We start from the raw sequence: 72,089 nt of genomic DNA, 5'->3' as shown, positions 1-72,089 counted from the left end.
ACAATGAAAGACATGGTTCATGTGTTTAGAACTTGAGCAACACAATGTGGCCCACTTTGTTTCCAGAATTAACTGAGATGAGTTTCAAAGTGAGAGAAAAATAACAGGAATTTCCCAGTATTTTTATATAACTATATCATAAGCACTTATAGTGCTGTATTGCTTTATATCTGTTAAAAAATAGAACATGCCCACCCTGATAAGAAGCTGGGTAACATGGAAGTCCAGCTGCTAGGATGGCGTTCACGATGCCAACGGACAGGAGTTCTAGCACATGCAAGAGCTTGAATATGGGTGAGGGTTGTGAGGATGGAGGGAAGAAAGGGTCTCCATGGTTTGGACTTTGGGGGCAAAAAGGAAGAGGATGGAATGCACTCCAGGAAATTGACTTACTTTTATCTTCTGTATAAAACAAAAAGAAACCCTAGTGAATAAATCCCGGGACTGAAAGTCTGTTTCCAGGCAGTCTAAATCATGTATTTAGTACCCAATTAAAAATGTAACCAACTAAACAATAGTGGAAACAAAACAGTAACAACTTCCACCCACTCTCTAAAAGAAAGAAAACAAATCCAAACTACTAACTAAAGGTCTACAAAGAGGGGAATGGGCGTAGGAGCCTAAATGGCAAAGCTGATTCCTATCTAAGAATCAATTAATATCTCTCTCTTCCTCGCCCCTTCACCCAACCCTTCCGCCCCCCATCTCTCTGTCACTTTAGGAGTTTACAACATGAATCCCAATTATGGTCAATACAAGTTTAGTTCTGTTCTTGCATTGCCCAATATCTGAGTTGTGTCATAGAGTTTGTTAAATTGGAGGGCGGGACTTCTATTATTTCTTAAATATGCTCTAGTGATTTTACTCCCTCTCTGGAACATCCTGTCATCTTGTAGTTGCCTTTCATTTCTTCTTTATACTTGGTGTGCACTCTCCTCAGAGAGCGCAGCTTACAGACACCTGCTGTTCGCACCTCCCCATGTTCCCAATCCTCCCTGAAGCTACCTACCCTCCTCTTCTCTGAGGCCTGAGGGATCTGCTGTAGAGCTGGCTACCTGGGACTCTTCTTTACTCCAGGAGCCTGGATAATGGAAGGCAAATCTTAAGAAGCCACCTGTTTAAAACTGCCATTATTCTACCAGCACACCTAATTGACAAAGTAGTGGGGCAGAATTCTCGGTTGGAATCATGTATGTTCTGCTAAGACTATTTAGGACTTTGTTTCACTCTCGTCCAGATGTCAGTGCCACTGCTGTTTTCTGCCTGACCCCTGTCCTTTGAATATGACATGCCCTTGCATTTTCCCCTCTCGAAGGGGCTTCAGCATCTTCCCTTCAGTCCCAGTGGTCAGAAACTTCATGGCATGCCTGCGTTTGAGGCCATTTTACCCTTTGTGATGGGTGGTTGGCAGGTCCTTTCCATTCAGAAATGCATGTGCTTCGATTCTAGAAAATACATCTGATATTGTCTGTGTGCGAGCTTCCTCACAACTGTTTTCTACCCATCAGACACTGAACTACCCAAGCTGAGTCCCTAATTTTCTTCTATTACTCAATTTCATTACCTGTTTGGTCTTTGAGAAAGATTTTTGTTGACTTTCTCTTCTAAGTCTTTGAAAGGTTTTTCTTTCTTTTTTATTTATTTTATTTTATTTATTTTTGACGTGGGAATGTAGGGATAGGAGTGGAGGGATAGGCCACAGCGCCATAATTTTAATTTCCAAGAGATTTATTTCTATATCTTAACGGATATTTACTAAAGCTTTTAAGCATTTTTTAACCTGTCTATCTTTTACTGTCTGCTGCCTCCTAGCTCGTTTACCTTTGTTTTTACTAAGGACTCATCCATCAAGCACTGTCTGGTGACCCATGCCGAGCTACATTGTAAAGGGAGGTATTCAAGTGCTCATTAAACATTCCTTGTGATCACCAGGGCCTGCTGACTGGGTGTCTCCAACCTGAGCAGTCAGGAAGCTATGCAGCTTTATTTAACTTGAGCCCCCTCTCCTGTGCAACAGCAGCAGCCTCTAAGTACTCCCTCTGGCCCACAGTCTCTACACCCACCCTCGAAGATTCTTGTTTAGGGAAGGACAGAAAAGGAAAGCTGGAAAAACAGGTGGGCATAAGGTGTGAACACTAGAGGTTAGAAGGCAGACATCAGTGCCTACTCACTGCTAGTGGCCTATGGAACGCATTGTGATCCTTAGTGCTAGTCATATCCTGGTTTCTTCTACCCTCATGTCTTAGTCAGGGTTAGCATTGTTGTGATAAAACACCATGACCAAAAGTCATGAGGAGGAACGGATTATTTGACTTACATATCCTGAATCCACTGAGGGAAGCCGAGTCGGGAATTCAAACCGATGGGAACCTGGAGGTAGCAGCTGACACGTTGGAGGAATGAGGCTTGCTTCTCATGGCTTTCTCAGCCTGCTTTCTTATAGAACCAGGACTGACAACCCAATACCACCCAAAACTGGCTGTGGCCTCCCCCATCAATCACCAAGTAAGAAATTGTTCTCCTGCCTACAGTCCAATCTGAGGGAGGCATTTCTCCATTGAGGGTCCAACCTCTCAGACGACTCCAGCTTGTGTCAAGGTGACATACAACTTAGCCAGCACTCCTTGTACAGTCCATTTACTTTTTGCTTAGTAAGTTTTACAAATGCCTTGTATTATGGCTGCCCATCCTATGTTTTCCTTAAGCACACTCTACTTCTACTATGTACACATGTATTAGCAGGTACTGTCACAGTGTGCTTAGTTCCTCCATGAGGGCACGATGACCTGGCTCAGAGCTGTCTCTCTAGAGCTAGTACGGGACAAGCACTTGGTAGACAGAAACAATGTCAGCCGAGGAAAGGACTGAAGGCAACCACAAAGGGAGGTAATAATAATTTAAGTAGAAGCCTGGTGCTTACTGAATCGGGAGTTAAAACCATGCACTTTGAATACACTCAGTTAAGTGTTTACTGATTAATCTTGAAATATTTTAAAGCGCTATCTTTCTCTTATGGACCTTCTGTAATCAGGCATCTCTTTTAACAAGTCAGCAGGCAAAACAAATCACACATAGACCAAATGTATTCTACAGAAACACTACAGTTTCTGAACAATACATCACTGCTTTTTGAACAAAGCAAATCTCTTCTAAATTAACAACACATTAAAACTTAGTAACTTTCTATTTTGCAAATAAAATAAGTATTTTTACTGAGAAATGTTTGTCCAATATACTATTGTGGCCAAATGACATAATTGCAGTATATCTATGGTGATAAAATGCAAATAAGGATACCAACTGTTGTGTATAGCAGTTACTTTTGCTGTCACTCGCAAAACAAGAAACTGTGCTTAATAACTGAAGGGAATCTTTATAAAGATGGAAGTCGCCACTCACTATGTGTTAATACTAATAGGTTAGATTTATGAAGCACTTATTACTTGTAGTGACTAAGCATTTTAAAAGAGTTTATTCATTTAATTCTCATAAAAATCCAATGAGTCTAATACATTACCCTCACTTTGCAAGTTAGAAACTTAGGCAAAAGAAGATTAAGTGATCTATCTATGCAGACATTCTACTCATCTCAATGAAAATTTTATCTTTAGTACTTTCCTATGCCACTACAACATTTTCATAAACATTATTAGTGGCTTCATAATACTCCACTGTATACATTTGTCACAATTTACTTAACCATTCCCCCCACAACTCAAAAACTCTGGTTGCTTCCAATTTGACATTATTACAAACAGTCCTGGGTAGACATCACTGTAGAGAAGTCTGTAACAATTTTTTTCCATTGTTTTTCTATGACAGACTACTAAAGAATCAGTGGGTCAATAAATACTTCTTGAATAACTAAAATATACAAAACAATTTAATTTTGACTAACAAAAGTCTCTTCATACTCGCATAAAATATCTTCCTGTCTATCCCAACAACAAATGAGTATTCTGTATTTTTTGGTGGTTTAATTTTTACATTTAACTTGTAAATATATATTTATTTGTTATTTGTAATAATATATATTAACTTGTAAATACACACACAATTTGTTCTATGGATAGAAACTGTATATGTTTTCTCTAAATAGCTAACCAATTTTCCCAAAATCATCAATTAAGTAAATTGTTCTTTTCCCAATGATTTTTCTTCTCTCTCTCTCTCTCTCTCTCTCTCTCTCTCTCTCTCTCTCTCTCTCTGTGTGTGTGTGTGTGCGTGTGTCATGTATACATTCCTCCCTTTTCCAAACATTTCTGAGCAGATACTTTCCCCTGGTGATGGATATTTTTTTAACAATAAAATAAGTGCTATATTTAATATGTTAATGAATTATTTGTATAGAAATAGATAAAACATTAAAAATACAGACTGATAAGTAGACAAGAGACAAAAGCTCTATTTAAAGGCAAAATATTGCCAGGAAAACATGTAAAACAGAAGTGAGATCTGAGGAGCAGAACATGTGACACCAAGACATCCGAGTAGGTAAAGCAGAGCAGCCATGAGGAGAGCAGCCATGAGGAGAGCAGCCCTCTGTGAGAGCATCAGTGAGTCAGAGAAAGGAGATGCAGGAAGGAAGCAACAGTGTTACGCTGTGTTGACACAGCGGATTACACAACAGCATACTACTCTTCTCTAGTCTTCAGAGACCATCTCTCAAGTCCTTCACTAGTTACAGTTACCAGACGCAGAGTAAAAATATCACAAATACTGTGTCCGTGGGCCTCAGAGACATGTTCTACAACATTTTAAATTGAATAACAGGCAAAGAAGAGAGGAATGAAATACTTTCAGTGAAGTCTTGGCGTGAGGGTTTCCACATTCCTCAGCTGGCAGACTAAAATCCGTTCTTTAAAAGAGTGGCACTTCTGAAGGGCAGGCTGACAGCAAAGCTGAGAGAACAGCCATGGCACCTCCTGGAGCCATGAGTGGTGCTGGCTTTGATGAAGAAAAGCAAACCCTTGCTTATGAAAACAATAATTGTAGCCTTTCCTGCAATCTCAATCCAATGTTCACACATTCTCAATGCACTCACTGTTTAACTGACCTGCTAATCACAGAGCAAGAACTTTCTAGAGTACATAGCACATCTCTCCAAATATGCTGACCTGCTAGTTATTTTGAACTGTCTGCAATATTTGACTCTATTTAGGCACAACTGAAGAATATATTATCTGCTCAGAGCTGCTTATATCTGCTTATCCAAAACTATGTTTCTAAATGTACCCTAAGACTCTGCTAGGTATCACATTTCCAACTGAGGGGAAAAAAAACAAAATTTCCAAAAGGTTCAAAAGCTTCCATCTCCTGATGGTCAGCCACAACATAAAGAAAAAAGGTTCTCGCAAAGAAGGAAAAAGGTAGAAGTGCTATATAAACTGACTTCTATTTCGCTCATCTGAGTAGATATTGTATCTACTATATGTGAGTCTTCACCCAAAAAAGAACCTGTTTTTAAAAACAAATCTCTTCTCCAGTAAACAGGAACTCCTCCTCCATAGGCAGACACATTATGGCAGAAAGAGAAGCTGAGAGGATGGGACCACATGCGTACAGCAAAGGTCTCTGTAGCCGACTTCCTTTAGAGAGACCCAAGGGCAGACAGGCAATGGCCTGGGATGTGGTTTGGACAGATGCAATCCCTCACAATGAAAAGCCCAAATAAGAAGAGTTCTAAGCCTGAGACACTGCTTTAATCTAATCAAAGCTCTGGGTAAAGCAGACACATGCAAGACACTGCCAACAGCCTGTTCAATCAGCCTTCACTTGTATTTAAACGTCTGAGAGTACAGAACACACTCATGACAGTCCCTGCCTATGACACACTAATCATCACCCCGTCTACACATGCTCCCAAAGATGGAAACTCCATTCCCACTTAACCGTGTAAGGTTCCTGGACAGAAGGGGAGCCACACACTAGCTCAAACATTTACACCGATCCTTCCTTCTTATCCTTCAAAACGCAACTCCTTACGTAAAAATACCACACTAAAACTCTTGCTGATGACGACACTGGCTCAGTCGCTCCTTCAGATCAAGTGAAAAAGAGTAGCTAAATCAGTAACCAACTCTTTTATACTGTAGTGGTCTCCTTTCTCCATTACGGACTGCTTCTTAGCTCTTAATAACCGAACTCACATTGCTCTTGCACTGTAAAATCACATACTACATGTTCTTTCCTTGGGTCCTCCCCACTCCACCACACAGTCAAACTCCTACTTGACTTCTCAGTGTGGACACCATTTTTTTCCAGCCATTAACTAGATACACTACTATGATTTCCTACAATAATACTTCCTCTTGCTCAATTACATGTCCTTCCTTTGGTTTCCAAAACCACCCTTTGCACATCGCCATTGCGAGAATTATCATATCGTACTCTACCTGTTTGTAAGGCATCAGCCCTGCCCATCTTTAAGTTCCTCCTAAAGCAAAGATCTTCGCTCCTCAGCATTAGACAGCTCCTACCAGTATCTGGTGTTTGATAGGCATTTAAAAGCATTTGTGAAATAAGTGAGTAGATGCTATGAATACACTCAGATTTAGAAACGGAATTAGAGACGTGTCTTTATAAACAATTAATACATAGTGTTTAACCATTCAAAATCCCTAACCATTCAAAATCCACTAAGCAAGTAGTTCCTTATCTATATCCACTATGACATAAACATTTTCTAATGAAAACAGATGATATAAAATACCTTACCGGTAAAGTTCCAGGCAGAGATGCATCAAAATAAGAAACCAAAGAATTCGGAGGTGCTGCAAAGCATACTTGAGCTCCAGAGAAGAGTTTAGAGTTGGAGGAAATCTGCGCATGAATTTCCAATCCTACTACAGCTGCCCATTTGTGTTCACTAAAGGGAAAGAAAATGGTTAAAAAATGCTACATTTGTCACTGTACATAAGTTCTTATAAACCTATATTTCAAATAATAATCTTAATTGTGTTTTAAATTAAAATTTCATATGCTTATATTTTAAAATGTATCATTTTATTGGTGAATAAATTAAGTGTACCTTATTAGTAAACACTAAGTAAATGTCTCAGTAAATAATAATAAAATCTTATCTTCTCATAATTATTTAGGTTTACTACAAACGCCAGGATTTTAATTCTAGAGAAATGATGTCTAAAGAATAAATTATCATCCATATTTTGTGTTCATTGTTAACAGCTTGTAGCTAGACAGGCAGGGTCACACAGATACCACAGACTACCATGACATGGTATTCCTCAAAACTTGTGCAGAAGAACAGTAAACCATTAGAGGAAACATTTATTTTCCATCCTCCAAGTTACATCCAGTTCTTGAGACCTAAACTTAAAATTCTTTCATTTGTTCATACTTGACTGCTAGCAAATCTTAGTAAATGCTATAAAATGCTATACTAATGTCTCTTATCTGACTATTCCTACTCTGGTGAGCCAGTACTCAGTTCTCTTTGGGGAATTAAAAGTCTTTATTCTTATGTATGTTCCTATTCTTCACTTCTCCTGAGCAATTTTCTGTATTATACAGATTTTTATTCATGTGCATCCAGTTTTGTTTTAAGCATTTCAATGAGAAAAAAATTAATTCCTTTTTTAAAAAAATTTGGAAATAAAGCTTGCAAGTGAGAAGAAAATAAAGAAATTCATAAATTCTGCATGCTCTAACTACTAATTAAAGTAATTCTGCAGTTTCATTGCATGGAAAGAAAATGATCTAGTTTATAAAGGGAATAGAAATGAGATGCTTTGGGACATTTTCCTCTCCACTGAAATACTAAGAAGAATGCCAACCTCAACGAAACAAAACATTAAAAATTTGCCTTATGTTTTGTATTTTATAAGAAGCTTTAAGTCATGTACACTGAAGCAACTAACAGAAGTACAGGATAAGCAAATCTTTACAGTCAGGGAAAGATTTCGTCGGTAGACTACATCCTCCTAGGTCTAGACAAATACGCCCATCATAAAACCAGAGATCTGACTAATAAGACCTCCAATAAACATTAAGCTCTCTTATCCGGGGCTTTGTACAAAGGCTATTTTCTGTCTTTAAATTATTGCTAGCTCGTAGTAACGCCAAATGCCCGCTATATACGTGCCATAGTCTAGTGTCACAGACAACCACACTAGTTAGTAGGACCGCTAGAGGAAACGCTATTTTACACTCGTACGTTGTCCAAACATGCCTATTTTAGGACAGAGGTTTAAGTGTGAGGGTGGAGATGGCAGGCCTGGTTTTGTGTTTTCATTTAGGTTCTGTTGCCCACATTACACAGGTAACCACCCTCCAGTTCACTAAAACCCTCAGGCTGGGCTGCGGGAGCCATTATCTTCGTTCCGCACTTCCACGAGACAGGTATAGGTACGAAGAAAATATACCCTTTCCTCGGCTTCTGAGCCGTGTGGAGGGAAGGCTGAGCCACTGAACTCTGTCTCCTAGCCCAGTTGGATATGGGCCCAATTTGAGAGCCACTTCGGAGGCGGGAACAGTCGTCTATCCACGCTAAAGCCCAGCGTCTTCCAGGGAAACCCGAACGCAGCACGGGTGCCGCCATTGCATTGCCGAAGACCGGGTCAGGTGACCCACCTTCCCTCCGCCGCGAGGCTCTCTGGGAAGCGTAGTTCTGGCAATGCGCCACAACCCTTGTAGGCCTGGACCGGAAGACTACTATTCCCGGCAACCCAACTCAAAAGCTGACGGAAATCTGACGGGGAGGGGCGGAACCAGAGAACTGTGGGTGGGTGAGTGGGTGGGGGTTGTGGGTCCTGTGTGACTCCTCCTAGCGGGGAGTTGGAGAGCTCTGTGGCAGTAGAGCTTGGGCGTGTTTGTGCTTGACAGCTCTTTGAGGGAGAGCCAAGGCTAGGAAGCCTCACCAAGGGTTTTAAATTCAGCTTAAGCCCATGAGTTGAAACAAATGATCCTGACATCACCACAAAGGCTTCCTGGACTCTCAAACGCATTTATTTTCTCTGTCTTGCTCGCACACTTCGTACACAAATTTGTGCATTATTTCAACCGATACTTATTTGTATGCCTGCTATGAACAACCTAGTTCAATATTAGGCAACATTGACATACTAGAAAGCAAGACTTTATGGCTGTTATATTTTATAGACTTGGTATTTTAGGGAGAGAAACATACAGAAAAAAAGTTTAAAAAAATAAATCGTTTTCATGACCGAAAAAAAAATTAAACTTTTATGTGCTTTTTACTTACCATTTTTCTTAGGCAGCATCTGAAACATTTTTTTTTTGTTGTTGTTGTTAGAAAGCTTTGATAGAAAAATGACCTCAGCTCAATGGGTTTCTTTTGGTGTTTGACTTCAGCACTAATCCTGGGCTGGGCTGGGCTGGGCTGGGCTGGGCTGGGCTGGGCTGGGCTGGGCTGGGCTGGGCTGGGCTGGGCTGGGCTGGGCTGGGCTGGGCTGGGCTGGGCTGGGCTGGGCTGGGCTGGGCTGGGCTGGGCTGGGCTCAGTGGTACAGCCTTTGTACCACGTAGAAGGTGCTGCGTTCCACTCTCAGGAAGGCAAAAACAAATAGAGTTTTTCATATCCCTTGTTGAAATTCCAGGTGATTTTTTTTTTAAATTTAAAAACTTAGTCTACAGTAGTCCTCACTTTCACCATCTGATTTTAACTGTTCATGTAGTACCTAACAGCTATCTTTGATTTCAATGGATCCTTGTCTGGTATTCACCACAGTATTTCCAGAGCACAGAGTAGGCACCTCAAGAATATTTGAAGCAGTGCAGTGTGGTGGATGTATTTCACAAATGGGGGCTGTGGAGAGGATATGTTCTTTAGAAAAGAAATAACAAATTGGGGTAGTGGTAAAGGGTACAGTAAAACATCTATTTCTGGGAGATGTGTAAGATGAGATCGAGGGACCTGATAGAGAGTTGGGGATTACTTTGGGGCTTCTGACTTATGTGTCTAGTATAAGGTAAAAAGGAGCCAGAAAACGAACCTATTCTCTGTGGAAACTTGTGAATGCTTGGTTGCCTTGGAGATTTCCAAGCGAAGTAATCCAGTGGAAGTCACTGATGCCCAACTATAGAGAAAGAAAAGATACGTACTCTCCATATTTCACACAGATGCATTTCTGTTATCGATCACTAACCTACAGATTAGACAGCTACATCTTATGATTTGTTTCCATTGTTATTTACAAGAAGTTATGGTATTATGTAATATGGTCCCTCCATTTGGAAATATAACCTGTAAACTGGCCAGGAGAGATAATTCAGTGGTTAAGAGCACTCTCAACTCTTCCAGAGGACCCAAATTTGTTTCCCGGCGCCCATATCCAGGGAGTCACACCTCTCTGTAACTCCAACTCCAGAAGCTGTGACACCATCTTTGGCTTTCTGCAGATCCCACACACAACAATCCCCAAACATGTCTCTCTCATATATACATATAAAAATAATTTTAGGTAATTGTCATTTACTGTTTCTATTTTTTTTTTTTTACTTTTTTATCTACCTCCCATGAGTAATCTGGATTGCGGTAGTAGAAATCCTTTCATATAACTAAAGAAAAAGATGAAAGTGCGTGGAACACAGAGGCAAACATTCCAAAATGTATCTCCTAATTTCTTCCATTCATCCTTCCGGTCCTTGATATACTGGCATCTCTCTTCTGTGTCCCCACGTTTTCTATACTAGCTGTAGTTGGGTTTCCTTTTTCTTCTCTTTTAGCTCCTGGAGTGAGTTTCTGGTCAGTAAAATTGCTTGGGAATGCAATGTTGTTTCATCTTTAATAGGGCTACAGAGGAGAAAGACTGCCTTCTACCCCGCCCCTTGAATACAGTTAGGACACACTGCACTACCTCCCAGGGAGTATTAGAAGAGGTTTTTTTTTCCAAGAATGTGAGGACACCCAAAGAATAGCCTACATTTTTGTACAAAGCCAGATCCAATAGAAACCCAGCCTGATTTCTAAAGCATTATACAATCACATTCTCTCCGTCTTCAAAGGCCTCCACCCTGCCACTAGAGGGAGACAAAACCTATGCATGTAAATGGATTTGCTTCTTTGAACGAATGGGAAGCTTCCAGTGTGGTACATTTTATGTCTAATCATGGCCTCTCGAAGGCCTAGGGAAGCTAATGGTGGGAGTAGGGACTTACCATCCCGTTTTCTGACTTTGTTCTCTATCAAAACTATCTCTCATTTCCAGAAATGCCTGTTGATCTCTTGGTGGGGTCTAGGAGAGGCACTGTTTTCCAGTTACCCCTTGCTCTTCAGGGAGGGCAGTTCTAGCTAATCTTCTTTCATAAGACCATTTCTTGCCTTCTTTCTGAATGCCAAATATGTACCCATCAGAACTCTTACTGACAGACAGCTCTCTGGCTGAGAGAGCTATTTTGGATCCACAACAAGGTGGCTGTCATCTGGAAGACACAGAGATTCTCATTTTCCAGGCACTCAGGAGGTAGCAGGACAGAGTTTCTAACCATATTTTTTCAAGGAGCGTGTCTCAGCTCTTTCCTTCCCAATGTTATTCAATCAATTTTAAAAAAAGATATTTGAGCCAGAGCTGATTTTCAGTTATAAATGAGACTGGTTAGGAAATATGTCTTAAATAAGATAGTTTGTTTGGGTTAGTCTTTTTTGCAAGTCTTGAATGGCCAGAGTTGAAATGGCCTGGTTCACCTCTGTATTTGACTCAACATCTTTTGGTATCTATATAAACACATTGCTTTCTGAACACAAATACCGCTCCCCCATCTAGGTTGTGTTTAATTGTGACCCTTCCCATGATCCTTCATTTTGCTAGGGAGGGGTAGGAAAAGGCACTTTGTGCTAAGATTTGTAACTTCTTCAAGCACCATGTGTTACAGTGTAAGGGGAATAATGCAAGTGGCACAAAGTTTCTGCTTTTTAAGAAGAAGCAAACAGTTTTAATTGCAACATTGTAATTTCAAGTAAAATAAAAAGATAGCTTCTGCTGTCATGGCACTGTGTCTCAAAGTCTATTTGAATATATGTGCAAATCTTAAAACCATGCCAACTAATCTTTTTCTTTAATTAACTATGTTTGTCCTGTGGAAACAAAGGCAATGCTTTAAAAATACCTAGCAGATGAATATAGAAAGCATCCACTGTGGTCTCAGGAAGCTGGATGGTTGTTGTCACAGTGTTTCTTAGTAATGCAGAAGTGAGTTTGATCTCTCAGTTGGCTATTATTTTCTACTTGTTTTTTGGCTATGGAAAGAAGCCCAGTGTTGAAATTCCAGCCATGTGGATAGGAAGGGTTGGTAGTGAAGTTAATTCAAATTCCCTATAAAAAGAAAACAAAATTCATTTAAGATGATGGGCATGTGACAAAACTTGACAAGATCATCTGCATGTAGTGAAAACACTGGAACAAAGGTAGTTCATGTCTTTGAAAAGACATTCTTTAAACACAGAGTTTCGTCTTAGAAAAGCCCTACATTTTAAGATCCAGAGACGTGCCACTGGGGGGAAAACAAGAGACTGGGAATACATGCTTGCTGGGCAGTTGGGAGAACAGGATTCATTTCTTTTTATTTTCCCATTAAAGTCTTGCTTCTGATAAAATACTGATGTGGAGGGAACAGTCACTTTCTCTAGAAGATTGCTGTGGGGCAAAGAAATCTATAACCCTCTCTTCATTCCCGATGCAAGGAAATAGAACACCCTGCTCAGGGCCTTTGTGGAGATGAAATGTCAGCTGGGAAGATGAGGCCGGCACATTGTTATTAGGCCTGGCCTAGGAACTATAATGTTTTTGTGGTCTTCTATCTGATTTCAAGGAATAGCTTGCTGATCTAAAAATATGACTAAACCCTGGAAAGAAACAGGAATAGCGTATCAGCAAAAGTTCTACCTGCATGTATCCTCTTGACTCATCCCATGCTTGAAGGAAGATAACCCTGAGTTGCAAGTAACGAGAGCTAGAAAACCTTAAACTCCGTGTTTCTGCAAGCTGTGGTTTGCACGTGATCGAAGCTCTGCAAGGAACTAAAAAGGCTCTCTATTTTGAGCTTTGGAATCGAGTATTCTAGCCATCAAAGCTAGAGAGTTTGTGAGCATGCATATACACACACACACACACACACACACACACACACACACACACACACACACATGCTTCTAAGCTCCATTTTCATTCAAAAAACAATGCAAAAATAATAACCAGTGGCTATTCTGTTTCAAAAGAGATTATTTTTTGTCTGTCAGATGGCTCTCCTATTTTGGAGCCGAAGGATGATGATGAATAAATGTATATCATTAAAGAACCACTCAACAGGGAAGGCTGGGGAGATGGCTCAGTTGGTAAAGTGTTGTCTTCCCAAGCATGAGGATCTGAGCTTGGAACCCTAGCACCCATGTGAAAAAGCTAAGCACTGTGCTGTGCATCTGTAACTGAGCTGAAGAGACAAACACAGATAGGAGCATCTCTCTTACAGTTTTAGTGAGAGACTACACCTCAAAGTTAAGGTGGACCGTGACTAAATGAGGTTCAGCATTGACCTCTGTCAATAACATATACAACATGTGTACACATGTGCAGGCACAAACACACACAGCCTCACCAGGACACGTGGACTTTGACGAGACCTTTCTTCAGTGAATCAACTCTTCCTCGATCATTGAGGGGGAAGTACCCCGCCTTCCACTGGATGGTAGTGGTACCGAAGGGAACAGAACAGCTTATCTCATTGTCTTGCTAGATAATTAGCGTCATTACTTGTGCATATCTGAACTGGCACCTCTACCTAGGCTGCCCTTGAACCAAGAATGAATGAGCTGCCCAAAACAATAGGTCTGAACTCTTGGTGACTGGGCCTTCAGTTTCACCACAGTTTAGTATATAACTATTGAGAGAGGCAGCATTGTGCTTCATGGAAAAGTGCTGTATCAGTTAAAACCAAGCAGCAACCAAATGACAGAACTACTGGGATAAATTCAGAGAGAGGGGAGAAGGGGGAAAGTTTCCAGCGATTGATGAATTAAGAAGGGATAGGGGAGCATAGACATTATTTGTGTCTCCTTGGAGCCTGACTCTAGAGTCTGATTCAACAAAGAGATTGAATGATGGCCCAGCAGTGATTTCAAATGGACGTTATTCAACCATTTAGATCAGTTTTGCTACTAAAAGGTATTTTCACTCCTCTCCACATAGAGAAGAAATTATGTTAAGGATGGAACCAAATACTGTAGATTTCAGACAACGAACAGACTTAAAAACACATAAATTGTCTCTCTGGCAAACAGTAGTTGCATTTTAGTCTAATATTTACTTGTATCCATTCTGTAAAGTTGTTTTGTTTTAAATTATTGTTGCTGTAGTATACGGGTCTGATCCCTCTGAAGAATATTTTACATTGATGCATAACCCATGGTTTTTTTTTTAAAGTTTATACAGATTTATTAAATAACTTTATTATCTTTCACTTACCACAATGGAACTCATAAAACCTTGAGCAGTGTTATCATGATTTACGTACCCCAGTTTGACACTTCACAATATGTCAGAGTTGAGTGACCATCACCGATGTCAAAATGAAGAGTGTGGAGGTTAGAAAATTTTTGCCTTGCTTAGTTTTCTAGGGAGAGCATTATTTTAGACAGCCTCCTTATGACACTTGTAGTAGCTAACCTGGTGGCTCTCTATGAGGCTTGCAGTTCCTAGAACAGTGGTCCCCTCTGGCACTTACAGTGCGTTCTCGTCTCAAGGAAGAACGTAGGTATTTTTATGTTGGTATACATTTTCTTACTTCATATCTTCTTCTTAAAACTTGTGCTAAGCTTATCCAACACAGATGCATGAATACGTGAAGTATCACTTCAGAGTGATAATACCCCTTATCAAATGCATTGTGCTGTGTGTGTTAACAGAAATGCTTCTCGAAGTTAAAAGAGAAGTTGTAGTGTGTACTTTGGTCAGATTTGCATAGCACCATAGAAATCCAATGTTGTGTTTCCGTTTTCTTCTTTGAAAAAAAAAATATTGTTACTCATTTTCAATTGTCAAGAAACAGCAAGCTTGGAAGTGGTAATTTTCACTCTGTCTGAAATGTAATTTGGCAAGACAGGCCAAATTACAGAAAATCAATTAGTTTCTGTTACAAGAGTTGAGTATCGGAGGGCTCTTCTGCCTCTGGTTACTGCAGCTGAGGTCTGTGTGGCCGCAGAGGATTTCTTTGAAGAAAACTACTCAGAATTCTTTTTTTACTTTCTGGGGCAAACCCTGATGGTATCTGGACACTTAATCCTTGTCAATTAAGATGGAGGCGGAAATAAATTTCTTCCTTGAATTACTTTCTCTCTTCCTGCAGTTTTAGGCCGCATGCTGTTAGAAGAGCAGTTAACATTTACTTCTATTAAAATTCTAAGTCTATAATCTGGGCCTTTCTGTATACAGCAGTGGCTGCAGTGGTACCAACATGGGCTCTTGTGTCAGCCTGCTCTACACCAACAACACTCCCCTTTTGATACAAAAATCAGCCAATAATTTGACCAAGTACATCTAGGACCAGTGTTTAGTGTTTTTAATGGCACTTTTTATGTATTTATACTCGAACATGCCTTTCTGGAAAGATAAACATTGCTCCCCTCCCCAAATTCCTTTTGCCCTTTTCTTTTATTCAAGGATTTTTGTCAAAAATATTTTATTTTATTTTATTACTAAATAATTTTCTTGTATTACATCCAGGGAAACCCAAGAGATTTAAAAACAGAACTCTCTCTCTCTCTCTCTCTCTCTCTCTCTCTCTCTCTCTCTCTCCTCTAGACCAGGGCGGCCATAATCGGAAAAATCCTTAATTAACCTTGACTTTCACTTAAAATAAGGTGTGGAAATAAAAAAAAAAATCTTTCAACGAGTTGTGAACCAACACAAAACTTGTAGTAAGCAAGTTATAACTCCTGTGTTATGTGGGGCCCATAATTAGCTTTTTAAACATCAAAACACTTTTAAAAAACAGTCTCGCATGTTGAATTCCAAGCATGGCACTGCTTTTTGTAGAGGGATCTCTGCAAAATGCACGTTTATTTATAGATTACAAGTGACTCAAAGATGTTCCAATAAAAAAGAAAATGACACTCTGGAGTCTTTGTTCAGGCTGTTTGGGGCTGTCTTGGAATGTTCAATTTACTCCAAGGGATTGGTTTTAATCTTCTACAGGAAAAGGAATTTCATAAATTGAAATTGTTGGCCAGATGGAATTTCCTGATTAATTTTTTAGTGTTTGGTATTAAACATAATAATGAAAAAGGGAGTTCTAAGAGTAAACCCGATTAACATTTCATAAAATTTATTGCTCTAAATATGGCTTACCCTTCATTTTACAGTTGCTACTGGCTGCCTCCGTACAGAACCTCATTGTACTTTGAAAAATCGATCATGGTCAACTTACTTCCTCCCTCCTTCCCAGATCTTCCCTTCTTTCTGCTGATCTTCTTTTGGAGATTTATACAAATTCATCGAATGCCTACAAGGCAGTAAGTGCCGTTTTAGGGCTTGATTGGTCTCCCTCTTTATGTATCTTGTTAGAAAGAATGCTTTCAGTAGTTCAGGGTAGCTCTAATGGAGGCTCTTTGTTGTGAAAATCCTTAATCCCACCTATGGTCACACACTGGGATAGATATTTATAAAATTGCCCTTTGTGAATTTTTCTTTTCCTATTTACCATTTTCCTATGACAGTCGGAGTTTTCCTTTCTTTCTGAAGCTCAGTACATTCATTTGAATTTGCAGGAATTGGAAGATGGAGATTTTGAAAAGAAAAACCTATCCTCCTAGACTGTGAGATTGTTCAAGGATAGTGATTGCCTAGCTTCTTTGTCTGTGGCCTTTCTGTTCTGTACTATTTGTTACAGGTCGTCATCTCTGCCCACTGCTCTTGGGAACTATTTTCCTGTCCCCAGTGCCTCCTCCTCGGTTAGGGATTGCTGAGCTCAACTGCTGTTTAATTCAAGGCTAGCTACATAACTCATGTGGTTCATTGAAAATTTAAAATTCAGAATGCTATGCAAATCACAGCAGCACAGCATTGAGCCAAACAGGGGCCTCTTCCAAACATAGGTGCACATATGCAAACGCATGAGTTACAAGCCCAACTTTAGACGCACTCCTCCTCAGCTATGGTTTATCCAGTACATGGGAAGGGACTCTCAGACCCAGATAAGATCAGTTAGAGCCTCTCTCTCATCCTTCTCTTCTTTATTTGTACCAAAACTAAGGAGGAAAAAGAAAACTTGCCTAACTATGTAAACTGGGGGACTTGGTGTGAAGAAAGCCACTGATGCACAGAACATGTATCCTTCTGAAGACAGAAGAAAGAAACTAAACTGGCCAGGCAGTGTATGGGCAGGGACCTCAGAGATGAACAATTCAGTGTCCTCGTATCTTGCCCTTGACAGCCAGTTCCAGCTTGGCAGAACCTGGGACTGTCTTTGGTTCAGACGGCAGGAAGTGCCCAGAGGCTCTGCTTCCTGCTCTGTTGCTTACTTTTTATCTTCTTTTGCACAGCAACTTTAACAAGCATGGCTGCCTAGAAGCACTGGCTCTGGCGGGCGTGCCTCAAACCCCAGTGTAGACCAGGAGTGGAGAGATGTATTAATACCTGGTGGGTAGAGTGCCTGGCCTGGCCTGCTCACCCTGCCCTCATGCTTCAGCTCAGTAAAGGAACACCCCTGTCTTGGAGCCCACTCCTGCTATACAAGAAGTCCGATCACTTCCTTTTTCCTACACTTTCACCAATATTAAAACTCCTCCTGATTGACCCTTCCTCTGTTTTGTGGGACGAATGACCCAGAAGGCCCTGACCCAGTGAGACTATGTTGGCCATTGTTTATAGGCATTCTAGTTCCTCAAGCTTTTGATTTCCTGAGGTGGGAGGACCTCTGTCACAGTTGAGGACTCCCTCATTGCCCTCCACAAGAGTATAACTCCCTTGCTATCTAAGACATGTGTAGGAATTTTCAGGAATTTCATTGTCCCAAAATCCCGTCTAAGATCGTGATAGGCTCCTGGTCTTTCTGCTGACCCATCCCTTGGTATCCACTAGCTTTAGGGCTCTGGGGAGTGGAACAGATGACCCTGGGAACATGCTCTAGTTCCTAGTCAATAGTCAGACTCCCAAAGATTGACTATCTGTAACTGTCCGTGTTACAGTCTATTTGAATTGCAGAAGCATGCTTACTGTTACTTTCCCTCAGATTAAAACAGCAGTCATTTGCTTGGGGGTTTAATAGTGTAGTAACCAGCAATATAAGAAAAGAAAGCCTGTCTATCCAACGCTGACCAACAGGTGAAGAAAAAAAAATATTCCAGCTACAAAATGCTTTTGAGTCCTTCCCTAGGGGAAAGTGCACTGAGGCCCAAACCAAGGCTTCACGCCCCCCACCCTACCCCCAGGAGTCCCTGTCCCTTTCTCCTTCTCCAAACAGTATGAATCTCAAGAATGTTTTAAAAGAGGAGTCAGGAAATACCAGTAAGTAAGTAAGGTTGGCTCCCGGGAGACCACTTGACAGGCATTCTTCTGGGAGCTCATTGTAAAGGCAATTTTAGGGGCACAGCACAGTTTCCAGAGACTATGATCCTGGTATTTCATGAGGTTTTTATTTAATGACCATATTAGACTCTCTCTCTCTCTCTCTCTCTCTCTCTCTCTCTCTCTCTCTCTCTCCCCCCCCCTCTCTCTCTCACACACACACACACACAGAGACAGACAGACAGACAGACAGACAGACAGAGACAGAGACAGAGAGAGGCAAAACAACAGGTATCCAGTAAATAAAGATGTTAAAGAAGTTTAAAATATATAACAGGAAATTACTTTCTAACTTAATATGTTGATGCTTAAGGGGAATTTAGGCTGCTTTGTGCTATTACAAGTATGTTATCTTGTTAATTATTTGATTGATCTGATTTTTTTTAAAAGACCTGCCTTTCATTCTATCTCTGCATGTGTGTCTGTGTGTGGGTATGTTCGTGTGAGTGTAGACGTTCAAATGAGGCCAATAGAGGGCAGTAAGTTCCGTGAGGCTGCAGTTACAGGTAGTTGAGATGGACCTGACATGGGTTCTCTGTGAGAGCATCAAGTTCTCTTAGCTGCTGTGCCGTGTCCTTGGCATTAGTTGACCTGCTGCTTTGAGATAGGGGCTTTCTCTACAGCCCAGGCTGACTTCGAGGTCGTCACGCTCTTGCCTTCGGCCTCCCGAGTTCTGGGGTTGCAGGCATGTACCACTCCACCTGACTTTTATTTTTAAAAGATTTTTGCTATGCTTCCCAGCTTGATCTGAGACTGGTGGACTCATGTGATCCTTCTGCCTCAAGTGTCTTAAGGTAAAATATACATAATTTCCTAGTTACTGTTCTGTTGCTGTGAAGCTACACCATGACCAAGGCAGTTTACAAAAGAAACAAATACCCCACAAAATATACGAGGTATATTAATTACTATAAGAAAGTTTGGCATTGGTTATTCATCCTAATACCCAACTTATTATTCTCATACACATTGCTTTAGTTACTCTGTCCTTTGAATTTCCATGTACATTTTGGAATCAGCTTGTCAGTGCTAGAAAAGTAAGTTTTGGGGAAAAATAATAATTCCTCCAATATACTTGAAATTTAGGATCATAGATACAGAGTGGTTTGCTGCAGTATAAATCTGAGCAACTTTATCATTCCACGGAAGATGTTTTGTAAAATAATCACTTTTCTGACAACTTGTAATCGAGGATGTGGGCTCCTGCAAGTGAAAACTGCTAGCTTCACAGCGTGTTCCTAGAACCCTCGAGACCTCTCTTTCTCTAGTCCCGGCTGGGTTAATATCCAGACGCAGCCTTTGTGCACTGCCTCAGAGGTGAGAGATTGATATGTATCATAATGACGGCTTTCTCTCACATTAATATCTCCCATCTTTTCAACTGGATACACTTAAGCCTTTTATCGCCTAAGTGAAAACAAGATGAAACAAAGGTGAGAAGCATTGGTCCGGAAGTGCGAGCAAACCTGAAAAGGCAGTCCCTGAGGAACGGCTCCTCTCTACACGGGTCCAGAAACATACGGCCATATGCCTTTCTGGAACTTTCCCAAGACAGTCAGAGGATCAAAATTATTTCTTCATAGCCATTATGCAGTGTCACATCTTACAAAAGCCAAAGGAATAAATTCCAGACATGCAGAACACATATCCCTTCAACCTCTCTCAGGCAGTCTGTCAACGCTGCAGTATTGATGCGCAAATCCAAAAGGGCAGCCAGAGCCTTAAGACTTTTTCTGCTTCACTGTTCCTTACGGGCCAGCCTCCTAGTACAGTGGAATGAGAAAGCCACAGCCAGGCTTTTGTCCTGTACAGGGCCTTCCCTATGCAGGCACTTTGGGACTAGAAAAAGAAACAGAGGCAAGGGTATAGAGGGGAGATATAGTTAGACAAAGCGGGAGAAAGAAGCCATACATCCAGGGCTCTCCAGGAAAGGCTGTAGCACAGAAATCTGACATGGCTGCCATCTGGCCCTTAACTTGGGTCAAATGCAGACTCCAGTGCGTTTCCCCTTCTCAACCCTCCTTTCTTTCTCTTCCTCCCTTATGGTTTGTCCTCTACAGCTGAATGCTTTAGAGTTCTTTCTCTTTTAGAAACACCACGACTCCTGTCAAATCCCAGTTTAAGCTTTTCAGAAAGGCTCTGAAGCTGTCATTTCGGTAGCCGAGATCAACAATCTGTCATGTACTGTGGCTTTTTCAACTGTCTGCTGGAGACCTCCACCTGGATATCCTGCAGACACTTTGAAATTAATATGTCCACAACTTCAGCAGCTTCCTTCCTGGAATTCAACACGCCCTCCCGGGACTCTTATTATATGTTTCTCTGTTGATGCTAAGCCATTTCCAGTCACTGCGCTATAAAGATGGAAATTCTTTCTGATCCTTGCTTCTTCTGTACTCCGGTTACTAAGTGGAGGTCATACATGTACCCGGAGCGTGGGCTTGGATTCTAAGTGAAACTCTGGATAGAATGGCTTGGGGTGTTAATGAGACAGTTGACTGGGTAGTTGAGAGCCAGTGGAGTACACCAGTCTAGAAGCCTAGAAACTGCAGCTCTAGCCCATGGGAGATGCAGGCAGGAGAATCAAGAGTTCAAGGTCATTCTTAGCTATGTACTAAGTTAAAAGGCTAGCCAGGATTACACAAGATCCTATCTCGCTTAACCTCCAAAACAAACAAATACCCCACAAAATATACAAGGTACATTAACTACTTATAAGAAAGTTTGGGGGTTGGGGATTTAGCTCAGTGGTAGAGCGCTTGCCTAGCAAGCGCAAGGCCCTGGGTTTGGTCCCCAGCTCTGGAAAAAAAAAAAAAAGAAGAAAGTTTGATGTTGGTTATTTATTCTGGTACCCAACTTATTATTCTCACACACATTGCTTGAGTTATTCTGTTCTTTGAATTTTGTAATCGGCTTGTCAGCTCTATAAAAGTAAGTTTCGGGAATTTTGATTGAGACTAGGCTGAATCTATAGACTAATTCAGGGAGAGAGCTTTCTTCCAATGTTGAGCCTTGCTTAACTTACTTACTTCCTCAATTTTGTTCTAAAATGGCTTGTAGTTTTCCGAGCGCATGTCTTATATAGTTTCTTGCGTTTATCTGATAGCACCTTATGTTCCTCGTGATACTTAAGTGATGATGCTTTAATTTTGTCATTGTCTTTTACTATTACGTGGAAACACAATAGATATTTTGCACTTTGATTTCATTTTCAATGTTGATAAAAATCACTTAATACTTTTATTATTAACAGGGTTAATTTTGTTTGTTCCTCTTGACTCTCGGTACAGGCTTTTCTTGTTTTGTACTAAGTAGAAGCTCTAGCTTACGGTTAAATTCAACTGGTGGTAATGTTGTGCATTCTCACTTCCTTTGTATGTTGTTCGGGCCTCTCCCTGGCGAGGCCAATCAAGAGCTGCATGCCCTGGTCCCCAGCTTCCATTCTTGGAGTGGCAGGGCTACTCTACGCCATGTGCCTGTGCAACTTGGCCACCCGACCAGGAGTGCTGGGAACTCAAACCCAGGGTCTTCGGTTTGCTAGGCTGTCACTGTCTCTGCTAAGCTAAAGGACTCAGTTTTAATTTTTTCTTAATCTTAAGGGGGAAAGCTGTTTCAGTACATTTTGGTCAAGTCAATTACCAGATCCGTGTGTGTGTGTGTGTGTGTGTGTGTGTGTGTGTGTGTGTGTGTGTATGTGTATTTCCATCCCATACCATTTTCTCTCAGCTTAAAAGGGACTTTCTTTAATATTTCTCAGTAAGCTCTTCTGTTGCTGAACCATTTGCGAACAGAATTAGCATGGCAAAAAGGTGCTTTCATTATTAAATGGTGGTGGGGGAGGGCCTGAGTATGGAATTCTAGGCTAACAGCTGTATTTTTTTCCACTTGTCTTTAATTTAAAGACATTGCTCTAATGTCTTCTGACTTCCGTTGCTTCTGACAAAAAAGTTGTTGTATTTCTTATTGTTCTACACGTAGGATGCCTTTTATCTTCTGGTTATTTTAAAGATTTTTTTTTCTCCTTATCTGATTTTAAGAAATCTTTTAATGCTCCTTGTTTTTGAGATTGATTTAACCTTTTGTATCTATGAATGTATTGGCTTTAGCAAGTATGAGAGCATTTTGGCTATTTCTCCAAGCAACTTTTAATGAATTAAAAGATATATATATCTTTTAAAACAGCTCAACTGTGCTTTAAATTATTTTTGAATCAGGGTCTCACTGTGTAGCCTAGGCTGACCCTGAATATGTCATCCTCCTGCCTCAGTTTACCAAGTACTAGGATTGTAGGAATTGTATCACAATGGCTGCCTGTTTTGTTGTTTTGTTTTGTTGTTTTCAGCTTTACCTTTTCAATGTAATTTTATTTGGATAGTTTCTGTCATTATATAATTCAAGTCTTCTAAACGTTTCTTCTACAGTGTCTCATCTGCCATGAGCCCCGTTCAGGGCACTTTGTGTCAGACATTTTTATCAATAAAATCTGTGAAGAAAAGAACATCACTCCCCAGGTGGATAACCTAAGTCCTGAAGAAGTTTTCCACAGTGCTACTTAGTGTTATTTGATGTAGTAAGAGTTTCGGTTTCTTTAAAAACTCAGTTTCGTTATGTGGATTTGCTTTTGTTTTAGTCTCAGGGGTGTGGTATGGGCTGCTTCAGTTTGTCCCCAACTGATAACTGTGATTGTCTCATGTTCTAGGGGAGGGTGTGAATTTTTTTCCCCAGCTACAGATAGTTTACGCTTGCAATTCTGAGGACTCTTGAGAGGATATAAATGGGAGAGCCCTGAGAGGGCCTGTGAGGGCTGCCACTCTCCCTGCTTCTGCTGTTGCTGGATTGGCTGTTGGCTGTTTTTCTGGATTGCTGGTTAGAGATATCTTGACCATGAAGATTTGCCCCAAGGAGCCTGAAGCCCCTAATCAGCAGGAAGTTGTCCAAAGAAGTCTACACGCCCTTCCCCATCTACCTAACCCTCTTTCTCTCCTACCTAGTGTTTGGGGGCTGGAAGGGATTGAAGTGGAGAAAGGTGGAGATATAAGAACCCAAGAAAGCAGAGCAAAGAGTTTGACTCTTTTAAGCTCTGGCTTTCACCCACACCATATTTAGTTCACTACACTAGGTAGATCCTCCAGATACACGTGATAGCATTAATTTTAGTTTAGCAGAAACTCAAACTGCCTCTTAAGCATGAAGGCCTGCTCTCTCATTAGGGTGATCATTGTCAGTTCCTGGTGTTATTTAAAACATGGACTTCTAGTTTTCTCCTTTTCTATTCCCACTCACAATGGACCATAGCAGTCCATGTTTGCACTCCAGGCAGAGGAGCAACCCTGGTAAAGACAAGAGGCTCGTCCATCCAACCACTGTTCCTGTATCTCTCTGTCCACATGCAGTTGGATGAACTACTGAAAATGGAGCCTTTTCTCCCAGCACATTGCTGTCCTGAAGAAACCTACGATTTGATTACCAAGGACCAAGGGAAGAATGCTTCTGCCATAGTTTGTAAACTCTGTATCTCCTGAACCATTTCCTTCTCACTGCCCTAGAGAGCAGTGGTTCTCAGCCTTCCTAATGCTGTGGCCCTTTAATACAGTTTTTCACATTGTGATGATGCCAACACTAAATTATTTTTGTTGCTACTTCATAACTGTAATTTTTCTACTGTTATGAATCATAGTATAAATCTGACATGCATGAGATCTGATATGTGACCCAGGGAAAGGGTTGAGAAATGCTGCCCCAGAGGTACAAAGGGTCACCTCTTGGCTGTTTCCCTACTCACACAATAGCAACATTTCTTTGTAAATAATGTCTAATTATTTTACTACAGGAAATGAATAATACTTGTATTTGCCTATATATATGCTCCCTCCTCCCCACTTTCCTTCCAATGTAATTATGCCATAATTTTACTCAATCAATATTTAATGCTTATATTATTATGAACATGTTACTATTATTCAAAGTCGATCCGTGTGGTGTATTGTAATTATGTACCACTTACATTTTTTAAAAACATTTAAATCTTCTACCTACTTCTCTTGTTTGGCCTTGAGCTTCTAATCTCCCTGCCTCCAACTCTCAAAACCTAGGATAACAGGCACATACCATCATATTCGGCTTGTGCTTATGATAAAATTTTATTGAATTATTTTTGTGTTTGCTTAAAGGTCTCATTTTTAAGCTTTTAAATATTGTTTATTATTATTTTGTATATGCATGATTGGGGTGGGGGTGTGCCACAGCACATTTAGAGGTCAGAGGGCAGGTTGGCGAAGTCGTCCCTGTGTTCCACCTCACCATGGGTTTCAGGGACTCAGGGTGGTTGAGCCCCTTCTGCAGAACTTGACTCTGAATATTTTTATTGCATTTTCTTTTAACAACATTTCAGGCAGTGACAATGGTAAACGTGTAAGTTCAGCTTTCTGTATTTAATGGTAATCTTCTATTCTCTTTTCACGTGTCTCCATTACACACTCCCCATCTCATTTTCTTCAGTATGTTTACAAAGGGAAAAACAAAGGCAAGGAGATGAGAGCAGAACAGGGTCAGGTGTAGGACCAGGTACAGGGCAGGTGCAGGGCCAGGTGCAGGGCCAGGTGCAGGGCCAGGTGCAGGACCAGATGCAGGAGCAGGTGCAGGGCCAGGTGCAGGGCCAGGTGCAGGCCCCTTGGGCACATTTACCCTCTGCTTATTGTAAAGCTCATTTATTTCAGAAGACAGGGACAATAATGTCTACTTTCTGAAGTTGAAGGTTATTGCAATGAACAGATGAGGGTATGCAAATGAACACTACTGGAAAGATACATGGTGGCACATGACTGTGAAAATTAAAATTCTCAGAAAGCAATGAACTGGAGAGATGGCTCAGCTGCTCTTCCAGAGGTCGTGAGTTCAATTCTCAGCAACCACATGGTGGCTCACAACCAACTGTAATGGGATCGGGTACCCTCTTCTGGCCTGCAGGCAGAACATTGTATACACAATCAATAAATAAATCTTTAAAAAAAATTCTCAGAAAGCGACAGAGATCCTCCTGATGAATGCTTAATTTGAACTCCTCGTTCCTTTGCCTTGAGGAAAGGAAACAAAATAAAGCAAGAATCAGGTGAGCCTAAGAAAAACAGTGAAAAGAAAGGTCACGAAGCAGCTGTAGGCAGTGGGGTGGAGCAGAGGCCTTTCAGGCAGTGTGATGGCTGTCAGGCAGGCAGGATGTGTACCCTGATACTGGGACTTACTGGGCTGTCTATAAATGTCCTTGTTGCCATGAGGAAGGTAATATCTATTTTCAGTGCTTCTGTAAGATATAGACTTATAGGTGCTGGGGAAATGGCTCAGTAGGTAAACATGCTTGAACCTGAGAGCAAACTGACAGCACTCAGGAAAAGCCAGATGGGATGGTACACACCAGTGATCCCAGCGCTGGGGAGGGAGAGACAGGCAGATCCCTGGGATTACTGACAGTCAAGCTAGCCAAATCAATGAGTTCAATGAGAGACCCTGTCTCAAAAGAGAGAGAGAAAAGAAGATGAATCACTGAAGAAGACACGATGTTGACCTTTCACTCCACCTGCACACAGATGAGCACACACACACACACACACACACACACACACACACACACACAAACACACCACATATCTAAAAATTAAGTTTTGTCACACAGCCAGCATTCAACAAATGGTAGTAATGCTGAGTGGTTAGGGCTTGCATCTCAAGAGCTGCCTGTCTGGGTTCTGCCCCATTCTATCATTTGTGACTCATGTGATTCAAAGAGAAATCACCCAAACCCTCTGGGCTTGCCTCCTCTTCTGAAAGATGATACAGGAACTGTAGCTACCTTAGAGGGCAGTTATGAATGCTAATATGCCACTCAGTAGGAAACTGCAGAACGGAGCCCTGGTGCATCAGCGCTGCCCAATAAACATCAGTTGATTGTCATTAGCTACGAAACAACACGGCAGCCATTTCAACTGCACACCAAGTTAGGGTGCACATAAAGCTGAATCTCTGTCCTCTGTGACTATAACGAAGTATCTTAGACTAGGTAGTTTATAAACAAGATACTTTTATTATCCATAGTTCTAGAAGCTGGGAAGTCCAAGACTTTGGTTCCGGTAGATCTAGTGACTGGTGAGGGCCAGTTTCTCACCAATGGTGCCTTGTATGACTTCTCAAAGTGTAGAAAGGCAGATGAGCACCCCAGGACTCTTTAATACAGGGAATGGCCGCCTTTAAGTGGTCTGGACTCTCATGACCTCGCTTAATCTCTCTTAACTGCTCATAATCTCTTAGCAGAGATTAGACTTTGTGTGATTTAGGGCAAGGGAACACAGATATTGAAACCACAGCATGTATTCAATAGACCTGTGCATAATAACAACACAGATTATCTTTCCTGATAACAGGTGGCTCATTATCCAAGAGAACTTCAGTTCCAAGACCATGGGTGTTGGAATAGAATGCAGCAAGAGGGAAACTTTGGTGGCTCATGCTGAGGTGTGCCCCTGAGCAAGTGGCCAGGTCACAGCTCTGCTGTAAAAGAGGTTTACTGGGGGAGGGGAGAGGAGAGAGGAAAGAGGAGAGAGGGGAGAGGGGAGAGGGGAGAGGGGAGAGGGGAGAGGGGAGAGGGGAGAGGGGAGAGGGGAGAGGGGAGAGGGGAGAGGGGAGAGGCAGGCAAGTGAGCATATAGGCAGAGAGATAGACAAGAACAGAGTCACGAGGACAGAGAAAGGGGGACAGAGAGAGGGGGCATGCCCTAAGAAGGAGAGAGGGAACACCAAGGACAGAGAGAGAGCTAGAGTGGCAGATGGGTCCTTTGTATCCACAGCACACACCTGTCACACCTGGCAGTGGCCTCAGGTCGTGATGCTTAAGCTAGGTCCCTGAGGGCAGGCCAGTGAAATCGCCTGCATGCTAACAATAGGTTTTTAAGCCAAGAGTAATGGGGCATTTGAAGACATTCTGCACTGTGGTAGCTAGTTTTATGTCAACCTATTACAAGCAAAAGTCATCTGAGAGGGAGGAACCTCAGTTAAGAGAATGACTCTATAAGATTGGGTTGTAGGAAAACTTTAGGGAATTGTCTTAGTGATTGATGGTGGCGGGCTCAGTCCAGCCCACTGTGGGTGGAACCATCCTTCTGCTGGTGGTCCTGGATTCTATAAAAAAGCATGCTGAGGAAGCCATGATGAATGAGCCGGTTTAAACTTCCTGATCCTCAGGCAAAGAGAGGGAGGGAGAGAGGGAGGGAGGGAGAGAGGGAGGGAAGAAGGGAGGGAGACAGAGACAGAAACAGGTAGACAGAGACAAAGAGAGGGACAGAGAGAGACAGAGAAAGAGAGAGAGACAGACAGAGAGACAGACAGAGACTGGGCCTGGCATGGGCTCTTGAAACTTCAGAGCCCATTCCAAGTGACCCACATCTCTTAATCCTTTCTGAACTGTTCACCAACTGGTGACCAAGCATGCAACTATGTGAGCCTATCAGGGATATTCTCATTTAAACCACTACGTTCTGCAATCTGGTCCCACATAGGCTTGTAAACATATGATAAAGTAAAATATATTCAGTCTAACTTCAAATGTCCCTATAGCCTTTCCCAGTCTCAAGATGGCCTAAAATGTCAATGTCTCTTTTGAGATTCAAAGCAGTCTCTTCACTATAGTGTCCAATAAAACCAAAAGGGAACACCAGGTCACATACTTCCAACATACAATGGAACAGAATGTACATTACCATTTCAAAATGGAGGAAAGGGGAGTATAGTGTAGAAATATTGGACCAAAGCAAGACCAAATCCCAGCAGAGCAAACCCCAGGAACCTTCATGCCTGATGCCAAAGCTCTCTGCAGATCTCCGACTCCTTTCAGTTTTGTTGACTGCCGCACATCTGTCTCTATTTGGCTGGCCCCATACCCTGCTAACTACTTTTCTTGGCTGGCATCATATGTCTCTGGCATCTCGAACATCTTGGAGTCTCCGGTGCAAACTAGGTTTCTCACCTCATACAATGATCTCCCTGGGCCTCCATGTAAGGACTCCCCTATCACATGCTTGGCCTCAGAAGCTTTCCTTAACCCCCAGAGGAAAATTCCACAGCTCTTTTTCTGTATTCTTCTTTGCTCTAGTTCAGAAACACAGGGCCACAGTGGTTCTGCTTGGTGGTGCTGGAACCTGGCCCCTCCTTGAATAACATTTGCATGAGCTTTCTGTCATTGTGTAGGTCTAGGAAATGCCTCAGCCTTTAACTTTCACAGGTTGCAGGATTAACTGCGTCTTGCTCTGAAGATACCATTCCCTTTATTTCATTTAGCATCAGCCTTTTCTTTAAGCTTCTCATCATCTTGAGCCCAAGACTTGGCTTCAACACTGCATTTCATAGTGCTTCTATTCTATTCAGCCTGTATATTCTGTATTTGTCTTTGCCCCACTTGCTCCTTTTCATTTTCGACCTCCATAAGGGAGACCACTAATGTGACACAGTCGATACTAGGCTGCCTTGAAAGCTCCACTGCCAATGTCATTAATCCAAAACCCCTTCAATTTGCCTTCAGACAGATTTTTAGGATAAAGGCAAAAAAGCAGCCATGGTTTGTTTTTGTCAAAATAACATTAAGAATGGTCTAAAGTTCACTTATTAATGTTCTTCCCTTCTGAACTTGCAAGGACTTTTTTAAATCCCAAGTCTCAAAGTCTTCCACTTTCACCAACAAACAGTGTGATCAGGGCTTTAATAGTAACACCCCATTCTTGGTACCAACTTCTGGCTTAATGTTTTATTTCTGTAAAGAGAAAGCACGACCAAGGCAACTCATAAAAGAAAACATTTAATTGGTGGCTTGCTTACAAGTTCAGAGAGGTAGACCCTCATCATCATGGCGGGGGAGTGTGGTGGCAGGCAGGGAGGCATGGTGCTGGAGAAGTAGCTGAGAGTGCACATCCTAACCTGCAGAGAGAGAGAGAGAGAGAGAGAGAGAGAGAGAGAGAGAGAGAGAGAGAGAGAGAGAGAGAACCAACTGTGGACCAAGAATACAAACATATAAGCCTATGGGAGCCATTCTCATTCAAACCACCATAGACTCAGAAACCTTACTGTTAGCTGTGAAAATGAATATGTACACCAGGTATCGAACTTTGAAGTCACCTGGACTTCAAACAGCTGCAAACCAGGTGCCTACTCCTACCCAAAACGTAGGTTACCTAGAGATGCCTGCTAAGCTTCCCAGCAGCTTGGACTCTACCCCATCTTATCACCAGCACTCAGCTGCCTGTACCTCAGGACTGACAGCTTCGTATCCTAGTGTGGTTCCCCGTGATTGAGAGGGCAGCGGTGCCCACACACTCTGTGACTAATCGTTGAAAGAATAACTTACTAATCAGTGTGGGAGGGGGCAGAACAGTGAATGTGCTTGTCTTCGTATGGTAGCACCCATCAGGTAATATAAATGTACTATCTAGTTCAGCGTGGTTTCTTCCCTCCCACACTCCCCCTGCCATGGCTTAGTGTTTATTTTTCTTCTGAGAACTTCTCAAAGTTGTGTACTAGCTTTCACCACTGGCTATATGTGGAGTGGGCAGATGAACGCATTCACCTATTCAGCATATATTTGCTGAGTTGTAAGAATACTGTGGAGATAGAGGAGAGTTGAGACCAATGAGCTCTATGATCCCACAGAGCTCCCTCTTTAAGAATGAGACAACATGTAGCTTCAGACAAGAAGCTATAAGGGGATCCCAGAGAGTGAGTGTGATAAACCCTCACAAATCTACTGATGCAAATGTCCTTGACACTTCCCTGTAAGGAAAAAGCAGTGTGTCCTGTGTCCCCGAGTTTCATCTCTGCAGAAGGTCCTTACAGAGGGAAGAAGGATGTGGACCCAGACCACTAGCCTGGAATGATCCAGCCCTCCAATGCCTGAGGGGCAGCAGCCTGGTTTAACTGCTTTAGCTTGGCCTGAAATTTGCTGGAGGTTACATGACCTAACACTCTCCCGGCTTTTTAACTGATAGGTTTATAGAAGGCTCACAGCAAATCTGTGCTCTGTGATTGAAAATTTAAAGGCATGAATCTCGGATTGTTGGAAGTTTAAAAGAAAAATCTCCATACTCCTACTACCTCTCTTTTCTTTTTTCTTTTGCACTAAGAGGAAAGTGCTCTTCCAGAAATGACCTGTACATAGTACAAGTGAGGAAAAAACAGGAAGCTGTTGCCCCCTGAGTTCCGACAGTGGGAACCTGTTATACTTGTAAAATATGTGTAGAAGCAGGGAAATTCTTTTTTAACAATATGATAAACGTATTTTGACTGTTTTATCTGTCTAAATAATAAAAGAAAAACAAACGTAATTGGCCTAAACTGAAGGTGCCCTTTGATACATGTAGATAACCCCTATGGGGATAATTATACAAAAGTGAAGGCTGTGTTGATTTCAGCGTAACGTGTGTGTCCAAAGGCAGAAACTGACCTTTAGTGCATGCGCATGTGTTCTGCATCCTTATATTAGGTTTGTCTGTATGTCTGAGATGTCTGTATTTCTACTCACAGTCTGGGATGGAGGGCAGTGTTGAGAACTGAGCTGACTGGCAGAAGCTGTGTGGGTAGAGGAGAGGGTTAAGAGTACTCATTCCTCCTTGGTAAAAGATCTCCATAAGCACATTTGGAAAAACTTAACGTTTTAGGAATTTCCATGGTGGTGGTAGCATCCAGTCCACCATGGTACTGGTGGGCACCATGATTGTACCATGTGGGTCAGAAAAGGGGGAAACTGCAAATGCCCTCTGCTTCTCTGCTTGGCTTTGCTTACGAGTCTTGTTCTATAGACATCTGAGGTGAAAGGGGAGCAGAATTATGAAGGTGTGATGGTAACTCTCTCATCGGTATGACCAAATACCTGGCTTAAAGGAGGAAGGCTTTACCTTGGCATACAGTGTCACAGTCCTCCATGGTGGGAAATGCTCAGAGTGTAGGGTAGGGGTGTTATATTTACTTCCTGATAGATAAGAAGAGAGAGAGTGTGTATGGAATCAGGGACTTTCAAAATAATGCCCCTGCTTGTAACCTGTTTCTTCCAGGTAGGGCCTATCTCCTTAAGTTTACACCATCTGTCCAAAATAACGTCATCAATATAAGCCAAGCATTCAGCACATGAGTTCGTGGGTGACCTAATCAAGCCACAGCATAGCCATCTTCCTCATCTTTAAAACTAAACTTCAGAATCCTGGAGCAGGAAGTATGGACATTGAGGGGTGGGGGAAGGTGTCCCATCAAACGTGTATTAAGTCTAATTTTGTAAAGTGAAATGATAGAAACAAATCACATATTTATTCTAGGCACCCATGGAATGGTGAGGGTAAATTATTCCAAAGCAATTACTCTCCAGAAAAAGAGTTATTATTCAATTTCTACTCTTGCTCCTAATGTTTCACTTATATTTATATTCATAATGCTCTCAGAACACATTAATCCAAGCAAGACTCCAGCCAAGAATCACAGCTATCATTTATTCTCTGAATGCCTTCCTACATGCATTTACAACGACGACTAAAGCACATACATGTACACAGACAGACAAACGACCCACGGTCACATGCTCCTCCCTCGCCCACAGTAGAGCCATTTGTGACAGGCCAATTCCTAGTAGCTACTAAGTCGAAGGCTCTCACAGCTTAGCTATTCACTGCTAGACAGGGAATCTGTGTTCTCCCACTCCCCATGCACTTCCAGTTTGCAGAGTGGTGCCAGCCTGGCATCTTGTCTTGTGACTTGATAACAGATTCCATTAATAGAGCATCCAGTGGCACTGACATCCAGTCCTGCTCAGCTGGGGGCATCTGGCAAATTGTGCCAGCCTGGAGAACTGTGCGGGCCGTGGAGCCAGTGCCAGGTCATACAGAGAGGCTGACTGTAATCCACGCCCTCTGTATGCACAAGGAATTGCAAAAAGGGAGCTTTGAAATGAGATGAGAGAGAGAGAGAGAGAGAGAGAGAGAGAGAGAGAGAGAAGATATTGGGTCCAGACCTTCTTGATATTTGTCATCCCAGTTTGTGAACTCTGTGGTGAGACAAAACCACCATTGTTTCTCTCGGTTGGGCTGAAGCCTGGTTCAGAGGTCTATTTATTCCCCAGCACATTGCCCAGGCCTGGTGACTGTCATTATCATTATTAATGATGGTAATCATTGACAACATGGTAAACAACTTGAAAAGATCTAGCTTCCTGAAGGGGAAAAAAATGTAAGTCACCGTAAGAATGACTCTTTTACATGGGAATAAATAGCACATTTGTGTCTTGGTACTTTAAATTATGTCTTTGCTTGCTGAGGCTGGAGGGCATAGGGCTCGGTTTTAAACTCCAATAAATGAACAAATGGATTAGCACTAGGCAAAGGGTCCATGTTGATCAAAACCAGTCATTTGGACTTTGGGTCCATAATTACACATAGCCTTCCTGCTTTCCTGCTTTTGGTCATTCATTCCTGGATCTGCAGAACTGGCCCTCCCCAGAAGAGGAGAGAATCGCTTGCTAGTGCTGGGATTTTAGGTCATGGCAACTAAAATAGCTCTTTCTGCACAAAATCCCCTCCACTAAAGCTGAAAATGTAAATATAAGGAAAGCAAGGGCAGAGAGGCTCTGGAAACCCTTGACCCCCGCCAGCCAGCTTCTCTGTTGAACATTCCAACAACACAAAAGCCAAGCCTAGATCATCACTCTCTGAAAACCAGAGTTAATTACTTTTTCCACAACACTTGCCAAAGATACCATTCCATAGTCTCATGGTGTGTCTTTGACCTGCATCAGACAACATTTCTCCACGTAGCAGATGTGTTTGCCTTGGTAAATAATTTCAATTAAACTGGAACTAAGGCTAAAATATATTGTTCAACAATGAAAAACAATTGCTTGAGATTCTTTTCCACCTCCCCGCTTTGTGCGTCTTACATTGATGTCTAATACTGGAAGAAAAACCCAGACATGATCTATGGAGCTTGACGCATATTGCTTTTTGAAGTGGTTTGACATGAATGTATTTTTGCACCTGAACTCATTTGTTTTAAGAGATGGCAGACCTAGATTTTACCTAGAAAAATCCTTTAGAATTCTAAATATTCACCCTCCGGGGTCTGCATTCGTTTTTGGAACTTGGTAGAAAAAGATATGAATCCGTGTCAACTCAGAAAGCCGTTCTTGAAAAATCAGTTCAGTAGGCAGTGTCATCGCGGTGAAAGCAACAATAATAAAGATGGCATTGTCTCCTTGGAAAGCCGGTTGAGCATCTCCAGGCCCCTATTTGTGTGGGACCCCAGTAGCTGCACCACATTCCCACTTTGTGAAGTTGCATTGCTCCCCCACAGTTCATTTCCCAAGGCTTCTCTTTCTTTAATGCCCTAAGAGCAACTCACACACACTTGGAGAACACAGTGCCCTGTTTCCGAGCCTTGACATTGTGTCTTCATCGTAGACCGCTATGCAACCGAAAAGCTTCCTCCCCTGCACTTTCAGATTGAGTTTCATCTTCGTCTACCACAGGTCTATCTCCTTCTGGGGTCTTCTAAGTGTAGATTTTGACTACAGTGTGCATGGGATATTTTCTTCTTAGGCTCAGCTTTGTTTTGGCAAAGCTTGCCACTTCCTGAACAGTTACTGCCTCCAGTCACTCCACAGAGAAAAGAGCATGTCGCAGTCTAGGCAAGGAGCTGTGAGGATGCCCTGTCAAAGCCCCTTTTATAGAGTATTTGTAGTTTCTGAGAGTTACCACTTTAAAAAAGCGACCGTCTTGGTTACTTTTCTATTGCCATGATGAAACACCATGACCAAGGCAGCTTATGAAGAAAGGGTTATGGTGCTCTCTTGCTCTTTGCTCTCCTCTGCTCTGCTCTCTTGCCCTCTTTCCTCTCTCCCTTCTCTCCCCATCCTCCCCTTCCCTCCATGTGCTCATGGTCGGCCCTTACTTCTCCCCTCTTCTATTCTTCTATTCTTCTTTTCTCATTAAACTTTTCCACATGGATGAGAGAGAGAGAGAGAGAGAGAGAGAGAGAGATAGTTATGGGGACTTACAGCTCTGGAGAGTTAAGAGGCTATGTCCATCATGATGAGGAGCCTAGCAACAGACAGGCAGGCCTGGTACTGCAGCTATAGCTGCAAAGTCTAAGTCAAAGTCTACCCCCAGAGACACACCCTTCCAACAAGGCCACGCCTCCAAATCCTTCCCAAACAGTTCCATGAATTGCAGGCCAAGCATTACAATATGTGAAATGTGTGTGGGGGGGGGGGCATTTTTATTCAAGCCATCTCGGCGACATAAAAGGGTAACCAAAAAAATGACAGGTTGGTTCCTATGAAGACTCTGAGGGGAACTCTGTTGCAGGTCTCTTTCCTGGCTTCTGGTGGTGGCTAGGAATCTTTGATATCTATTTTCTTAAGGCAATATGAGTCAGTTAACCATCCATTACTGTGAGTAAACATCTGAGATAATCAATGTAAAGAGAGAAAGGTTTATACTGGCACATAGTGTTGGGGCTCAGTCCATGTCCAGGTACCACATGGAGGGAAAATGGGGTGGAGAAAGCTTACATCAGCAGAGAGGCAAAAGGGAAGGAAAGATGTGTGTGTGTGTGTGTGTGTGTGTGTGTGTGTGTGTGTGTGTGTGTGATGTTTCTTTTTCTCAAAAGAAATCCCTAGTGACCTAATTTATTTTTCCTACCACTCAACACTGCCATATTCTGGGGATAAGACTAAACACAAGAACTAAACTATCATACTATATAACTCCAATCTGTGTCACTTCTTTTACATAGGAAGTGTTGTCCCCTGTGTCTTGTCTTTATGGATCAGGACAGCAGTCACAGTGGATTAGACTCCTCTCAGAACAATATGATATCATTTAACTTGATTCCATTTGCAAAGACCGTATTTCCAACTAAGGCACTTTCTCGGCTATGGGACATCAGAGCTTCAATGAATTTTTTGGGTGGGGTGGGGGGAGACAATTCAATCCACAATACTATAAGTGTTCTTCACACTGTCTCTTTTCTCACTTCACTGGGCACTGAGGATAATTCTTTTTCTGCTCCCTATATCCCAGCACCAGAGACGTTACCGTGCTCAATACGTGACTGATCATGATGTCTGCATGTTCATAATGACTAGGCCACAGTTTGTTGGCAGTGAATACAAAGGCACCTACTTCATTCAGTTATCCTGTGGCAGTATCAAATGGAATGGGTAGAAACAATACACCTCCACTTTGTAAAAACCTACCAGGTTTACTGAAATATCGAAACAAGTTCCAAGGGAAAGATTCTCAGGATTAAAAAAGATGTCAAATTTCTTTTCAGTCAACTCGGAATTTATATTTAATAGTACCTGAGAGAGGTTCAGCAAAACTCTTCTAGGGTATCCCTGTGTGACGTTGCAGGGTCAACTTGAAGGGGCAGAGTCCTCGGGTGGGTGGTGTCTGGAGTCCTGAGCAGTTGGGGGCACATTAGCTTTCAATGTTGTCATCACTGTCCCTGTGAATTAACCACAGCGGCTGGGGCTGGTCCTCTATGCCCTCTCTCTTCTCTCCTTGCCTCCTTGATCTTCCCAGGCTTTCACTTTAATAGTTCCCCTGCACCACATCCTCCAGGAGTCTCAAGCCTCCCTGGCTTTTCTGTCTAAGGAGGAAAGGAGTGGCTTCTCACAGCAGACGAACACCATTATTGGCCCTTAATAAAGTGGATATTAGAGTAATTTGGAAAATCCTCTCAGCAAAAATGTCTGGCTTGTAAAACTATTGTTTTACTGCATAATCCTATTTGGCATGTCAGACCTTAGTGCCAGCCTCCTGCTTTTTCTGCAACTTCAACTGTTAATCTCCTCCTAAGCAGATGGACACCTTGGGCCTACCCATACAAAGCAAACAGGAGAAGCTGATTAAGTATGGGGGGGGGCTTCCAATTTGCTTGTAATTACAAGTTACTCAGTGACAGATACCGAAGAGCAACTGGACTTGGTGAGGAGAGAGCAGGAGTGATCAGGGGCGATTTCAGGAGCACTTCTTAGCCCACCAAATGACCCAGGAGGTGGGAGAAGACTTAGGCAAGTGTTCCAAAGGAGCATTTTGTCATCAGCATCAAGTCATGGACACATTCTGGTGCTACCATAAGTGTTTATTAATTTAACGTTACTCTGAAAACATTCTCACTCTTTCAGATGGACAATCATTCTCTAAGAGGTTTAGCTTGGGTTAAACTTGTAAGCACTCTTGGTAATTTCTCTTTTGAGTTAATGATTTTTTTTAAAAAGCTTTATTAATTTTATGTATGAGTGCACACTGTAGCTGTCTTCCGACACACCAGAAGGGGGCGTCAGATCCCATTACAGATGGTTGTGAGCCACCATGTGGTTGCTGGGATTTGAACTCAGGACCTTTGGAAGAGCAGTCAGTGCTCTTAACCTCTGAGCCATCTCTCCAACCCCAATTCTCAGTGGTTTATCTTTATCTAGTGGTTTTCCTTTCTGTGTTTAAAAGACCCATGGTTTCTACATAGAACCTGGAGGATAGAGGGGGAAGAACCAGACTCTTCTGTGAAGCTGTAGGTAACTTACAGGATGTGATTCCCATAATTCATTTTTATTTGTAGTGTGTGTGTGTGTGTGTGTGTGTGTGTGTGTGTGTGTGTGTGTGTATGTGTGTGTGTGTGTGTGAGAGAGAGAGAGAGAGAGAGAGAGAAGGAGTGAGAGAAAGAGAGAGAGTATGAGAATGTGTGTGTGTGTATGTGTGCATGTGTGCGTATGTGTATGTGTGTGTATGAGAGTATGTGTGAGTATGTGTATATATGATCCATACATGTATTTGGTAACTATGAAGGTCAGACGAGAGTGTCAAGTCCCCTGAAGCTTGAGTTACAGCTGGTTGTCAGCTATCTAATGTTGGTGCTAGGAATTGAACTCATGTCCTCTGAAAGGGCAGTAACCACTCTTAACCACTATGCCATCTCCTCTGTCCTGTAATCCCCAAAGCACAGCACTTTGGTATGCAGAGTATATTTGCATACCAGAGTAGAAGAAACTAGGAGGGCTTTAGATACAAACATGTCTTGGGTCTCCGCCTTCTTGTTTCTAGTTCTTTATCCCCACTAAGTTGGTCATGGAAACTGTAATTCCTCCCCCCAAAGCAAGTCATAAAACTTGGAAAGGTTACTCTCTGACCTCGTCACTCCAGAGGCCCCAAGTTGTCCTGCCTTATACATGGCATAGGAATGTCTTACAGAGACAGAAAAGGGTAGGAATAGCCTTTCTCTCACTAGCCCTTGAAGAGAGTCTCCACAGCCACAGTTTATTATCAATGGGGCATATTTATGTCCAATCGTGTTTCTCTACAACCATCCAAGGGTTTCATCAGACTTAGCATAAAAATGCAGCTGTCCCTGAGCTTTCAGCCTTAATTTTTGGAGACTCTCCAGTCACATAAAACTTCAGGAACATTTGTTCAGCTCTTCTGTTGTTAATCTGTCATGTTAGACAGGTGCCAGCTTTGACCTTTGCAACAGGCAGGAAGGAATCATTGCTTTTCTCTCCAGTGCTCTGACAGTGGTTCTTGTCCTTGCTTGCACATTAGAGCTACCTGGAGAGATTTGCAAAGACACACACATGTAAGAGTGGGAGGGTTCATTAGGATTTAAACCCTGGCTTCTGAGCTAGTATTGAGGGGTTAATTCTGGGAGATTGCCTTTGTATCTCTGTAATCACGTTGGCTCTTACTCCCTGGGTTCTTAGTTTTAGGGCCAGCCATTGTGTGTGTGTGTGTGTGTGTGTGTGTGTGTGTGTGTGTGTGTGTGTGTGTGTACACATATATACTCTTCCTACTTCATTCTCTGTGCCTCCCATATCAAATTGGCCAGAACCTGTGCTGTAGCATCAGAGAGATGATCATATGCAAGACCTGTAGTCCATCTTGCTCAGTGTTACGATGGCTGAACAAGCTTGAGTGTTTCACCCAGGTCACGCCATGAGTGACATGTGACTTGGTATAGCAGTGGTACCCAGCTGAAGGCCTAAGCTAGAACATTTCTCCTTACATCCTGAATGCAGTGTCTACTGCCTAGGTGATATTTGCTCACCAAATGTTTGTTTTTATTTTACCCAGAAGTGAGGGAATTAGCAAGAAAAGCATTAATCTTATTTCCTGAAATCCTATAATTCCCTTGTTCAGAGTCATGAGTATTTGTGGAACAGGTCCACTTGGGTGCATTTGGTTGGTATGACCCATGAGAGCCTGGAGTCCTGGCAACTGAGATTTAAGATTATTAATGTGTGAATGCAACAGGAGCCAAGGAGAAAGAATTACCGATCGGAGGGATCCGGAGACTAATGGGTGGGTAGATATTCAGAAGCATTGGCTTGCTCCTCCTCCTTTCATTTACTGGTTCAAGAAACACTGATTGTATTCCAATTGAGTTGGGTGGGCTGGATGTGTAACTGGTGGGCTGTGGGGATGCCTCAAATATCTGTAGAATGAGTAAAAAGTTATTTGTGAAATAAGCTTATTATTAATTGCTTTGACTGATGTGTTATCTCTTATTCTTTGCAGGTCGCTCTGAGGTGACAGTGATCATCAGGACTCCTGTTCTTGTCTCACCAGGTAACCTGTTCCTCCAGGCTATATACTGGAATGACATCATCTCTGTCTCATCCCTGCGTCCAATACTAGATTACCCTGTGGCTTTTCAGTCACAATACTCAAAAGTACAATCACTTCACAGTTCTCTACTTCCTAGGAAATATTGGGGTTCACTTCAAGGTCATTTCTAGGTGATTTATACTTTACTTTTATACTTCTGTCTTACTTTTCTGTTCATGTTTCTATTGCTCTTGCTTACTTTGTATTCTTTCTCCATTTTCTCTAGCTATTCTCTTTAGGATTAAGAATGAGACCTAGCAAACAACATACTCTTCCTTTTAGAAAATAACTTACAGAAGAAATAGTATAATACATACATACATACAAACATACATACAGACATATGTGAGTATATATATATATATACACATATATATGACACTCTGTGTATGTGTGTAGTGTATACGTGATTGCACATGTGTGTGTGTGTGTGTGTGTGTGTGTGTGTGTGTGTACATGTTTATGCTCAGAGTTCAGAGGTCAGCAATAGTGTCTTTCTCTACCCTTCTGCTCCTTATGTTTTGAAGCAGGGTCTCTCACAGATCCAGAGTTCACCTATTGTCTAGGCTGATTGGCTAGTGAGTCTTAGTGACTCACTTTTGCTCCCCCCTGGACTTAAAGATGTGAACTGCAGTACCCAGATTTATGAAGGAGATGGGGATCAATATTTAGGTCCTCATGCTTGGCTGGCAGGCTCTTCACCTTTGATGCCAACTCCCCTTTCAATTAATTATGAGATGTGTGACTTTCATGAGCTGATAAAAGGAAACCACTAAAGGAACTCTGCTGCTTTTAGGGCATGGCTTAGCCCTGTGTCCCCAGCCTTAACCATGGAACAGTAAACACTGAATAAATGTTAACTTTAATAACTAGAAAAGAAGCAAGGGGTCTTAAAAACCCAAGAAAACTAGGGCAGGTAAGAGTGTTTGCCAAGCATGTGCAAAGCCTAGGTTCAACCCCAGAATGAAGAAAAGAAAAAGAGAGAGAGAGAGAGAGAGAGAGAGAGAGAGAGAGAGAGAGAGAGAGAGAGAAAGAAGAAAGAAAAAGAAAACAAAAGAAATAGTTGAAATGGAAATTAAGTTTTAGGGTCTCTGTGGGATGTTTCTCATTTCTACCTTTTTTTTCCAACAGCACTGGCAATTGTAAATTGACTGCATTCAATTTTAAATTTACTAATTAACAGGCAATTTATTTTTCATAAAAAATCATTGTTTGACTAGTTATCAAATTTATTTCTTCAATTAATTTTAAACTTTTGACTTATTTTTATCTTATAAGCTTGGTCTAGACGTCAAAATTATTCAAATAAATTACCCATATAAAACTACTGAAAAGTTAAATAGCAAAGCTTAATCAAACAACAGCAGCAGTAAAGTCTGAATGTGGGAATTCTTTTCTAGAGAAGGGGGCTTTCTGAAATCACAGTGATGTCCTGTTGTGTTGTCCCAGTCAGGGTTACTGTTGATTTGGCTTATACTTCCCAGCACAAGCCATTGTTAGAGGTGGTCAGGACAGGAACTCAAACAGGCAGGAACAGGAAGGCAGGAGCTGATAGAAAGCCATGGAGGGGTGCTGCCTACTAGTTTGATTCCCCTGACTTGCTCAGTCTGCTTTTATATAGAACCAAGGACCACCAGCCTGGGAATGCACTACCCATAATGGGTGGAGCCCTCCACCATCAATCACTAATTAAGAAAATGCCCAACAGTCCTGCCTACAGCCTGACCTTATGGAAGCATTTTCTTAATTGGGGTTCCCTCCTCTCGGATGAGTTGACATGGAATCAGTTGTCCTGGCTAGTTTTTATCTGAACTGTACATACAAACACACCATTTTTCCAGTAGAACCTTTCCTTTCTCATTTATGCCCAAGACAACATCACAATATAAAACATAAATAATGTTAAAAGTCTCAGTCTTTACAAATGAAGACACATTAAAAGGTCTCTTTAAAAATTCAAAATCTCTTTAAAAATTTCAAAGACTCTCAACTGTGAGCTACTGTAAAATCAGAATTAAATTAAATACTTTTTTATTTAGGGAAGAAGGAGGACACAATCAGAACAAAGCAAAACCAAACTCCTACAATGTAAATAATTCAATGTCCAATATCTGGAATCCACTCACAATCTTCTGGGCTCTTTCAGGGCCCTGGGTCACTTCTCTGGCACTGCACTCAGGAGCGCACACGGTTTGTCTTCTAAGATCAGGCTGGCTCCACTCCATCACTGATGGTTGTTTTGGTGGTCATCCCATAGTACTGGCATTTCCACAATTGTGGGGTCTTCTACTAGAGCTGGGCTGCACTTTCACCACTGGCCTCTCCTGGGCTCTATTCATGACGCAAAGCCTCAAATTTCTCCATGACCTCTTTATTCCTGTGACTTAGCTGCCTTGTCACCAGTGGCCCCTCCTGACCTCTTCTGGCCTCTCCCAGTGCCAAGTCTCAGTGGCTATCATGACTTCAAAACCAGTACCACCCACTCTTATACCACCATGCTTGGCAACCAGTGCAAGGTACAGCCTTGGCCATCTAGAAAACGACTTGCAAATGCTGACTCTAAGGAAACACTTCCCAGAAGATATTACCTCAGTGATGCCAGTCTCTTTTTAATAGCTGCTGGCTCCAGCTAACCAGCATCAATTGTCTCAGTAAAGCAAAAGTTTCACTTCTGTGGTTATGGCATTTTGTTAATTTTAGCCGATTCTTCAGTCTTAGCTAACTTGAACCAAAGACTCTTAACTCACAATAGCAAATGGCCCTGATAGAGTCATGAAGGGACCCTCAACTTCCCTCTGAAGCTTCCCAGGTCAGGCCTCCATCATCTGCATTAGTCTCAACATTCTTACCTTCCAAGCTCCCACAGAATAGCTTACAAATAACACTCACCCAAAATTCCAAAGTCCTTCCATAGCCCTCCCATAAACCAGCATGGTCAGGTCTGTCTCAGAAATACCTCACTCTTGATACCAATTTCTGTCTTAGATAGGTTTACTATTGTTAGGATGAAGCACCATGCCCAAAGCAACTTGGGGAGAAAAAGGTTTATTGGGCTTACACTCTCACAGCACAGTTCACCATTGAAGGAGGTCAGGAGAGGAACTGAAGCAGGGTGGGAACACGAAGGTAGGAGCTGAGGCAGAGGCCATGGAGAAATGGTATTTACTGTCTTGCTTCCATGACTTGGTCAACCTACTTTCTTTCAGAACCTAGGAATCAGCCCAGGAGTAGCACCACCCACAGTGGGCTGGGTCCTCCCATACGAATCGCTAATTAAGGCAATACGAAACATGCTTACCTATGGTCTGATCTTCTGGAGACATTTTCTTTATTGAAGTTCCCTCCTCTCAGATGACTTTAGCTTGTCTTAAGTTGACACAAACTAGCCAACACATCCGTATGTAATTTAACCTCTCTTTCTACTCAAGATGTGATGAGTTTTCTTCTGTGAGTTGTCCTTTAAAGGCTAATGACCATGTTCTTAGCTATGGTTTCTGTTCCCCACACTTGTCCATGGTTTTCTCACTCTTCTACCAGGAGAAGGGTGTTAGCCACTGGAGATGTCCTGCCCTGTCTTTGTTTCCCCAACCACCCTGTCCTTTCTCACATCTAAGAACTGCCTGGGTTTCTATTTGATGAGAAGTCTGTCTTTTAGGTTTTTCTTTCTTTCCTTCCTAGGTATTTGTTGATGTATTTGTTGGTCAAAATTTATTACCCAGTGAAAATGTCAGCACCTGCAGGCTTCTTGGCAGCCGTTGCCACACTTCCTGAGAACAGGTGGCTGATTTCCACGCTTATAATGTCAGTTTCGGTGGAAGAGCCCTGACCTTCACCTGTCCCGAGAAAATGAAATCCTATTTCATAGTCTCTGTTTTCTGCTGGCTTTTGGATCCAGAATGTACATATTAGAAAGCTATGTTTTCCAGTTTTTTTCTTTCCTGATTCACATTGATAATTTCTTTTACATATAGACCACAATTTTTAGCACCAAAGTGTAATCAGTTAGCTTAGAGATGCTAAGTTATGGATTTTCAATCATATAAGTAACAAGCTGCATACAGATTCCATGCCCTAATGTGGTAAGTTGACTCTTAACTGTTCAAGGTCTGGTATGGGGGGTGGAGGTTGTTTGTAAAGGATTCAGGGGAGGGGAGGGGGCCGGTCAGGTGTAGGGGTAGGAGAAGCTCAGAGGCTGGCAGTTGCCTTTACATGAGAGCTATGATGTCTTACAATGCACGTGGTCTCTTCTGAAAGCCAACTGAGCCTCGGGTAAGCCAGATTTCTCTGGTTTGAGTGTTGCTCTCCTCTTCCCTTCTACAACTCAGAGAAGAACCGAATGCATTCTTGATAATTTACTGAGGCAGAAGCCACCACGTCTCTACTCGCCTGCCTCAAAATGTTTGAAGCAAGCTACATTTGAAAATGGGTATCTGTGTTGACTGTGAAAACCAGAAAATAAGTAAGGATCCATCTGTCACGGAGAACATTGGCCTCGGGCACCTTCATCCACCATGGCAGCCCCTGGCTAGTCCTGTCTACTCCGCTGCCCATGTGGAATGTTGGCCATGGGCTCTAACTGGCCTGATTTACTGCAGAGTGACACAGAGTTAAGAGACAGCAATGGCACTCCACACTAAGCTCTTGTTCCAGAAGTGACATTTCCTTCAAGGAGGTCAGATCCTTCTTCCTCCAACCACTGCAGTTTCCTGGCAGTTCTCGAGAGGAGTTCATAATTAAAAGACAAAGTCACACTGGTGACCACCAAACACTAGGGTTGGCCTGTCAGCCAGGTCTAGATCCCAAGGGGTGACTTCTGAACACTTGTTTTTAAACTAACCAGTGACTCTCCTTACCTCCCTCAGTGCCTCAAGTTCAGTGCATTTTCAACACCCAGGCAAAGCCTAGTGTGTCCAAACAAAGATAGACCAATGTGTTTATCTGAAAACTGTCTTTTCTGTGAGGGCCAATGATCGATCAAATTCAGGGTCTCGCACACACTAGTCAAATGTTTTACTGATGAGCCTCACTCCTACTCCAGAAACTTGCCTTTTCATAGGTAGTAGTCCCTTTATGTTATGTTACAAGGAACACCAATTGCAGAAACTAGAATCAGCCTCAGGGGAGAAGGGACGATCAATAGGACAGTTGAGCAGGGTGGGGTCCTGCACTCCAGGCTTCACCTGGGGTTTGAGAAGCCTTGAAGTTGGGCAAATAATGATCCAGAACCTTCTGGACTCACAGTCGGAGAGCTTGCACATTCTCTAAGATTCTGCACTTGTGACAGTGCCGCTTTATGGGGAGAGCCATTTCACAGAGTTCCTTTTAATGAACTTTCTGCAGTGATTTATGATAATTCAGAGACTCTCATCTAGAACGGCATTCTTTGCCGAGGAAAGATGGTGGCGAAAAGTAGTGTGTCCACATCTGTTGACAATTAAAGGTTGCCGGAAAAGGCTTGTCATAAATTATTAATGAGGAATTCACAAAACTGTGCTTCCAAACTCCCTCATGCCCCCTCCTGCTTCCCCCCACTTCAGGACTGGAACAATATGGCTGTGGAGGGAGCTGTGTGCAGAGAGCACTGCTGTGCATGCTTGAGGCCCTGGGTCCAAACCCCAGCAAAGCAACAACAAACCCAAACCAAGCATACCTGTGCATAGACAGAAGAGGAGGAGAAGCCCTCTAAGACTCCCAGTGCTAACCTAAATTCGGGAGTTCCTCGTGCCTTGCAGAAACATGCACTCAGAGTTTTTAACAGAGGGCACAAGATAGAATTATGAAAAATTAAACATTCAGACTTGCCTTTTAACACTGCATCTGGTTTTGAGGTCATCAAGCAAAACAAGATAAAACCTTGCCAGAAACCCAGGAAATTAAATGGAAAGCGGAAGCCTGGATCAGGTGGGGGTCTCCAGCAGGCCAGCATTTCCAAGTACCCCAGAGCAAAGAATGGCCATGACAGCTAGCCGTGGCGCTCAGATAACAAACCAGAGACAGAGACAGAGAGAGAGAGAGAGAGAGAGAGAGAGAGAGAGAGAGAGAGAGAGGCTTTTATTTGAATTGTCAGTCTTAGCCTTGAGATACAGTGCAAATGGTTTTAACAGCCAAATCACATCTTTGTGAACAATGTCACAGAGATAGAAAAGGAGCACTATTTTTTTTTTATCTCACAGATGTCCTGAATAAAGTACACTTGGTTCCAATTTCATCTTGATAGCATATCGCGGATCGGGGTGACAGCCTTCCCAGCACAATCCCTGATCCAGGGATAAGCTTAGTTTTTTTCCTCTCTGAGCAGAGAAGCTCTGAGTGTTTTCACTAGCACACACCCAGTGCTGACCCATTACGGGTTTCACCATTCTAAGTCTTTGATTTGTTGGATTTCTCGGGTATCAGAATGTCCTGGCCTCTAGAGAATGCAGTTGGGTCTTCAAGATCCCACCTAACCTAACACACCGTGATAGCACCTACCATCTGCCACAGCATATGCTTAGAAGACACAATTTACAAACCGAGTACACACCAAAACTCAGGTTTCCTGGTACATGTGTTCTCCAGTGTAAAAAATCTCCCTGCATTCCCAAAGGTACCAGGAAGCACAACAGTCATGACTTTGTATGGATTTCTGGTATGGGGAGGACTTTGGACACTGAAAACTCTGTTTAGCTATAACCCTGCATCTCAGATAAAGACCTGTATAAGCTTGGGTTCTTCCTGTTTGGCTCGAGGCTTTACCTTACTTAAAGCCGATAGGAAAATAGAAGAAAGTCAGAAGTTAGGACCAATGTCCACAAACAGACATCAGTCACCAGACAAGCACAGGACAAAACCTTAAATTCAAACATAGTCTCCGTGGAGTGACTATTCTTGGGAGTGTGAGTCAGCAGCCTGTGGACCCGCAGGAGACCAAGCATAGTCAGAGGAGGGGAGGAAGGGGAAAGGGGAAGTGGGAGGGGAAGGGGGAAGGGGAAAGGGGAGGAGGTACAGTTAGGAGACAGGAGAGGGTAGCTTTATATGCTTCCCCAAGCAATCCAGAACTGTTAAGCTCAGAAACAGTATTCTGCGTTTCTGTTGCTTAGTATTCCCAGAATGGCAATGGGTCATGAACAATTCTAACCAGAGGAGGGACAGGCAAAAACCCTCCCCTAGCACAGACTAGTAGACACGTTGCACTGTCCACTGACCTTGGGAACTTTTAGCTCTGTCATGGCTTCCTGGTCTTTCCACATTTCTGAACTATCCTTCAAGATTCTCAGTGATGCCTGTGAGGGGTTATGGTGGGCGAGTGGCATAAAGTCACACTGGCCTGGCCCTACCTGGGAGAGGATCACAAGTAACTAAAGCAGGCATCTGATTCCCTCCAAGTGTCCCACTCCTGATGCTCTTATCCTACTTTATTTCTCTTAATTGTGTCCATAACCCATCTATATAATAACAGCCAAATGGCTGATTCTCAAATGAATGGTGGACATTTTCCTCTAACAACAATGCCTTCCAAATGATCTCCCTGCCCTTATTATTGTAGTTACCCCTGGTTATCACCCTGTAGACATTCTTTTTTATTGGTTATTTTATTTATTTACATTTCAAATGCTGTCCCCCTTCACAGTTTCCCCTCCACAAACCCCTTAGCCTGTAGTACCCCTCCACCCTGTTTCAATGGGGATGCTTCCCCACCCAGCAACCACTCCTGACTCAATGCCCTAGCATTCCCCTATGCCAGGCATTAAACATTCACAGGACCAAGGGCCTCCCCTTCTTTAGATGCCAGATAAGGCCATCCTCTGCTAAATATGGAGCCATGGGTCCCTCCATGTGTACTCCTTGGTTGGTGGTTTGGTCCCTGGGAGCTCTGGGGGGGGGGGGTCTGGTTGGTTGATATTGCTGTTCTTCCTATGGGGTTGCAAACTCCTTCAGCTTCAGTCCTTCCCCTAACTCTTCCATTGGGGTCCCTGTGCTCAGTTTGATATTTGGCTGCAAGCATCTACATCTGTATTGGTCAGGCTCTGGTAGAGCCTCTCAGGGGACAGCTATACCAGGCTCCTGTCAGCACAGACTTCTTGGCATCTGCAATAATGTCTGGGTTTGGTGTCTGCAGATGGGATGGATCCCTAGGTGGGGCAGTCTCTAGATGGCCTTTCCTTCAGTCATTGCTCCACTCTTTGTCCCTTTAGACAGGAGCAATTCTGGGTTAATATTTTGAGATGGGTGGGTGGCCCCATCTGTCAACTGGGGACTGTGCCTATCCATTGGATTTGGTTCTCTACAGGCTCTATCTCCCCTCTGTTGGGTATTTTGGCTAATGTCCTCCTTGTTGGGTGCTGGGAACTTCTTGTTTCCCTGACATCTGGGACTTTCTAATGGTTACCCCCAGTTCCCCTTCACTCACTGCTACACACCTCAATTCAATTTCCTGACTCTCTGTACTTCTCCCCCACCCCTGTCTCCTCCCACACCTGATCCTGCTTCCCCTTTTCCCTCCCCCTCCTCTCTCTCTCCCATGATTATTTTGTTCCCCCTTCTAAGTAGGACTAAAACATCTTTGGTCTTCCTTCTTTTGAGCTTCATAAGGTCTGTGAGTTGTAGCATGGATATTCCAAGCTCTTTGCCTAATATCTACTTATCAATGAGTGCATACCATGTTTGTTCTTTTGTGACCGGGTTACCTCACTAAGGATGATATTTTCTAGTTCTATCCATTTGCATGAAGTCATTGTTTTTAATAGATGAATAGTACTCCATTGTGTAGATGTACCACATTTTCTGTATCCATTCCTCTGTTAAAGGACATCTGGGTTCTTTCCAGCTTCTGGCTATTATAAATAAGGCTGCTATGGACGTAGTGGAGCATGTGTCTTTGTTGTATGTCAGAGCATCCTTTGGGTATATGCCCAAGAGAGGTATGGCTGGGTCCTCAGGTAGTACTATATCCAATTTTCTGAGGAACCTCCAGACTGATTTCCAGAGTGGTTGTACCAGCTTGCAATCCCAACATCAATGGAGGAGTGTTCCTCTTTCTCCACATCCTGGCCAGCATCTGCTGTCACCTGAGTTTTTGATCTTAGCCATTCTGACTGGTGTGAGGTGGAATCTCAGGTTTGTTTTGATTTGCATTCCCTTATGACTAAAGATGTTGAACATCTTTTAGGTGCTTCTTGGCCATTCGAGATTCCTCAGCTGAGGATTCTTTGTTTTGATGGTGCTTTGGAAACATTTCATTTCCTGTCACCACTCTGTCCCATGATTCTCCACAGGACAAGACAGTCACTACAGGACATAGTTCCTACCCCTGGGCACTACAGCCTGTCTTCACCCACTGCTCTCTTCCTGCTTGCTTTGGGTTCCATCACCCCGGGATCTTTGTGCTTAGAGTTTTTATCCTCAGAACGTTATTCTAGGTATCGGCCCCCATCAAGCGCCTGCAGGAGTCTCTTTTCCACTGAGAGCTGGCCTAATTCTCTCTAAAATTGCACTCTCATCCCATCACCCTTGACCCTTTCCTCCTTGATATATCTTTACTGCACATAGCAGTTATTATCTAAAGAATGCATAATGAGGATATATAATGCCTTCTGGGGGTTATTGTCCATTCCCCTGTACATACACAGGATAGAAGCTTCATGGAACAATGATGTTTAGTCTATTTTGTTTACAAAATGCAATTATGCCTTAGAGAATAATGCCTCACATAATAGAATGTGCTAAAAAACTACTTGTGAGTTGAATTGCTAAATTTTATAGCCGTCTTGTAGACAGTTTTCTTATATACAATATTATATATTTGAAAGGTCTTGTCTGATTGGAACAAGAAAAACCTCTATAAAATTGTATACACATCCCCTGGAGGCTATAAGGCAGCCTACGCACGGGGTAGACTGTAAGTGGCAGCCGAGTGGCCTATGGATAGACAGCCACAGGGAAAGACTCTTTGACAGACTCAGTGTTTCCTCTCAACTGAAGCTGAGGAAAGTTATGTCTCTTTCTGGGTGAGGAAATATATATGGCCTATTATCTAGGGTATGCCAGGACAAGGATAAGGGTCATTTCCCCATCAACATTTCCAACAGATCATTTGTGAATACTCCTTTTTTTTTTAATTCAGGTTTTGGAGATGGGGGGACTTCAGTATGTTGCTTAGGCTGGACTTGAACCCCTGGACTATGGTGGCTTGGATGAGAATAGCCCTCATATACTTTTATACTCATGGACATGTATACTCATACACATATATACTCATAGACTCATATACTTCAATGCTTGGACACTAGGGAGTGGCAATACTTAGAAGGTTTAGAAAGATTAGGAGATGTGGCCTTGTTGGAGTAGATGTGACCTTATTGGAGGAAGTGTGACACTGAGGGTGGACTTTGAAGTTCCAAAAGTCAATGCCAGGCCCTGTCTCTGCTCTCAGCTACTGCTCCAGCACATGCATGCTGCCATGCTTCCAGCCATGCTGATAGTGGAGAACCTCTGAAACTGTGAGCAAATCCCCAGGTAAATGATCTCTTTCATAAGAGTTGCCTTGGTCATCATATCTTGTCACAGAAGTATGACAGCGACTAACTGGGCTCAAATGGTTCCTGTATCGGTGTCCCCAAGTAGCCGGGACTGTGCATGTGTGGCAGTGTATTCAACCCCATTTTATTGTTTTACTTCATGTACTGTAGTGTGCGTGCGTGTGTGTGTGTGTGTGTGTGTGTGTGTGTGTGTGTGTGTGTACATGTATATGGGTGCATGTTTATAAGCTGTTTTTTTTTTAATTAACTTGAGTATTTCTTATATACATTTCAAGTGTTATTCCCTTTCCCGGTTTCCGGGCAAACATCCCCCTCCCCCCTCCCTTTCCTTATGGGTGTTCCCCTCCCAACCCTCCCCCCATTGCCGCCCTCCCCCCATAGTCTAGTTCACTGGGGGTTCAGTCTTAGCAGGACCCAGGGCTTCCCCTTCCACTGGTGCTCTTACTAGGATATTCATTGCTACCTATGGGGTCAGAGTCCACGGTCAGTCCATGTATAGTCTTTAGGTAGTGGCTTAGTCCCTGGAAGCTCTGGTTGCTTGACATTGTTGTACTTTTGGGGTCTCGAGCCCCTTCAAGCTCTTCCAGTTCTTTCTCTGATTCCTTCAACGGGGGCCTATTCTCAGTTCAGTGGTTTGCTGCTGGCATTCGCCTCTGTATTTGCTGTATTCTGGCTGTGTCTCTCAGGAGCGATCTACATCCGGTTCCTGTAGGCCTGCACTTCTTTGCTTCGTCCATCTTCTCTAATTGGGTGGCTGTATATGTATGGGTCATATGTGGGGCAGGCTCTGAATGGGTCTCTTCAGTCTCTGTTTTAATCTTTGCCTCTCCCTTCCCTGCCAAGGGTATTCTTTTTCCTCATTTAAAGAAGGAGTGAAGCATTCACATTTTGATCATCCGTCTTGAGTTTCGTTTGTTCTAGGGATCTAGGGTAATTCAAGCATTTGGGCTAATTGCCACTTATCAATGAGTGCATACCATGTATGTCTTTCTGTGAATGGGTTAGCTCACTCAGGATGATATTTTCCAGTTCCAACCATTTGCCTACGAATTTCATAAACTCGTTGTTTTTGATAGCTGAGTAATATTCCATTGTGTAGATGTACCACATTTTCTGAATCCATTCCTCTGTTGAAGGGCATCTGGGTTCTTTCCAGTTTCTGGCTATTATAAATAAGGCTGCGATGAACATAGTGGAGCACGTGTCTCTTTTGTATGTTGAGGAATCTTTTGAGTATATGCCCAAGAGAGGTATAGCTGGATCCTCAGGCAGCTCAATGTCCAATTTTCTGAGGAACCTCCAGACTGATTTCCAGAATGGTTGTACCAGTCTGCAATCCCACCAACATTGGAGGAGTGTTCCTCTTTCTCCACATCCTCGCCAGCATCTGCTGTCACCTGAGTTTTTGATCTTAGCCATTCTCACTGGTGTGAGGTGAAATCTCAGGGTTGTTTTGATTTGCATTTCCCTTATGACTAAAGATGTTGAACATTTCTTTAGGTGTTTCTCAGCCATTCGGCATTCCTCAGCTGTGAATTCTTTGTTTAGCTCTGAACCCCATTTTTTAATAGGGTTATTTGTCTCCCTGCGGTCTAACTTCTTGAGTTCTTTGTATATTTTGGATATAAGGCCTCTATCTGTTGTAGGATTGGTAAAGATCTTTTCCCAATCTGTTGGTTGCCGTTTTGTCCTAACCACAGTGTCCTTTGCCTTACAGAAGCTTTGCAGTTTTATGAGATCCCATTTGTCGATTCTTGATCTTAGAGCGTAAGCCATTGGTGTTTTGTTCAGGAAATTTTTTCCAGTGCCCATGTGTTCCAGATGCTTCCCTAGTTTTTCTTCTATTAGTTTGAGTGTGTCTGGTTTGATGTGGAGGTCCTTGATCCACTTGGACTTAAGCTTTGTACAGGGTGATAAGGATGGATCGATCTGCATTCTTCTACATGTTGACCTCCAGTTGAACCAGCACCATTTGCTGAAAATGCTATCTTTTTTCCATTGGATGGTTTTGGCTCCTTTGTCAAAAATCAAGTGACCATAGGTGTGTGGGTTCATTTCTGGGTCTTCAATTCTATTCCATTGGTCTATCTGTCTGTCTCTGTACCAATACCATGCAGTTTTTATCACTATTGCTCTGTAATACTGCTTGAGTTCAGGGATAGTGATTCCCCCTGACGTCCTTTTATTGTTGAGGATAGCTTTAGCTATCCTGGGTTTTTTGTTATTCCAGATGAATTTGCAAATTGTTCTGTCTAACTCTTTGAAGAATTGGATTGGTATTTTGATGGGGATTGCATTGAATCTGTAGATTGCTTTTGGTAAAATGGCCATTTTTACTATATTAATCCTGCCAATCCATGAGCATGGGAGATCTTTCCATCTTCTGAGGTCTTCTTCAATTTCTTTCCTCAGTGTCTTGAAGTTCTTATTGTACAGATCTTTTACTTGCTTGGTTAAAGTCAGACCGAGGTACTTTATATTATTTGGGTCTATTATGAAGGGTGTCGTTTCCCTAATTTCTTTCTCGGCTTGTTTCTCTTTTGTATAGAGGAAGGCAACTGATTTATTTGAGTTAATTTTATACCCAGCCACTTTGCTGAAGTTGTTTATCAGCTTTAGTAGTTCTCTGGTGGAACTTTTGGGATCACTTAAATATACTATCATGTCATCTGCAAATAGTGATATTTTGACCTCTTCTTTTCCGATCTGTATCCCCTTGATCTCCTTTTGTTGTCTGATTGCTCTGGCTAGAACTTCAAGAACTATATTGAATAAGTAGGGAGAGAGTGGGCAGCCTTGTCTAGTCCCGGATTTTAGTGGGATTGCTTCAAGTTTCTCTCCATTTAGTTTAATGTTAGCAACTGGTTTGCTGTATATGGCTTTTACTATGTTTAGGTATGGGCCTTGAATTCCTATTCTTTCCAGGACTTTTATCATGAAGGGGTGTTGAATTTTGTGAAATGCTTTCTCAGCATCTAATGAAATGATCATGTGGTTCTGTTCTTTCAGTTTGTTTATATAATGGATCACGTTGATGGTTTTCTGTATATTAAACCATCCCTGCATGCCTGGGATGAAGCCTACTTGATCATGGTGGATGATTGTTTTGATGTGCTCTTGAATTCGGTTTGCCAGAATTTTATTGAGTATTTTTGCGTCGATATTCATAAGGGAAATTGGTCTGAAGTTCTCTTTCTTTGTTGTGTCTTTGTGTGGTTTAGGTATAAGAGTAATTGTGGCTTCGTAGAAGGAATTCGGTAGTGCTCCATCTGTTTCAATTTTGTGGAATAGTTTGGATAATATTGGTATGAGGTCTTCTATGAAGGTTTGATAGAATTCTGCACTAAACCCGTCTGGACCTGGGCTCTTTTTGGTTGGGAGACCTTTAATGACTGCTTCTATTTCCTTAGGAGTTATGGGGTTGTTTAACTGGTTTATCTGTTCCTGATTTAACTTCGATACCTGGTATCTGTCTAGGAAATTGTCCATTTCCTGAAGATTTTCAAATTTTGTTGAATATAGGTTTTTATAGTAAGATCTGATGATTTTTTGAATTTCCTCTGAATCTGTAGTTATGTCTCCCTTTTCATTCTGATTTTGTTAATTTGGATGCACTCTCTGTGTCCTCTCGTTAGTCTGGCTAAGGGTTTATCTATCTTGTTGATTTTCTCAAAGAACCAGCTTTTGGTTCTGTTGATTCTTTCTATGGTCCTTTTTGTTTCTACTTGGTTGATTTCAGCTCTGAGTTTGATTATTTCCTGCCTTCTACTCCTCCTGGGTGTATTTGCTTCTTTTTGTTCTAGAGCTTTTAGGTGTGCTGTCAAGCTGCTGACATATGCTCTTTCCTGTTTCTTTCTGCAGGCACTCAGCGTTATGAGTTTTCCTCTTAGCACAGCTTTCATTGTGTCCCATAAGTTTGGGTATGTTGTACCTTCATTTTCATTAAATTCTAAAAAGTTTTTAATTTCTTTCTTTATTTCTTCCTTGACCAGGTTATCATTGAGTAGAGCATTGTTTAATTTCCACGTATATGTGGGCATTCTTCCCTTATTGTTATTGAAGACCAGTTTTAGGCCGTGGTGGTCCGATAGCACGTATGGGATTATTTCTATCTTTCTGTACCTGTTGAGGCCCGTTTTTTGACCAATTATATGGTCAATTTTGGAGAAAGTGCCATGAGGAGCTGAGAAGAAGGTATATCCTTTTGCTTTAGGATAGAATGTTCTATAAATATCCGTTAAGTCCATTTGGCTCATGACTTCTCTTAGTCTGTCGACATCACTGTTTAATTTCTGTTTCCATGATCTGTCCATTGATGAGAGTGGGGTGTTGAAATCTCCCACTATTATTGTGTGAGGTGCAATGTGTGTTTTGAGCTTTAGTAAGGTTTCTTTTACGTATGTATGTGCCCTTGTATTTGGGGCATAGATATTTAGGATTGAGAGTTCATCTTGGTGGATTTTTCCTTTGATGAATATGAAGTGTCCTTCCTTATCTTTTTTGATGACTTTTAGTTGGAAATTGATTTTATTTGATATTAGAATGGCTACTCCAGCTTGCTTCTTCTGACCATTTGCTTGGAAAGTTGTTTTCCAGCCTTTCACTCTGAGGTAGTGTCTGTCTTTGTCTCTGAGGTGTGTTTCCTGTAGGCAGCAGAATGCAGGGTCCTCGTTGCGTATCCAGTTTGTTAATCTATGTCTTTTTATTGGGGAGTTGAGGCCATTGATATTGAGAGATATTAAGGAATAGTGATTATTGCTTCCCGTTATATTCATATTTGGATGTAAGGTTATGTTTGTGTGCTTTCATTCTCTTTGTTTTGTTGCCAAGACGATTAGTTTCTTGCTTCTTCTAGGGTATAGCTTGCCTCTTATGTTGGGCTTTACCATTTATTATCCTTTGTAGTGCTGGATTTGTAGAAAGATATTGTGTAAATTTGGTTTTGTCATGGAATATCTTGGTTTCTCCATCTATGTTAATTGAGAGTTTTGCTGGATACAGTAACCTGGGCTGGCATTTGTGTTCTCTTAGGGTCTGTATGACATCAGTCCAGGATCTTCTGGCCTTCATAGTTTCTGGCGAGAAGTCTGGTGTGATTCTGATAGGTCTGCCTTTATATGTTACTTGACCTTCTTCCCTTACTGCTTTTAATATTCTTTCTTTATTTTGTGCGTTTGGTGTTTTGACAATTATGTGACGGGAGGTGTTTCTTTTCTGGTCCAATCTATTTGGAGTTCTGTAGGCTTCTTGTATGTCTATGGGTATCTCTTTTTTTAGGTTAGGGAAGTTTTCTTCTATGATTTTGTTGAAGATATTTACTGGTCCTTTGAGCTGGGAGTCTTCACTCTCTTCTATACCTATTATCCTTAGGTTTGATCTTCTCATTGAGTCCTGGATTTCCTGTATGTTTTGGACCAGTAGCTTTTTCCGCTTTACATTATCTTTGACAGTTGAGTCAATGATTTCTATGGAATCTTCTGCTCCTGAGATTCTCTCTTCCATCTCTTGTATTCTGTTGGTGAAGCTTGTATCTACAGCTCCTTGTCTCTTCTTTTGGTTTTCTATATCCAGGGCTGTTTCCCTGTGTTCTTTCTTGATTGCTTCTATTTCCATCCTCAATTCCTTCAACTGTTTGATTGTGTTTTCCTGGAATTCTTTCAGGGATTTTTGTGTCTCCTCTCTATGGGCTTCTGCTTGTTTATTTATGTTTTCCTGGAATTCTTTCAGACATTTTTGCGATTCCTCTCTGTAGGCTTCTACTTGTTCTCTAAGGGAGTTCTTCATGTCTTTCTTGAAGTCCTCCAGCATCATGATCAAAAATGATTTTGAAACTAGATCTTGCTTTTCTGGTGTGTTTGGATATTCCATGTTTGTTTTGATGGGAGAATTGGGCTCCGATGGTGCCATGTAGTCTTGGTTTCTGTTGCTTGGGTTCCTGCGCTTGCCTCTCGCCATCAGATTATCTCTAGTGTTACTTTGTTCTGCTATTTCTGACAGTGGCTAGACTGTCCTATAAGCCTGTGTGTCAGGAGTGCTGTAGACCTGTTTTCCTCTCTTTCAGTCAGTTATGGGGACAGAGTGTTCTGCTTTCGGGCGTGTAGTTTTTCCTCTCTACAGGTCTTCAGCTGTTCCTGTGGGCCTGTGTCTTGAGTTCACCAGGCAGCTTTCTTGCAGCAGAAAATTTGGTCTTACCTGTGGTCCTGAGGCTCAAGTTCGCTCGTGGGGTGCTGCCCACGGGCTCTCTGCAGCGGCAGCAACCAGGAAGATCTGTGCCGCCCCTTCCGGGAGCTTCAGTGCACCAGGGTTCCAGATGGTCTTTGGCTTTTTCCTCTGGCGTCCGAGATGTGTGTGCAGGGAGCAGTCTCTTCTGGTTTCCCAGGCTTGTCTGCCTCTCTGAAGGTTTAGCTCTCCCTCCCACGGGATTTGGGTGCAGAGAACTGTTTATCCGGTCTGTTTCTTTCAGGTTCCGGCGGTGTCTCAGGCACAGGGGTCCTGCCGCTCCTGGGCCCTCCCCCACGGGAGCCCAGAGGCCTTATACAGTTTCCTCTTGGGCCAGGGATGTGGGCAGGGGTGAGCAGTGTTGGTGGTCTCTTCCGCTCTGCAGCCTCAGGAGTGCCCACCTGACCAGGCGGTTGGGTCTCTCTCTCACCCTATAAGCTGTTTTTGTTGGTTGTTCCCCACTGTAGTCACCAAGGCAGACTCACTCACTTGAATCAAGAACTGACCAATGTGGGCTAGCTGAGCTAGCCAGCTTGTTGTGGGAATCCTCGTCTCTTCTTCACTGGAATTACATTTGGGCGGCCACACCCACCCAGCATTTAAACGGCTTCCTGGGCTCCAAACTCCAGTCCTTACATTTGCACAGTAAGCCTTGGTAAGGACTGAGCCACCTCCCAGCCCGTCTGGGGAGTAAATACACTAGCGTATTCAAGGCAGGTACAGTTCGGTGTGCGCTGGCCCAAGTTACTCAGGAGACTAAAGTGGGAAGATTACTTAAGTTCAGACTTCCAGGACCGACCTGGGGAAACATAATGAGATCCCATCTTTCAAAATAGGTCTGGCTGATTGTCGTTGCCCTACATCTAACTGCGTGACTTCCTTGTTTTCTCTGGTGTTTGGTGTCTTTAGAGACATGGGCATATGTAACGGAAGCTCATGCATGGCTATTGGCTGTGTAGCTGCAGGAGGGCAGTTCAGAGGCCTTTCGAATGCTCTCCAGGGCTTTCTCTGACTGTATTTCCTAGACCCGTCCCATTGGCTGAAAATCCATTAGTCTCTTGACTTTCCACACGCGTGGAAATTGCTATGTTCCAAAGATGAAGGGAAGCAAGGCTCTCTTTTCTCAAAGCCGTCTTATTGTGTTTACCTTGATGTTAGCACTGCTTTCTCATTTATCTGATGTGTATTACTCTCTGGCAGGGTAGCGTGCCGTATGTAATGATTATAATTTAGAAATGAAAACCACTAGTTGTCTCCCCCCCCCTTTGGTTGTTGCTGGCTTTGGGGGTTTTCTTTCTCTTTCTCTGCCTGTAAACATATATAAAATGAGTAAGAGTAAGTGAATTACACGGGTGTAATCCCATTGAAGGTTCTGGAAACAGCTTTTAGCTTCCAGATCCAAGCTCTTACGGTCTGTATCAGATCAGAGGTGCGGGATAGAATCACAGCTCTGTTATTCAAGGTTTGCTTGTTGCTAATTTTATGGGGAACATAAAAGCTAATGTAAAGCATCTGTCACATCCTTGACCCCCTGTATCCATGGCAGCCAGAAGCAGGGAGGAGGAAGGGACCCCCAGGTCTACACACAGCATCTCAGCAAAAAAGAAGTGCTTATCTCTTGAGTGTCCTCCCCTGCTGTGTCGATGTACTGATAAGGTTAGGCTTTCATTCTATCAAATCAGTGCTCATTAACCGGGCTCCTCTCCTCTTCCCGGTGCTAGAATTACAGTGGTGAACAAATCACACAAGAATCCTCCTTCTCCATCACTGGGAGCCCACTCCCGTTATGACTAAACAAGTTGGGGGGAAACCACTGCATATTAACAACCTACTTCACACACAACTGGTTAAGGTAAGAGTTAGGAGCCTAATCTTTCAAGGCTGGAGCTGGGCTGGGTGCCAAAGACCTCACTGATAAAATGATACTTGAGCAGAGATCAGAAGGAGGGATAGCCCCAGTGCAGAATTCTACATAGAGACTCCCAAGCCTGGAGGAGTGACCTGTGCAAAGACACCGAGACCGAGGCTTGGCAGAAGGCGTAGCACTACTCATTTTCCCAAAGTCTAGTGAGTAAAAGGAAGCGATGCAGACCAAGATGCACTAGAAGTCCGTGTATGATAGGGCTTTCTAAGTCCAAGGCAGGCCCTCAGATTCCCCAGCAGGAATGGGAAATCTGGTCCATTTCACACATAATACATAACACAGCTTCACAAGAATCAGGCGTTTGGGCTTTCAACAGGAGACAGGCTGCTGCCGTAAAACCTGACAAGAGGTCATGGTGGCTTGGAGGAAGGTGGCAGGTGGCGCTGAGATGGAGTCTACTTAGGTTGTAGGTTGAGGGCAGAGCCAATGGGATTTGCTGACAGATTGAATGTGGGATCCCTTCACTGTCCTATTCTCTGAAATTGTTACTTAAGGTGCACAAGGAGCTTGGAGACGCCTCTTCCTAATGATAAACACTCAGCCTTATATCACTGGCCACCTTTGGGATTGGTTTCTTGTTTTGCTGCATTTTGTACTGAACACATCTATAGCATTTGCAAGGACTGAGGAATATCGTTTCTGTGCCTCTCTGTTTTTTTGGACTGCAAATTCTTGCTGCCACTGTGAAGCATCTCTCCAGAAGGTGCTGCAATCCTCTCGGGTCCAAGAACCACACACACATCCATCCTTCCTCACACCACTGCCTCCGTGCATCAATTATGCCTCCACCATAGTCTCCAATGTCTCTTTCCTCCAGACTCCGCTCCAAGCTGTAGCTGATTCATGTGCAGCCGGATGCAATAATCTTTACACTGACTCTTCTGTCTCCATGTTTCCAGAGAACTAGCAGCTTGCAGCCCAAATTACCCTTGTCCAGTTTCATTTCCATCCCCTTGCTGTCCCTCTGAGAGTGCTGTCTCTGCTTCCTTTGGCCTCTCTCTCTCTCTCTCTCTCTCTCTCTCTCTCTCTCTCTCTCCTCTCCTCTCCTCTCCTCTCCTCTCCTCTCCTCTTCCTCCCACCCTCCCTCTCCCACTAAATATAAATAGTTTAGCATACTCTTTGTACACTCTTTTCTCACTGCCCTTTTCATCTGTAATTTTGGATTCTCTCCGGCAAGCCAAGTAGAAAACCGAGCACACCAGGTAAACACCACTGCCCTATGTTCTGGTTATGGATGCCTAGAACATGAGCCTGGAACACACATAGTAAGTAGGATGGCAAGGGGTAATTCTTGACTCTGCAAACCTTCATGTTCCTTCTGAGTGTAACAAGCAGCTGGCCTGATGGCGCATTGTCATTTCTGCAGCTTGGTCAATGCTTCTGGCCCCGTGACTTCAGATACACAGAGAGAATTGTATCTTCTAGCCCTTTTCTGGGTAGATGAAGCCATGTGGCTAATAACTCTGGCTAATAACTTGAGATGACTACCTATCATGTCTATCATGATGACTCCCCTCATCCCTTGGTCACTGGTAGTGTTCTGAGTTACCGAATGACTCTGACATATAGCCCTTTTGGCAACCTGTGTGTGGATAATAAACTCCTTATGACTACTGAGATTTTAGGATTATTACTACAGTATGATCTCTTCTGTCTTTTTTTTTTCATGGTGCTGAGAATCAAATGCAGAGACACATATATATGCTGCTAGGTATGTACTTTGCCATTGAGCTAAGCCCTGTCCCACCTAGCCCATGCTAGCTTGATTTATTCAGGTCACTTGTTTCTGTGATAGGTACTTAAGAAGACACCTTAAAGCAGATGAGATCTTGAATGGATAATAAGACCTAGTCTAATTTAGGTATCAGACCAACCTGTTCTAGCCCTGGGGTCCGTAAGAGCTATGGTAGTAAAAGGAGGATCAGCATTAACTTTAGACACAGGGAGATAACCCTGATGGCAAACTCATATAAGACACCTGTAAGGCCTTTCTAGGGTTGGAACTGTGCTGCTTTCTTTGTTGTGTCAGAAAAGAGCTTTGCCTCAACCAAGCAGCCACACAGCTGGGGGTCCTATCTGTTCAGGAAGGAATTTCCATCGCACATGATGGCAAGAAGTGAAGGCAGGAAGGACCACTTGCTTCTGCTTCATGACTTCCAGAGAGGCAAGTGCATATGACACATGACCTATTTGTCCAAGCCTGTGGTGGTGACACAAACACGTGGCTGTGAACGATGCCTATGTACAGCTCAAACAAGGTCAGGAGAAGCAAACATTCTTGATGCTGTCTAAGTACCAGAGAGTGGCAAAGGAGTGATTTCTGCTTCCTGTAGAGACCATTCGCTAAATTGCAATATCTCATTCTTGGACTGCCTTCGCCAGGGTTGTTGTTTCTTGCGTTGAACTTGGGAAAGGCCAGGGAGAAGTAGGCGCCTGCTACCTCCCTCTCCTTTTCTATGAAACCCGCTGTTTAGAAGGATGCTTTGTTTTTAATTGGCAGGGAGGCTAGTGAGAGCCGCTAGCTCTCTGCTTGTGTTATGATTTTGTGACAGTGTGAAGTCAATCTTTGAGCAGTTACAGCTCTCCAGAGCTGTCAGTAACTCAGAGACTTCAACCCTGATTAAAACTCATGACTAGAAAAAATTACCATAATTCAGTGACAGCGCGGAGAGAAAGGCACAATGATACTGATAACAGTGTGCAGTGAAGAGGGCACCACGGTGAGGCTTTACTTCAACACCTAGGACTTTCCTCAGGGTCACCATTGAGAACCATCATCTTACCAGTGAACGTGAGTGCCTGCCTCAGATACTCACCTTGGGGAGGAAAGGGGTCAGGCATATCCACCTGCAGTGATTTTTCTATTGGAAGTCATGTTGTTAAAACAGAAGCGATCTGACCTGTGTGGTTAAGGGACCAGCAGAGAAAGAAATTCAAAGTTTCAGTCCAATAAGCCAATTAATTGTCTGGACCCCTCGGACCACTTCTATTAAAGCCTCTCACCTCAGGGTTCTCAGAAACACACTATGCTGTTCCTTCTGTCACCAAGCTGTCCTTCTGTCTCCAGGTCACAATAGGCTGCTTCCTGTTACTCTACCTTGGTAGGTTCTTTGAGGTCAGGTTTTAACTCTGTTAATGGCTTAAGGCCTGGGCTCTTCTAGCTGCATCCTAGCCATAAACCTTTCAGCTTGAAGCCCAACATATTAGAGGACACGAGGATAGGCTGATGTTGGGGAGGTGAGTCTGTATGTGGGATTCTAATTACACCAGGTAAGTGTTGGATTCCTCTGCCAAAATGGTGCCAGGGAATGGTGCAGTCTCTGGGTGGTGTTTGTGTGGCTATGGATCTCTCTACTTCTTTTCAGTCAGATAGAATGTCATTCATACTGTCTGATGGCATCCTCTCTGAAGTGTGTGTGTGTGTGTGTGTGTGTGTGTGTGTGTGTGTGTGAGAGAGAGAGAGAGAGAGAGAGAGAGAGAGAGAGAGAGAGAGAGAGAGGATAGTCAGCTGTCAATTGTTCTGAATGTCTGAAAAAGCAATGGTCATTCCACTACTAGATGAGCAAACTCTATGGCAAGCAGACTTTCTCTGTTGAAATAATTATTTCAGTCTAAAGTCTCCATTAATCAGCATTCATATGTGGACTAAAGTCTACACTCTGCTTATATTTTAGCATGGGAAGGACTCTGTTTTAATCACATATGCACATAAATACTTCACAGACAATCATACAGAATGTTCTGTGGTGGTGATATTTTATATCAAACCCAAAAGATTCTAGGATAAATGGAAATAAGTATTTTGATGGAAATTTAACAAGTATAAAATATTAAATATGTGAACACTTTTGACTTAGCAATTCTTAGTCAAATCTAGGAATTTATCTTAGAGATAATCAGAGATGTTCAAGAAGAATTAAGTGAGGACAGATGAGGAAATTCATTAGAGTACATTTAATAACAAAATATTAAAAATAATTCACACTTAATAACTGAGGGGTGATAAGAGGTACATTCATATAACATTGTTGAGTTAGACACATAATACTTTTACATTTCTTTATCTTATGTGTATGAGTGGTTTTGTCTGTACGAATATTTGTATGTGCACCGTGAGTATGCAGTTTCTGCAGAGGTTAGGAAAGGACATCAGATCTCCTGGGATTGGAGTTGTAAGGTTCTGAGCCATCATGTGTGCACTGGGAACTGAACCCAGGTCCTCAGTAGGATCAACAAGAGCTCATAATCACCAAGCCACTTCTAGAACTCCAACATATATATATTAATTTAAATGATTAAGAGAATGTACACCAGGATCTCAACCAGTTACATTTTAATATTAATGAGTGATTTCTAAAATTATTATTTGTATTTTAAAGTGTTAAGGTGAATGACTACTTTTATACTAGAAATAAAAAGGTGACTGAAAACACATGAAATCTGGTTTATTGAAAAGACTTAGGGATAAGGACACTTGCCAACCAAGCCTGACAACCTGGACTCAGTGCCTGGGGTCCACATGAGGAAGGGGAGAACAGACTCCCTGAACTTTCCCTCTGACCTTCCCATGTATTCTGTGGTACATATGTTTTCAACACACACACATAGAGACAAATAAATGTAGTTAAAAACATTTTTAGTACATAAATCTCATTTGTTCAAATTTTAACTCAGGAAACATACTGAGGTCTTACACAATGCATACACAAATAGGAAAGATTGGCAAACAACGGAACTTCCAAAAATTGTTGGGACCATTTAGGAAAAACATCCTATTTGGAGAATTAGAGAAAAAAGTTGGAATCTCCCCTTCCTTACAGCACATTATTTATTCTAACCTTTGATTTTTACATCTGTATGAAGGAGACAACACATTATTTCCTAGAGCTATTGTGAAAATTGTTGGGGGAACAATCAAAAACATTACCAGCAGAACAATGTAGAACTACTTAGAATTTAAGGCACACAAGGAAAGGCTGATGTTGGAGAGGTGGGTCTGTCTGGGGGATACATATGACAGTGTGTACTTCTCAGCCATTCCTACCTTGTCTGTCTTAGTCCCTTGCTAGAGTGACACTGACTATGGGATTCATACCAACCAGTTGCTGTTTTAAAATGTGCTGTAACTATTATTTGGTTATCGCACACCATTGTAAAAGGTTGGTTATACTTCCAGATTCTACAGAAAGGGGCAGGCTACCTGGGGAAAAGACTATAAAAGGAAGGACAAGCTGGTTGTGACACAGAGGAAGCAGGTACAAACATGAGTGACATCTTCTTTTGTCCCACTGGTTTGAATGGCTGCAGCAGTCTTCAAGGCATAGCATGGCCCTTAGTGTTGGTGTTTGGCCCTGGAGCAAGTAACATACAGCAGACAGTTAGGGCACAGAGTGTGGGGTGCCACAAGGAAGGTGGTTGGAGATATCCCTTGTGAATCGGTGCAATTTACTAATGAAAGACACACTGCAGCCTGGAAGGGGCTCACAGTGCCTCCATGTGCCTGCTCATCAAAACTACATAAGCAGATTCATGCAGAATCAGGTTGGGTCAAATCATCCCTGCAATATTCCATCACATCTCTATGGGAAAGGGTCAGGATAGCAGTTGGGAACCTTTGCCAACTTCTGTTTTCAAGGATCATAATTATGTTTTTCCGTCTTTCTAGTCGAGTGTGCGAGCCATCCTAAAACTCAGTGGCTGAAGATGAGAGCTGTCCCATTTGCTCACGACTCTGCAGTTAGAGCTGAATCCAACTGCGTGGCTCTTTTGCCAGCCTTACCAACGGTATCTCAAAAAAGTTCATTGAGCTCACTCTGTAGGCTGATGTCATTATGCAAGTAGGCAGGTACAGGATAGAACGAGGCCTGTCGTTGGACGAGAAGGAAGGATGGGTGGGAGAAAAGTTTTAGAAAGGAGAGGAGGAGTCAGAGGAGGAGAGGAGCTGGGACAACATGGCAACAGATGTTAACATTCTTCTCTGCACATAGATACAGGCTGTTATGACTAATTTTAAGGGATGGGTGTGTACACGATTTTGTGCTGTCTAGATGGGTAAATTTTATCTTATCAATTGGATCAGAGGTTATTGTGAGGCTTAATTGTGTTCAAGAGAGTATATGGTGGTAGGATGTACCGGGCCTACCACGGAATTGGGATGTGTATGTCTGTCGTGGTGGCAACCTGCCTCGGGAACTAGATGGGTGGAGAAATTGCTGCTGGGCTCAGAGAGTGGCCATCGGCAGTGTGAGGTGGAATGGAGCTTAGTGGGTGAGACACTTTGTTGACTGAGATAAAAATAGCCTGCAGATGTCATGTGGCCCTGCAGTGGAGGCTAGCATGGGATAAAAGAAACTTTTTTTTTTTATTATTATTTACTGCAGCATCACTCGACAGCTATGGGTCAAGCTCAGCTGAAGGTTGGCCTGACTGGGCCTCTTCCCACCCGTCTCTGATGATAGCTTCATGCTTGACTCCTCCAAACAATCTTCACATAGAAAGCAGACATCTTCCGTACCTCCCCAGGACTGTCAAAAACGCAAAAGCTGTCCACCCATCACATTCACAGTTCGAGACCAGAAAGGGACATGTGAGGTATGTTCCAGGAAGGGGTGTGCTTAGGGGTCATCAGTGCGATGAGCCACCTGTCATAGGAGGTGAGGCACAGCAGCCATTTAGACCTTCAGAGACAGCGAGAACCTTAGAGATCATCTGGTCTAACACAGTTGGGAAACCAACCAGAAGGTTCCCATCTAGTGGGCTGTGTGCATGCTGCAGACTCTCTTAAAGCAATGCTTTATCAAGAGCCATAGTTATTATGATTTTGAAATGTTAGGGGCCTACTTCCAATCACCATGTCTCAGGAATTGGGCTATTGCTATATTTTAGACAAAGTGTGCTAGTTTGCCTCTGACCAAGGAGTCACTGAGTTGGGCTGATAGAGAACAAGAGGACCACTCATTTGAGTCCTCATAAAGTCAAAGGAAAGATGTTTCTATTGCCTCATAGTCTGGTAGGACAAAAGGTGCTTTATGATGTAACTGAATATTCTGTTTCCATCAAAAGATATAGATACCAGATTTTAAAGAGGTTTACTAAATCCTGGCAAATGACAAATTTTCTCTTAATATTTACTTTTTCATACACACACACACACACACACACACACACACACACACACACACACACACACTGGATTACTTTGGTCATGGTGTTATATGTTCCTAGGCTAGAGTGTACATTAACAGGCTAGTTTGCTCATGGATTTACCTTATTAGGAGTGTACAGTTCTCCAGCTACTGTCTGTCCCAACACAGTGCCTCTAGTGCTAGGTCCCTGTGTACCTGAAACTGCTTCTATCTTGAATTCTTTTAGTCTTTACATTTTATGGTAACATCTTTCTGTTCCACAATATATTCGTTATTGTTTAAAAGCCAACACTATATATATATATGTATATATATATAAAATCATGATTTATAAAATATAAATATGAAATAATTATTTATTCTGGGGATACCTGAGGCTATTGTCTACTCCACCTTTCCTGGGGGCATCTTTGAAACATTCAATAGCCATCATGCCTATATTTTAAGTATATTTATTATTTGGAAAAATGGAAGTCCTTCCCCTTTGACCATAATTAGAAAGGCATGGTTTCCTACTTACCCATTTTGCAATGAGTTCTGAATTTCAAGTCTGTCGCTCCTGGCCCATTCTCCCTCAGTTGTGGGATATAGGTACACTCTTGTCATTGCTTAGTAATTCATGTTAAATCCCTCCTACTGTAAATGTGTGAAGATGTCCCCCAGTCATTGTCACATGCTTTTCTTCTGTCTGTTCTTCGTAGACTCTCAGATAACTTCCCCCCTGCCTCAGGCCCTTTAACCAGTTGCATATCCCAAGTTCCTGCTTTCAGTCCCTTCATATTCTTCCTAGATCGTTCTAACCATGAGTGATGTCACCATCTACATTCTATTATTCCTGAACCTTCTTCTATAAAGAGCATCACCACTTTCTTGAAGGCCAGAAACCTATTTTTATCAGCTCTCTGGATACATCTGAACAAACGTCCTGTGGTACCTCAGATTTAAATACACCGAACTCATTACATCCTCCACAAAATATGTCTCTCCTCCTGTGTTCCCAATCTTAAACACCACCATCTTCTCAGTCACCTAAGTTAAGGACTTTGAAGTCATACACAGCACCTCCTCCTCAGTTCCAAGTCACACACACACACACACACACACACACACACACACACACACACACACACCAATCTGTTTCCTCTGGCTCAGGTTCTCCACTCCTCTTGCTTAGCTGTGCCCGAGCACCCCTGACTTACAGACAGCTGCTTTCTTACCTGCCCCCCATGAAGGAGACAGGAAGCTCTGCTGTCCTTCTCTCTTCTTCTAAGGGCAATCACTCCCACCACGAAGTCTCCAGACTCTTGACTCCATCTAAACCCAATTATCTTCCAAATAGCCTCTTTTCTAATGTTGTCACACTGTAGGGGCTTGGGCTTTAACGGCAGACACAAACATCTAGTCCCCAGAAGGCTCTCACACGCATGGCCTCATCAGTCCTCTCACGTAGTCTTTTCTCCACATCTTTCAGATTCGTCTTTCTGAAGCACAGAAATGACACATTACTGCTTCGGGAAAACCTTTCAATAACAGCTCTCTGCGTTGCCTAACCACGGCACCTGCAGCAGGGCTGCATCCAGGCTTAGCCTGTTTGCCCATCCTTGCGTCTTCTCCAAAGACGCTGCTCTTCTGCCCTCCCTCCCTTCCTGTTCCGCTTGCCCAGGCTCTTTCCCTGTCGTTCAGCTGTCTCGTTTGTTCTGTCCCCTCCTCAAATGTCCACAGAGTCTTTGAGAAGCCTCCTCCCAGACAGCATTACTCACTGATCTGTGATTTATATCAGTAGCTTCAGAATTTGTTCGTATATCGGAACAATGTACAGTGCCTATAAGAAACACACACACACACACACACACACACACACACACACACTCAGAGAGAGAGAATTGTAAATAAGATATGGAGGATTATAGAGTACAGAGAGATAAAAAGATTCATTATAGGAATCATGAGACAAGGGACAGACAAGTCCTAAGCCAGATGGAGGGCCCTGAGAGCCTCTTGCTCTGGTTCTGATCCAAAGGCCACCAAGTTCCTAACACAGGAAAAGCCACTGTTTCAGTTCAGGTCTAAAGTCAAGAGAAAATCTTGCATCCCACTCAAAGGCGGATACAAAAGATAATTTCTTCTTTCTTAGGGCAGAAGGGTATCCTTTCTTCTACTCAGGCCTTTAACAAGTAACTTGCTGAGTTTAGTTTATCCATTTAAATGTTGAACTCATCCAAAATCACCCCCATAGAAATACCTAGAGAAATGTTTGATCAACCACGTGGCCATCCCATGGGAGAATCAAAACTGACCAGTACAGCTGGGGAACTTTTTTTTTTTTTTTCAGAGCTGGGGACCGAACCCAGGGCCTTGTGCTTGCTAGGCAAGCGCTCTACCACTGAGCTAAATCCCCAGCCCCTTCAGCTGGGGAACTATTAACATGGGCTAATTCTACTGGGTCTGATTGTAGGAGTTTTCATGCTGTGAGGTAAAGCTTGGCTATCAAAATATTTGAACTTTTCCTTACAGCCAGGGGAACAGCCAAGTGAATTTGGAACCAATCCCCCCACTGTTGAAGTCCTCACTCCCAATAACCGAGAATTCAGTCCTATTTGGAAGCTGGATTCTTGAGATGCCATTCCGTGAGATAAGATCACAGTACTGTGGGGTAGGTGACAATCCTTGTAAGAAAAGAAGCTGGGTGTAGTGGGGCACACCTTTAACCCCAACACTCTGGGGACAGAGGCAGGTGGAACTCTAAAAGCTCTAGACCAGCCAGAGCCACAGAGAAACCGAGAGATAACAGTGTGATTAAAAAAAAAAAAAAAAAAAAAAAAAAGCAGAGGCTGAAGTTTGCAGCCACAATTCACAGAGCATCCAGGATCATGGGCAAACCACCAGAATAGTGGTTCTCGGCCTTCTTAATACCACAGCCACAACACAATTTCTTTGCTAATTCATAACTATAATTTTGTCACTGCCATGAATTGTAATGTAAATATTCAGTATGCAGGGTATATTGAAAAAACAACCACCAGAGGGGTCATACTCACAGGGTTGAGAACCACTATACTAGAAGCTGTGTAGAGGCATGGAAGGATTCCCAGTACGATCAGAGGAAACATGGCCCTTCTGGATAGCCAAACAGCATTTGTTGTCTTATTATGATGTCCCCGGGAAACCAACAGAGTAACCAGATAAAGAAAGGCTCTAAAAGGTGGTTTGCCCAACTCTTACAGGGAGGGAGAGCAGAATAAGCAGAGATTGCTCATTTATTCTCTGAGGGCTGAAATCTGAGGAATGTGCTCAGGCTTTCTTCCCTCTCTCCTTCTCCTTTAGGTTGGAATCTTTCATATCTAAGACACGTAGCAGAGTCTGGCTGGCTGAAGAGCTTTTCAGAGAAGATCCCCTAAACTGACAGCCAGTGTCATTTCCCAAGCTAAGCATAGATCAATTAGAAATTAAAAACAAACAAACAAACAAACGGGTATTTGGCATATCAATTTATCCTTTCTTTCTCAAAGAGCCTGACCTCAGGGGTCATCCCCAGAGCACACTTCAGGGTCCCTAGAACTGAAGCTGTTGCAGTAGGCCCTGTCAAGGTCAGTGAGAGGCGCTGCCTGCTCAGCCATCTGCCCCTCGCTCCTTGACGTCTTTTTAAATTAAACCCCACGCCCTGTGGTAAAATTGCTCTCGCTCTATAAATAGCAGGCTTGGCTTGGATTGCCCTGCAAATGCTGCAGGAGAAGGGTGTCAGAGCAAAGAAAAAGGAGGGCCACAAACCCAAGGGCACATTTCTCGGTCAGATGATTGCAGTCTCTTAGGAAATCCGAGAATTCTCCCTGTAAAGCCTCCTGTCTCCCTTCTCTGGAGTCTTCCTTGTCTAAGATCTCTTCCGTACTGGAGTGAACAACTCACATTTCCCTTCCTCCATATTCTCCAGATTGAATTTGTTCTGGATCAGGAAATTGCGGCTGGGTTACTGTACGTATACTAGCTCCTCTCTGTAGACCTAGGACATGCTTCTAATTACAGTTCCATAGTTAGTGAGTTAAAACAGAAGCTGTCCACAGGCACACATGGCTCCTGATGCTTCTTCCTACAGCCACACTGTTATAGCAGAGGAGTACAGTTTCATAACCCACTGGCCTGAGTTTTTCTAGGCTGTTGCAGCCTCACACCTGCTCCCTGGGAAGGACTCGGATGGCTTCCTAAAGTCCCCTGCACAATTATCTCTAAACTCTCAACCCACCTGACTAGAAGCACTTTCCTTCCGTTGGCTGCCACACTTGGGTCACCTCCTCGCGGCTGTCACCACTCCACAGTCGGTAAATCCCTGCCAGAACTTCCTGGGCTACTTTTCAAGTGTTTGATCTTGTCTAGTTCCCCACTGCCCCACAGATCACATTCTTCCCCACACCCCTCTGTCTACCCTGAGACCCTCCTACCCTAGATCTCTTCATAGGCTATGAGGCAGTCTTACAGTGCAGACCCTGCTTTTGTGATCCACAGTATAACCGGTGGGAGTGGGGTGAGCTTTGTCTAAGGACAAGGGTTCTGGCTCTACCACAGGGACTTATATTCTGATCTCTAATTCTTCCATTTTAGGGGAAAAAAAACCCTACTTCCAGTACCTAATGATGGTAACTCCTTCCGAGTAATGTCTCAAAACAATAGATACAGAACACAGGGGTCGAGGACTGGACATGTCCCTGGACTCACAAGTCCTGAGGAGGTCTCCATTTCGTCTTCTCTCACCAGAAGCTTCCCCTCCTGGGATGATTCTGAGACTATGTCTTCATAGTGGACTTACTGCCAGCCCTATGCGCACCAACTTCACACCATTGGGATTGGAAAAGCTGGACAGAGGCACTGGCAAGGTGGCCCAGTGAGTAGGGATATTGCTGCCAAGCCTGATGACCTGAGTTCAATCCCTGGAGCCCATTCAGTGAAGGAAGGGACCAACAACCAAGTTGTTCATGATCTCAACACGTGTGGTGTAAGTGTGCCCCCTGCCCATCAACCAACAAGTGAGGGTAAAAAGAAGAGCAGGCAAGCATGGTAGAAAGGTCAGTGCAATGGAATGCCCCAGATGTTCTGGGTCACTCTCTAGGTGTCTAACAGGGGCTGTTTGTAGAACTTTTGTGCAGAATTGCTTTTCAAAGTGTTTGGCTAAGTAGAACTGAAGGATCCTAGTTCTTACTAAAGTGTAAGAGCTATTAAGAGGCTTGGCCTGGTAGAACGTAGGTAGGTTATGGGGACCTAGGGATTTTTGCCAGTTTTACACCCACCGCCTCAGGTCAAGATTAGGCCAACTACCAGCTTCCCACCTCCGGTCAAGGCTAGGCCAAGTTCTATTCTCTACCCACCTTTCTTGGGAGGAGCAGGGACAGGACATTCTTGAAAAACCACAGAATTACTGACGGTCACCTGACCCTCTGGTCCCAGATAAGAGTTCGAATACATGTCATATGCTTGCTAGACAATAGATTCAAAGGTCAATATGCTTAGCCAATAAGTTTAAACTGTAACCTTGCTGATGCAACCTGTACCTCTAAAAAGTATAAAAACTGCTTGTTATATCCATTAGGGGTCGCCTTCGCCATGAAGGGCTGATTGAAGGTCAACCCCGTCGAGCTGGAAAATAAACCTCTTGCGTTTGCATCAAAACTCTGTCCGTTCTCATGCTAAGACTCACTTCAAACCTTACAGAACAGGCTAGTATCCCCAGTAAAGGAACATGGGAAAAATTCAGATCCCAGGGGGGCCCCTTGATCTACTGAATCAGAACCTTGTTTAAATATCATCTCCGTCTTCTTAAGCCCATATTTTAGGTTGCAGATCGGATATCCATAGGACTATCTTTGCAGCATGCGTGTGTGCCGCCATCTGGGGCAGTAGAAGCCTTCAGTGTCCCTGTTGTGGCTATAGAGACACCTTTAAGAATGTGAACCCGCTAAGAGCATTTAGAGGTTATCAATGTGTCAGCAAAGCAACCTCTTTATGGGGATCATTTAATTAATGTTAATTGCTCTTGGCCTATTGTGTGACTCTGGAAGGATTTACAGAAAATCACCATTATCTACAACCCCATAAAAGACTCATTGCTTTTAGAGGCCTTGTAACTCATGCCTGGAGACACCTCCTGATACTTGATGTATTACCCGGATGGATAAATACCGCTGGTGTTTGCATACTTTTCAACCATGTCCAGGCCCTTTATGGGGGACTGGGGGGGAGGAGTTGCCAGGGAGGTTAGAGAGGCAGGCGTGGTCAGCAGAAGAGCCCAGCTCTTCACCTGTGACACACTGAGTTGGGGAGAATTGACTTAAGAGAGAGAAATGATTTATCCGGTTTTACTACCCCAGCTCAATGCTTTCATGGCTCACATAGGCGGTGTTGTGACTGCCTTCAGACCAGTGGATGGTGAGCACTGTCTACACACTGTCGTCACACCCCATCTGTTTCTTAGTGTCTCCGTGGGTCAGAGAGAGGGAGAGGTGGGTTACAGACAGAAGTGGCGACAGATGATGGCTCTTAAAGAGCTGTAGCTTGAAGAGCTGTGCCCTTCCCAGGCTGGCACCTGTGCAGCTGCTGCAGGGAATTAGGGGTAGTCTGTCTCTCCTAAGTCTGCAGTCACGGTCCTCTGAGAAAACGAACGTGTTTGCCCTTTAAGCACCGCTCTTGGTCCTGTGTTCTCCTTTCTCTTACTGTCTCAATTGGCGTCATCTATAACAAAACAGAGTTGTGTTTTGAATTCATTCACACTCTGTTTCAATTACCTTCCAGGGTAACTTATCTCCCGTATTTATTACCCTCTGGAGAGGACTTGAGCCTCTGCAACCTTCATTCCTCATGCTTTGCAGAAGCATTCTCACAGTTATTTTTCCTACCAGAAAGGCTATCTTACTTTTGTGGCAGAAGAGCGGGGGAACTGGGAGGCAATAAGAGGAAAGAAACAGCCGGACTGCAAACTCCTCCCGCAAGGCGGATGTGGAATAGAGCATGCGCAGAAGTGCTTGCTATACAAATGGGCCTATCTGCTTAGAGCAGATCTCCAATGCACTTCCTTGCTGAGAAGTGCTCTTTTTCTTAATAAA

The 72,089-nt window shown here is 42.9% G+C and overlaps 1 protein-coding gene and 1 long non-coding RNA gene across 5 annotated transcripts in view; one reads left to right on the top strand and one right to left on the bottom strand.

Annotated features, from left to right (window-relative positions):
- Gatb (glutamyl-tRNA amidotransferase subunit B) overlaps positions 1-8,585 on the bottom strand; it is a 71,010-nt gene extending 62,425 nt beyond the window's left edge. For all 3 annotated transcript variants that reach the window (XR_015665528.1, NM_001399231.1, XM_087627137.1), the window contains 2 exon segments: positions 8,385-8,585; positions 6,718-6,868 (listed from right to left, as the gene is read on the bottom strand). Coding sequence is in view for 2 of the 3 variants with exons in the window: in NM_001399231.1 (NP_001386160.1) it covers positions 6,718-6,868; positions 8,385-8,560 (327 nt within the window). In the remaining variant the exon portion in view is untranslated.
- A 30,177-nt stretch (positions 8,586-38,762) lies between these two features.
- LOC108350049 (uncharacterized) lies at positions 38,763-70,655 on the top strand. 2 transcript variants are annotated; one of them, XR_015676078.1, is made up of 5 exons: positions 38,763-38,893; positions 39,110-39,160; positions 63,525-63,643; positions 64,240-64,450; positions 68,329-69,015. It is a non-coding gene; the product is annotated as an uncharacterized LOC108350049 (long non-coding RNA). The 2 variants fall into 2 exon arrangements; XR_015676077.1 differs by lacking the exon at positions 68,329-69,015 and adding an exon at positions 69,598-70,655 and having other exon boundaries at positions 38,821-38,893.
- Positions 70,656-72,089: the final 1,434 nt, after the last annotated feature.

Source organism: Rattus norvegicus, chromosome 2 (genome assembly GCF_021556685.1).
Source record: "Rattus norvegicus strain SHRSP/BbbUtx chromosome 2, alternate assembly SHRSP_T2T, whole genome shotgun sequence".
Lineage (NCBI taxonomy): Eukaryota > Metazoa > Chordata > Mammalia > Rodentia > Muridae > Rattus > Rattus norvegicus.
Note: the sequence above shows the minus strand (reverse complement) of the source record. Positions and strands in the feature narration are given on the sequence as shown.